General features: G+C 30.1%; 7 protein-coding genes, 1 long non-coding RNA gene and 1 pseudogene across 16 annotated transcripts in view; 5 read left to right on the top strand and 4 right to left on the bottom strand.

The window, feature by feature from the left end:
* The window catches only part of LOC114384503 (mannan endo-1,4-beta-mannosidase 7-like), a 5,153-nt gene extending 4,802 nt beyond the window's left edge, over positions 1–351 (top strand). The window contains exon 5 of the mRNA XM_028344172.1: positions 1–351. This exon is cut by the window's left edge and continues 282 nt beyond it. Within this exon, the coding sequence (XP_028199973.1) occupies positions 1–157 (157 nt within the window). The 3' untranslated portion in view covers positions 158–351.
* Positions 352–876: 525 nt separating this feature from the next.
* On the bottom strand, positions 877–5,565 carry LOC114384500 (glucose-1-phosphate adenylyltransferase large subunit 1-like). Its single transcript, XM_028344168.1, has 14 exons — positions 5,184–5,565; positions 4,411–4,533; positions 4,046–4,219; positions 3,813–3,905; positions 3,645–3,728; positions 3,407–3,462; positions 3,122–3,215; positions 2,828–3,013; positions 2,647–2,727; positions 2,261–2,347; positions 2,080–2,184; positions 1,830–1,936; positions 1,245–1,305; positions 877–1,127 (listed from the first exon to the last, which is right to left on the bottom strand). Exons 1-14 carry the CDS (start codon positions 5,400–5,402, stop codon positions 1,026–1,028), a joined length of 1,572 nt encoding a protein of 523 aa, XP_028199969.1. The 5' UTR covers positions 5,403–5,565; the 3' UTR covers positions 877–1,025.
* A 2,290-nt stretch (positions 5,566–7,855) lies between these two features.
* LOC114383214 (50S ribosomal protein L31, chloroplastic-like) lies at positions 7,856–8,575 on the top strand. Of its 2 annotated transcripts, none has more exons than XM_028342838.1 (2): positions 7,856–8,009; positions 8,082–8,575. In XM_028342838.1, the coding sequence occupies exons 1-2, from the start codon at positions 7,935–7,937 to the stop codon at positions 8,409–8,411; spliced, it is 405 nt and encodes a 134-aa protein (XP_028198639.1). In that variant the 5' UTR covers positions 7,856–7,934; the 3' UTR covers positions 8,412–8,575. The 2 variants fall into 2 exon arrangements, with proteins under 2 accessions (XP_028198639.1, XP_028198640.1); XM_028342839.1 differs by having other exon boundaries at positions 7,858–8,009; positions 8,085–8,575.
* A 10,375-nt stretch (positions 8,576–18,950) lies between these two features.
* On the bottom strand, positions 18,951–23,066 carry LOC114384567 (jasmonate O-methyltransferase-like). Its single transcript, XM_028344265.1, has 4 exons — positions 22,820–23,066; positions 22,025–22,432; positions 19,978–20,250; positions 18,951–19,578 (listed from the first exon to the last, which is right to left on the bottom strand). The coding sequence occupies exons 1-4, from the start codon at positions 22,916–22,918 to the stop codon at positions 19,213–19,215; spliced, it is 1,146 nt and encodes a 381-aa protein (XP_028200066.1). The 5' UTR covers positions 22,919–23,066; the 3' UTR covers positions 18,951–19,212.
* Positions 23,067–33,798: 10,732 nt separating this feature from the next.
* Positions 33,799–39,403, top strand: LOC114385136 (inositol-pentakisphosphate 2-kinase-like). 6 transcript variants are annotated; one of them, XR_003660847.1, is made up of 10 exons: positions 33,800–34,032; positions 34,096–34,206; positions 34,302–34,517; positions 34,810–34,957; positions 35,153–35,193; positions 35,361–35,471; positions 35,655–36,251; positions 36,840–37,005; positions 38,837–39,131; positions 39,232–39,403. XR_003660847.1 is itself a non-coding variant. In XM_028345125.1 (9 exons), exons 2-8 carry the CDS (start codon positions 34,105–34,107, stop codon positions 36,993–36,995), a joined length of 1,371 nt encoding a protein of 456 aa, XP_028200926.1. In that variant the 5' UTR covers positions 33,800–34,032; positions 34,096–34,104; the 3' UTR covers positions 36,996–37,005; positions 38,837–39,403. The 6 variants fall into 6 exon arrangements, 5 of the variants coding, with proteins under 5 accessions (XP_028200929.1, XP_028200926.1, XP_028200927.1 ...); XM_028345125.1 differs by having other exon boundaries at positions 38,837–39,403; XM_028345126.1 differs by having other exon boundaries at positions 38,816–39,403.
* Positions 39,404–43,003: 3,600 nt separating this feature from the next.
* On the top strand, positions 43,004–46,779 carry LOC114385195. Its single transcript, XR_003660854.1, has 3 exons — positions 43,004–43,179; positions 43,944–44,307; positions 44,400–46,779. It is a non-coding gene; the product is annotated as an uncharacterized LOC114385195 (long non-coding RNA).
* Positions 46,780–48,487: 1,708 nt separating this feature from the next.
* LOC114384848 (phosphatidylinositol/phosphatidylcholine transfer protein SFH8-like) lies at positions 48,488–53,870 on the bottom strand. Of its 3 annotated transcripts, none has more exons than XM_028344662.1 (14): positions 53,479–53,870; positions 52,875–53,178; positions 52,471–52,570; positions 52,075–52,341; positions 51,895–51,972; positions 51,690–51,791; positions 51,505–51,554; positions 51,314–51,413; positions 51,123–51,221; positions 50,850–50,966; positions 50,625–50,751; positions 49,760–50,157; positions 48,909–48,983; positions 48,488–48,797 (listed from the first exon to the last, which is right to left on the bottom strand). In XM_028344662.1, the coding sequence occupies exons 1-14, from the start codon at positions 53,510–53,512 to the stop codon at positions 48,777–48,779; spliced, it is 1,872 nt and encodes a 623-aa protein (XP_028200463.1). In that variant the 5' UTR covers positions 53,513–53,870; the 3' UTR covers positions 48,488–48,776. The 3 variants fall into 3 exon arrangements, with proteins under 3 accessions (XP_028200463.1, XP_028200462.1, XP_028200461.1); XM_028344661.1 differs by lacking the exon at positions 53,479–53,870 and adding an exon at positions 53,268–53,408 and having other exon boundaries at positions 51,138–51,221; XM_028344660.1 differs by lacking the exon at positions 53,479–53,870 and adding an exon at positions 53,268–53,407.
* A 1,691-nt stretch (positions 53,871–55,561) lies between these two features.
* Positions 55,562–59,625, bottom strand: LOC114384979 (bifunctional nuclease 1-like). The gene is made up of 11 exons (XM_028344860.1): positions 59,419–59,625; positions 58,727–59,030; positions 58,244–58,414; positions 58,086–58,135; positions 57,863–57,919; positions 57,684–57,749; positions 57,519–57,593; positions 57,016–57,134; positions 56,741–56,832; positions 56,050–56,104; positions 55,562–55,901 (listed from the first exon to the last, which is right to left on the bottom strand). The coding sequence occupies exons 2-11, from the start codon at positions 59,019–59,021 to the stop codon at positions 55,895–55,897; spliced, it is 987 nt and encodes a 328-aa protein (XP_028200661.1). The 5' UTR covers positions 59,022–59,030; positions 59,419–59,625; the 3' UTR covers positions 55,562–55,894.
* An 11,046-nt stretch (positions 59,626–70,671) lies between these two features.
* The window catches only part of LOC114385271, a 752-nt pseudogene continuing 251 nt past the window's right edge, over positions 70,672–71,172 (top strand).

The following is a 71,172-nucleotide window of genomic DNA, read 5'->3' as shown; positions in this document are numbered from 1 at the left end:
ATTAGATGAGAGCTGCTCAACTGCTACTTTGATTGCTCAAGAGTCTGAAAAGCTAAACAGAATCCGGATGAAGATATTTCCCAGAGTGAAAAATTCTAAGAAGTGGAACAAAGCAAGGGAAGTTAGAATCCCACGATGGCAGGGTGGTGCTAATTAATGAAAGAAACTTAGACAAGTCTGTCTTGAAGACTTTGTAACATCATTTGTGAACGGAGATATCATCCGAATGTGATTACCCTCCATAAGATGAGTTATAGTAGTATTCCAAGAGGACAGAATAGGCCACGTCCATAGCCTTGTATTACGTTGTCTTATTAATGAAATGCCCTTTAATCTTAGACATTATTTGTACATGTAATGTTCATAGCATGAGGCTTAGCTGACCCATATCACCTTTGTACAGACAAATTATTAGGTAGTTCAGGATCGTCATGTGTCTATGGTTCTTATCAATCTACATGACACGTATTCAAGTTTTTCAATTCACAAGAAAAAATTAATAACACTTAACTATAAGTCATTTGGAGACTAATGGGGACCAAAATGGTCACACGCCAACAATTTCTCCTTTTGTAGGATCATGCCGTGGTGGCATCATGAATCCTTAGGAACTGAACAGACTTAGTGGCTCAGAAGGCTTTGGATGAAGGAAGTAAACAGGGTACATGATATGTAGTCGAATTTTTCAAGACAGAGTTAATAAAACTTCAATAGGTGTCTCGTGGAGATTAACCAGGATTAAATGGTCTTGGAAATCACAATAATTTTTTGGTTTCTCCCCTTCAAAGTGCACAACCCTCACTGAGTTTACAAACCTTGTCTTAAAGATTTTTCTAAAATAAACATAATTATCATCAGCATATAAAGGATCTCTGATTGAAACATACCAACAGAAATTATTTATTCCGAAACTAAGAGTTGTTACATTGAGTGTAACTTGTAGTCTACAACGGAGCACTTTTCTATACCTTCATTAGACTTATATACCAGCAACCTAATTAAAGTAGTTTCTGCCAATAACTCCTTCAAATGACTGTTCCATCTTCAATTGTTGCATTATTCGCTACAACTACGATGCCTGACCTAATATAGAATCCTTCCATAGGCCTGTCTGCTTCTTGAACACCCTGAGAAGTCATCATATTTAAATCAGCAACACACATGAATTGCTGGATAGTAAAATACCATGAACTAGAAACTGTTTTTAGCAGTTTCAACAGTCAAGTTTTTTTAGCAGCACTTACATCAGTATTGGCTATAATCACATTTCTTCCTATCCTGGCATTCTTGTCGATAATACAATTCCTTCAAAACAGAGGAATAGGAAATCAGCAGAAGTTAGAAATGAAGGCCAAGTGATTTACTATCCCCAAAATTTTAACATGCTCGCTCACAAAAGAACTACTTGGGAGGACAAAGCATGAACTAAATTATGATGTGTTTAAATTAAGCTTTTTCATTAGAAGAATGAGGCAAGGATCAAATTCTAAATCAACCGTGGAGAATATTAACATGCACTTTTTACACAAGAATCCTTTGGGCAGACAATGCATGAGCTCACTTTCTTGTTCTAAAATTAATCTTTTTAATCAGAAGAATGAGGCTAGGATCAAATTTGATCATAGAGGCTCTAAACCATGTCACGAACCAACTATTCCTAATGTTTAAGTGAAGATACATTAATGATTTTTGTATTTTTTTTCTAACGGAAGTTATAACTTGTGATATGTAATTGTGAGTATAACTTGGACTATTTTGTTCTTCTAGAATATAGAAATAATGTACTTATACATGAATGTGAAAGGTTTCATTGAGAGACATCATGGCACCTGATTTTAGTATTCTCTCCAACACCTATTGGAACCTTTCCTTCCTTCAGCAGAGTTGCAATTTCAGAATCAGTTTGATAGTAGTCAGCACCCATCATCATGGTATCCTGTATAGCAAAGCCTATAAGTATATTTGTCACAGTTGTTCTAAAATAGAACATTAAAAGGTTAACTCTAGGAGCTGGAAATAAATGCTGGCTATAATATGTCTAACCATAGTAGTGAAAAATACAAAATGTATCAAGCTTACCTGAAGCTCTGAACCAGATTCTAAACGTGATCGCACACCAACAATAGAATGTTGAACTCTACACTCACTCAAGAAGCAACCATGAGAAATAATTGCATCCACAATCTGCAAAAATCAAGTTGAAGCATTCATCTGCAGTACAAAATCAACAAAGAAAACCAGTGAAAGCTTTGTGTCTTACCTTGCACTTTATTGCTTTAGTGGGTGGTAGGAATCTTGGGGAAGTGAAGAAAGGCGACTCTTGATCATAGAATTCAAAATTTGGAGACTGCAAATAATGAAGTATGTGATCAGTAAATGTACTAGACTGTTCATTATGGGGAAAAATGTAATAACATTTTTCCAAATCTTATCAAATCCGTTATTATCGAGATTAACAACACAAACTTGGGCTCAATACCACTTCAAGTCTTCTAAACAGTGAAAGAGTCCCATTGTTTTTTAATTTAATTATGATTAACTTTCATTCTTGGTTAACCAGTTGCAGTAAAGAAACCAAATTGGCTGAAACAAACTTTCAAATTAAGAATTAAATGTAGAGGTAATTTTCTGGATAGTTAAACAAACCTGTTTTGTTAGTTCCAGATTGGCTTCAAAGAAGGACTTTATAGTTCCAATATCTTTCCAGTAGTCCCTGAACATATATGCCTGAAAATTACAAATAGAAACAAAAACATCATGAACAGAAAAAAGAATTTAATTTCATTAGCATAATAACATTCAAATCCATGGTTGGGATTCCTCTCACTTGGACTTTGTGGTCCCTCAAAGCAGATGGGATAATTTCAGATCCAAAGTCATTGCAAGAAGGACAGCTCCATCTTAACAGTTTCAGTAGGGTCTCAGTTCTGAATACAGAAACACCCATGGGTGCAATGTAAGGATATGTCTGTGCTTCTTCTGCTGTTAAGCCTAGGAGAGTGGTATCAACATGCTGCAGTTATTAAAGGGGGAAACTAATTAGCTCTTCAATGACAATCCATATATTTATTGTGATAAAGGGGTGTGAAATGTAAGAGAGTTTAAGGGACTACAAATATACCATTGCCTTCAAATCTGATCCTTCTGGTTTTTCTACAAACTGGGTAATCTCTCCCTTTCTATCAATTTTCATCAGCTCGTAGTCTGATGCACGGCTGATAGATAACTAAAAATGATCAACTTCAACAGAAATATATAACTAAATAAAGTCTATTGTTAGTGAAAGAGATGAGATTAATTTCTATGCATTGTCACTGTAAACGATTTCTGATTGGTTGATAATGTAAAAATCCTTGATATTTTCAATGCATATACTATTTTATCTTTAGCATATAGATATTTATACCTTTCATCCATAGGCACACATGAAACTGTGATATCAGCATTTGTCCCAATATGTTTCTGCAAGCACAGTCCTCTTCAATTAGTATTAGTTTTAGAAATTATCTTAGTTGTACATGATACACGATGTATAATACATGATTAGATATTAGTCCCAATATGTTTTTGCAAGCACAGTCCTCATCAACTACATATAATACATGATGTAATTAATCTTAGATGAGAAATTATCTTATTTGTACCTCCACAAGCTTCATATAGTCCATCCGGCAAAGATGATCACCAGAAATGATCAAGATGTGCTCAATATTCTTGTTCTTGGCATCCTGCATGGTAATCCGGACAAATTTATTTCATGGTACTAGACTGGTAAATTTAGCATATATGTATGTAGCATTCAAAATACCTACCTCAAAAACCCAACTAAATCGTCGCACTGCATCAGCTGTCCCTTGGAACCATTTATTCCCAGCCTCTCCATTAGTTAGAGTAGCAGCCAAGACCTGTTTCATGTAAATGCCACCTTTGATAAGTTACATAGCCTCACTGATAAATTTCTTCAAACTAGTTTAAATATAAAAATAATTTCATAGAAGATAGTAAAATCTCACTCTTTCTGAAATACTACAAATCAATAACTTACCTCCACAAAACCACCTCCAAAGTTCACCCCATTTCCAAAATTGTAAGTGCGAGATAAGTGGCCATTGAGGGAGAAAGAGTTGAACTGTGTTAAAACGTACACTTTTCTGATGCCACTGTTGATGCAATTGCTCATAGGAATATCTATGAGTCTATAACACCCTGCAATTGGAACCTGCAAACATGATGAAATTATTAATAACAGACCCTGCATGTCATCACATTTAGAAATCGTGCATGAAGGAAATGCAGTCACTGTGTCCTCAGTTAGCATTTACTCAAAATTCAAGACAAACCACTCATACCATTTATAGTAATCAATTCAAACCTCAAAAGAAAATGATACTATAAACTTCTACACCATACCGCTTGCTTAGCTCTTGTGCTAGTAAGAGGAAAGAGTCGAGTTCCAGCACCACCACCCAATATGATAGCAACTACATTTTCCGGGTTTGCTTTTGGACTCTGAAAAATGGGTCCCTGGAATATCTGAAATCAAAATACATATGCAGCATTACGATTTAGCATCCAAAAGGACCAACAAAACTAAGCAACACTATGAAAAAATAATGGCTTAGGCACTGACACGTCACTAAAATGACTAAAATAAACACACATAACCGCACAACAATGGTCCTAGTTTTTTTTTTCTCTGTATGAATATATATGGGCACATTCGTGGCAGTGAAAACTTTTCAATGTTACCTGTATAATTTTAACCATTCAAATATGATCTAATAATCTATATATATTTTTAGTTCTTAATTTTCACACAAAAAAAATATATATATACTCATTTGATATGTTTTTCCCTAATAAGACATAGTCAACAAAATTTTATGTCTCTTATTATTAGATTTCATTTCATCATTTTTATGCATTAATTGATTTTTGATAAAAAAAATTATCTTATATTTCTTTTATGAAAATCGAAGAAGATGAATAGATTCTCAAATAAAATTAAGAATAAATTTAAAAAAAATATTAGAAATTATAAATAAATTTAATGTTAATAACTAAATTAAATTTTTAATAAATGTAAATAAGTCATCTATGTGTTATAATTAAAGACGGGAGTGTATAGAAAAAGAGGCAGGGATGCACGCATCAGAAAATGTTTTGCATGTAGTTATTATTACCTGTGGCTCTTTGTTCACGTCTGGTGTGTAAACAGCTTGTGCAAAGCCAGGCTTGAAAGTTGTAGCTTTTAAACTCTTGCGTGGAGTACTACAAAACCTGATGTTAAGGCTTCCCCTTGTGTTCTCACCCCAGAACCCAGAAGAACTTCTGTTTCTAGATCCAATTCCCTTAGTGACTAGATTAGCTCTGGCATTCAGGGTTGCAATAATTGCATCCATGACTCTCTCTCTCTCTCTCTCTTTCACTATATATCTCTGATGGACAGAGTTGAGACAAGTGAACCTTATTGATCACACAAAACCCCACACCCTCTTATGAATGGGAATGTGTTGAGATCAATGGGCACCAATTGCAAGTTTCAGATTTGCAAGTGGCTTGAATAAAAAACAATGAGGTGAACATATATATAAAGATATGTGGTGAGTGAGATGGTGCAATGAGAGTGCATCCGATTCAATGTTAGCGAAGATGTTGGGGTTGAGATCTATTGGCAAATGAATAGTTATTACCAACGAAAAACTTGGCAAGTTTTTCTACTTTCATTACTGAACACATTAATCAGCACATGCTACATATTCTTCTTATTACTTGGAATGAGTGTCCGCAAAACTCTTGCGCTGCACCCATTTTTGACGTGTTCTTAGGTTCATTTAGAATTTTTGTTTATTTGTCTTGGTTCGTTCATTATCATACATTGTGCGGTCTTAAGTTCACGAATTTAGGATGTATTTTCCTACATCTCGTGGTAAGAATTTTTTTTTTTTGTTATAGCAAGGAGGATTACTATTCGTAGTTACTACGTTTTAACAATCTTCCTATAGTAGTTTAATAGTTGTGATGACATAAATTAAATGGGTAAAGAACTAAAACTTATTTTGATTTCATGAGAATACAATTGCATTAAAATTTTGAATAAAATGATTTGTTACTTTTTTTAAGATTGATTTGTGACTTATAAAGGTCTTTTTCAGTTTAACTTGGATCACATAGTTCCCACATATATATATATATATATATATAAAATTAAAATTCATCATAACACGTTAACACAACATAATAATTGTAGTTCCTTCTCTTGATGCCAAAGAGATGTCTACCCCGAAAAACTGATGAAAATAAAGTTTGTAATCCCCAAACTAGCCATCTCTTGAAATCAATATTACCAGATATACCAATCTCCAACCACCTCCCTCTACATGCCTACTGCTTCGAGAACCTGCCGCCAAAACCTTCACCTACGCCGAGACGCACCTCATTTCCCGCAAGATCGTTGTTGGATTGTCCAACCTCGGAATCCGCAAGGGTGACGTCGTCATGATCCTCCTCCAGAACTCCGCCGAGTTCGTCTTCTCCTTCCTCGCCACCTCCATGATCAGCGTCGTTGCTAGCATTGCAGAGATTGAGGAGGTTAGGACGTTGTGGGGTCCTCGAAGGTGCAAGGGGAGGCCACGTGGAAGACGCCGGAGTAGGCGGAGATGGCACGGGAGAGGGTGAGGCGAGTGGTGGCAGAGTGGAGGTTGAAGAGGTGGGAGGCGTCGGAGCCGGGGAAGATGGTGGTGTGCAAGGTCCTAGCCCAGGTTTATAAAATTGAAATTTTGTAATGAAAGAAATCTTCTCTTTATGCTTTACACATGTTAATAACTTTCCAAAAAAGAAAATATGAAATGAGAGTTATCTCAAATTGGGGGGAAAATTAATGAAAGTGTAAAAATATAAAATAACATTGTTGAATGGTAGACTTGTTTTAAACCACTTCGAGGGTCGTGGGCCTGATTTGCTACTTGGGTTGAACATTAGGTCCATGCCTAAGTATTTTCAGATCATAGTAGATTAATCTGATTTAGACATGTACATTCACTTTAAGTCACATTTTATTAATTCAAAAAAAGTCACATTATTAATTCCTCTTAACATGTCAGAATATTTGAATCTCTTAACATTCCTCAAAATATCACCTGCAATTATGTGATCATTCTTTTTTTTTATTAGCTTAAATGCACCATGAATTGTTTAAAAATTCTGAATAATAATTATACCCCACCCAACCTAAAACCTTTTGGAAACTATATAACCTAAGAGTACTTCGCCACTTGTTCGGTCTCTAACATAATTCACAACGACATTATTAGAAGCCTAATTCTTAGATCTAAAACTAGTCCAACAATAAGTGGGATTTAAAGTAAATTTTAAAATAAATTTTTTTCTTTGAATAAAAAAGTTATACTTTTTTTGTCAAAATATGTGGCCTTTTTATTAATATATGTGACCTTTTTTTAAAAAAATTAATAGAAATTTTTTTGTTAATGGACCTAATGTTTAAGCTTTATCCTTAAACTTGCTATGTTTGTATTAAAGTAATATTACCAGAAGGATTGACATTGCATTAACAATGAGATAAGATCCATAAACCCTAAGGCCTATAAATATGTGTATATAAAGGGTGAAACTTTTAAGACGATATAATTGGATAGATATAGCTCGACATAACAAGCAAAATTTATATTGTATCCTGGACAAGTGGAATAATAATACTAATAATAGTAAATAAATAAATCTTATTTCACATTAATAATTGTTTAAACTCATATCTTGATACAAGATGAGCACATTATCGGTTAAAGGGCCAGTTGGGCCGAATATAATAGAAATAGTAGAAGGGCCCATTTGGTGACGACCACATATATACTCCAGAATCTCATCCTTCGCCTTCTCCTTCTCCATCCCAAATCGAATAAGATAGATAGGTGAAAATGGCGCAGTGTGTGGCCAACACATTCGTGCAAGGAAAACCCTTTCTTCCAGTTGCAGCAGCTCCCACTAAAAATGTAACCAGAATTTATTACAATTGAAATTCACAACGTTTGATTCGTGGAGTTAATAACGTTGTTTGATTGCAGCAGGTTCGGAGAGCGGTTCAGTGCGGTGTGTGGTGCAAGAAGAAGGAGATACACCCGCAATTCTACGAGGAATCGAAGGTGTACTGCAACGGGGAGCTGGTGCTGACGACAGGTGGGACCCAGAAGGAATACGTGGTGGACGTGTGGTCGGGGAACCACCCCTTCTACCTCGGAAGCCGGTCGGCGTCTATGGTCAGCGACGACCAGGTCGAGAAGTTCCGCAAGAAGTTCGGGGAGCTCAAAGAGATCATGGAGATTCCTGTTCTCAAGGGAGAGATTGTTATCCCCTCAAGGCGCAAGGGTGTTTCCAAAGGAGGCAAGAAAAAATAATCTATTCTACTCGAACAGGATTGTCTCCCATAGGAAGATATTAAGGTTTCCTTTTTTAATTTCAATTTCTGTAATATTGTAAGACGCTTTAAGCCTGTGCTATGGATATTGTTTCGAGCAAGCCCGTGAATGTGGTAATGTGATTGATTTGGTGATTATGTTCATTTTGAGATTTGCCATTTTTTTCTCCAGTTCATTAGGAGAAAAAGATTCTTATTAGTTCAGAATCCTATCGAAAGATAAGTAAAATAACATATAAATGGGGAAGTACTACCTGAAGACTAATCACTTGTGCTTAATTAGTTGTGTTTAATTACTTGATTTATTTGTTTTTCTTTTTTTAAAAGAGCAGAGCTTTATTTGAAAATGTGTAATTGAAAGCTTCTTAAATTTTTATTTTTGAGGAAATTTCCAAATGATACTGTAATTAGACTTGTCACTTGTGTGATGAGGATAATGGTTAGGTGATATTGTTTGCTATCAGAAGAATATAACAATTCATGGCCTAAATCATATAGTGGACGGCAGATGCAAACCAGAAAAATATTAGATAATCTTCAGCTGAACTGATTTTTAAGTTAGTATTAGAGAGTATGCTTGAGTTTCCATGGGTTATGATAAATAATGCTTCTCGGACAAACATTATTTTCGTTGTACATTGTTTAACGGATTAGTGTTAGATGCTATACTTTGCGGCTGTATTAGTGTTGATCCACACATATAAACCATTCCTTCTTAACATGAACCTGCCAAGTTTCTCTTTTCATCCTTTATCTTTTTTTAAGACCATCTGTTAAGTAGACTTATCAATTCTACTTGCATATACAAACAATCATGAAGCACTTTATTCAACAAGGAAGATGCATGTGGAGGTTGATTCATAAATATATGAAACTTTGTTGTGCCTGTGTTCCGTTTATTACTACGAAAAGATGAGCAAAAACTAAAAACTAAGTGTTATAGACGTGTTTTAATCTTGTAATTAAGAATTGGATGATGCCCTCGTTCTTGATTAGCTAGCCTCACAGGGAAGGACGGTTAACAAAAAAAGAAAGAAAAAAGGATTATAGCCATCATGATTTACTTGCGAATTAATGATTTGATTTTGTATAACTATTCAGTGTGAATTTGAGTAAATTTTACAACTGACAGAATGTTCATTCATCTCCTAAAGTCATGTATACTTTTTGAATTATAAGGATAACAAGGAATAAATCGGTTTATTTTGGGATAAACATTATAACTTATAAGTACACACGCTCTTAGAAAATCCCATGTTGAAATACTCACCATTGGAGGATGGAGCTTATTTACAAGAAGGTAAAGGAAGAGTCATCTGCATCATTGGTGCCTACCAAGCGAAGATCATATAATGTAATAACTAATAAAGACTCTAACAAGCTCCATTGAAAAGGGAAAATGTGATAGACAATGATAAATAGAGAAGATGGCAATATAGGTAATCAGAGATGCTAGTAAAAAGGTAAGAGACATTCTCTATAAAGAGCCAATCTACTTCACAATTGGTGTATGTTGCATAAAAATTGCCTCAAGCAATCCAAGTTATTTCACTGCAACACATCAATAAAAAAAATGGTAGTTGTTATATCCACTTTCCCTCTCTTTGCTTATCCACTTTCCCATTTCAATTTGTTTTTTCAAAAATGTCCTCCTTACAAAAAATGCACTTCCCTATTAACATACTTGCATCATTCCCTCTTAGAGCATTTTTCTTCCCATGCTTGGAAAGCAACTGGGTATTGGAAACAATATTGCTACCAAAGCAACTGCCCTTTGTAGTCGTACTCGCACACCAACTGGATGCTTCCTCGGCACAGTTGCTAGCTAAAGCAACATTGTTTTACATTATTAAATTAATAAAAATAACATATAATTATTTTAAGATGTTTGTCACTCATAAACACATTACTTTGAGATAAAAACATTATTGGTGACACCCATTAAAAGCAACTAAAGAAAATTCTTCCACTGTAGAGATTTATTGTTTAAAATTACTTGTATTAAAATAAACATAAAAATAATCCACGGCCACACCAACACCTGTCAAATAGAGTAAAGCTTGCATCTTGATAAAAAATAATAATAATAATTATAAGCCAAGGTGGGCTAGAAATCAGAAAAGTTGGTGATCCCAACTAGATTGGTACCCTCAACAAAACTAATTAACGAAGCCTACGAAGAAGATTTCATTAAAAATCAAGGAGAGAAAGTTCAACACACGACCATGGGGGAGGAAACCCAAATAACCCATGCAAGCAAAGCTAGTTGAATCTGTAGTTCGAACAACCTATTTTGTTAGAACTATAAGTAGTTGCCAAAAAATTAGAGACAGACTCCCACCAACAAAAGAAGAGGCTATGGAGGCAAGCATATCTGCACAAGCATTGTCCTCCCTAAAAATGTGACCAACAACAAAATTCATGTGCCTAACTAAAGCTGTACAATTAAGCCATTCGTTTTTTAACTGCCAAGGCACCAAATCATCATTTCTGAAAGCTTGAACTACCATAATGGAATCACATTCCAACCATTCTAATAAGCTAGTCTTGATAAATTAAATTAAGATAGGCATTGTAATTTTTAAGATAAATTTATATTTATTTTTTTTTCAGTTGCTTAACGATTGTTTAATTAGATTGTTGTTAATGCATAAAATTCTTTGCAATTTTTTTCTCAGAGATTTTTTTAATTAAAAACAAATTCTTATGTTTGGCAAGTGTTGTTGTGCGCGTCAGAAGTTCAATTTCAAGCAGCTAAGAAGAAATGATGCAAGTATGTTAACATGGGAGTATATTTTTTGTAAAGAGGATTTTTTGGAAAACAAATTAAAAGGGGAAGTGGATAAACAAAGAGGAAAAGTAGATATAGCAATTGCATAAAAGTCTAGGTCTAGCTTTTTTACAGAAAAGACTAGTCTAATATGGGTCTAATATATACTATGTCATGGACTCCTGTCAAAAGTTCTGACCTATTTTCATCTCGAGTTTCACCTGATTTTTTTAGAACCCATCCAGTTTTGGAGGAAAAATTAAAGCAAGAAGCATTTTTACACACAGATTACAAAATTACCTTTATTTATTTCATATTTTATTCCTTGTATTTTTTTCTTTTATTTTCTAAAACTAAACATATCCCATTAGAGTAAATATAATAGATGAAACTAATATAATGTAATAATAAGAAGAAAAAGAATAACAAATGTTTCTACAATATTTGATATATATATATATATATATATATATATATATATATATATATATATATATATATAATTCCTCTACAAATATCGTGACTAAAATCATTAATATATCCTTATAGTTGGAAGTCCATTAGATAATGGATGGTAACTTGGTAATTGATAGTGATATGTATAGTAAAGTTCTTCCTTTGGAGCACCATTTTCCAGTTGAACGGAGTGCTGTTTAAAAAGTGGTTTCTATCATAAAAAAAAATTAGGGATTATAAGATTGTGTTAAGTTTACGTTGTTCTTGACCAGATGTAGTGTTTGATAACGGAAGGAAAAGTCAAAAGTTAATCTTCTCACTAAAACAACTAATAATTAGCCAGTAATATTTTTCTAATAAAAAGTACAAGGAGCACGTAATATATTGATATTTGTCGGTAAGGAGTTACGCAGGCTTTGACCTTTGAGGTGCCTTTTATGATTTTTTGGTACAATAATTTGTTCTGAGAGCTACTGATCAATACTCCATTTGCAAGGTTGAAGCCAAAACAAAAGCTTGGTTATAATCTAACTCGAGACAAAACAAAAGCTTGGTTATAATCGAACTCGAGCGGAAGTATCAACACGTGGCATGACAGAGAAGTCAAGTTTATACATAAGTTCTTTCCCAATTCGAAATACTTCAATATTAAGTGAAATTACATGATTTAATTTATGAGAGAGATAGAGATTTAGAGAGTCACCATATGATTTTTTTTAGGTAGAAATTGAACATAATTTTTGAGAATTTATAATATTTATATATCTTGTTTAATCAACTTAATTCTACTCTTTTAATGAGTCATTATATGATAAGTATACGCGAGAGATATTTTAAGAAGATGATGACTTTGCTGACTTAAAACAACTACAAATATATTTTTTATAATGATTTGAGAGATAAAATTAGACTTATGTTAGATGAATCAATAAATAATATAAAACTATAGAGGAGGCAAGAATGTTGGTGGAAGTAATGAGAGGAGATGTATGCACCAAAAAGAGGAGTGTTGGCACCTGACACTCAAGATGTCTCACTCGCTCGATCTAAATAAATTAATTACACACAGCAGCTTCAAACACTCACTAATTAGCAACTTCAAAACATGCATGTTAATGTAATTCAAGCTCATTATTTCTGACTTGATACTATTTCTCAATTATTATGAGGCACACATATGTGCAGTGTGTACTGCTTGTCTATGTTTAATTATTTAAAAATGCCACATAATCAATTTCAATTAAGAAAAGAGAGTTACACAATTTTTAATCTTCACAATTGATTCATATATGATTGTATATATGGATAAGATTTGTTATTCACACTTTTGTATTGGGTAATTTAATGAATATCATAATTAAACTGTTTTTAATTAATGTAATAAACACAATTAAATGACTAAAAAGTTGCATATGTTAAATTGAATTTTTTTTTCTTAAAGGCAATCAAAGCTTATTACCACGTGTGCAGCATGAGTATACGAGAATGATAGCGAGGTACAGTGAAAGTGGTTAAGCGTCAATACAAGTTTACGAACAAAGTTAATTTTGGAATAGCTGTTCTTCTTAATTCTATGGACCTATAACTATAAATCTATAATGATAGATAGGATCCTAGGGTTTAAGCGTAGTGTCATTACAAGTTTACGAACAAACTCATGAATGTTGTAATAGTTGTTCTTTGTTCTTCGTAATTCTATGAACCACTGTTGACATTGGCTAGCACGGATTTTTGTACTGGTGTGTGTCGCCCAACCCACGGTACTAACTTGATCGTTCACCTATTTCACTCGTCTTTGTCTTCAATTTGATATGATTTATATTAATTTTCATGGATTTTATTAGAGTTTCAAGTTAAAAAACAAGTACATTTAATGCATAGTAAAAATTAAATTTTTATTACTAAAGTTTATGTGATTTAAATGTAAAGTAAAAAATTAAATTTTATTAGATGAAACGTATTTGAATGAATGCATTCAAAATTATTTTTATTTTAATTTTTAAGAAAACTTATTTATTATTATTGGTTGCAATCTTCACTATAAATAGAAAAGAAAATGAGTTGGAAAAATACACACGAAGAGAGTGTGTAAGAAGAAAGATTGTGAAACATAGTCACTTTGTTGAGAGAAGATTATCTTTGTATGAGAGTGTTATCATTTCTTATAATTATTGGGTGAGTTAATCGGATTTATAGAGTGATACACTATTTAACTGAATTACAATCTTGTAATTATCTGTGTGATAATAAAATATTTTTTAGACGTGAATGTAGACAAGAAATACTGAATCATTTTAAATTCTTATGTTTGGTGTAATATTTATCGTATTCTTATCATCCTTTATTTGAAAAAGAGTTAATTAGCCAAGACTTCCTTCTTTAATTAATTTAGAAACAATTGAAATTAGAAAAAACTGATGCAGCTGAAACTATAAAATCCGTCTAAAAATTTGATCCAGCCTGGCATAATTGAAAACAGCATGCAATATGGAATCATGAGGCTAAACATTTACATGTGGGTTTGACAATTGAATACGACAACTCAACAAATTTAAGAAAGAGAGAAAAGGTGGAAATTGAAAAAAAAAAAATGGCTTAACCTACTTATGCCTCATCCATCAGGTTGAACCCGTGGTGACTTGTTTGGCTTGTGAGCCTAGGTACTAAAAAATAACTTTTTATGTTCTAAGGCAATTATTCATTTCTTAAAAGTTATTTATTAAACTTAAAAAACTTGAAATTGATTATAATTGATAATATTAATTGTTAAGATTATATTCTTTTATAAAATCTCAAATTTGAAACATGATAGAAGTTAGAATTTGCTTTTTCTTTAAAATTATTTTTTTATATTAGATGAGTCAACTCATTTAATTTATAAATCAGTGAGAATTAAAATTAAATTATTACTTTATAAACTTATAAAGAAGTGAGTCAGATTAAATTAACTCACCTGTTAAGCAAATCAGCAAATCAAGGTGAGTCAGATTTAATAGGTTGAACTGACTCATTTTAATTGTTATCCAGTCAAGATCACATCAACAAATTATGCTTAATACTTTCATGAAAGAATTATATTGTAAGTTATGATAAAACAAAATATGATAAGTAGTTAGATAATAACAATTAATATTACAATCCCATACATGTATATGAACTTCTTTTAGAATGTTACATTGAAACCGCATTCAACTGAAGTTTTTCCTTGTATTTTAAAATGAAAGCTAGTTACATTCAGCGTAACTGTTGTCAAACAGATGCTGGTTGAGTAATGCTTGTTCATATTCGATCACCTTTTCTTCTACCAAATTTTTAGCTAGTAACCTTATTTTTTTTATTCATAAAAATCAAATTCAAGTATAATAAAATTTACAACAATTTAAACATATTATTCAACTGACTAAACCAAACTCGTTGGTAACCAGTTACGTAACATGTTTTCAATTAAATTGACTTATCCTATTTGATTTTAATAATTATAATTAATAATCTTAAATTATGATTTGAATACAAATTTTAAAGAACAAAATTTAATTTTATCAAGTATAGATAATTTGAGACTTTTGATAAACTAAAATCCAATCATGCGTGCACCCTTACCTTCTATTTGGTTTAGAGAAAAGTAAATGGGATGAGAAATGAATTTAAAATTTAAATTAAAGGGAAAATACAAAGATTTTTTCAATTTTTTTATTTTCTCTTCTCTTTATTTTTTTCCTCACAACTAAATATATTATTATATTTACTGTGTTTGGCATGAATGATTTTTTTAATAAAAAAGGAAAGAAAAGAAGAAAAATAATTAAAAGCACTTGTGTCTTATTTGATTCTCTAACTAGAGGGAAAAGTGATTTTTTATTTTATTGACCCCATATTAAAATATATTCTTCCCAATTTTTTAAGATGAAAGAGAAGGAAAACTAGCGTTTTGAATTAATACGACAAAATTAAAACGTATTTGATAGTACCGCATATGCATGTTAGGCACCACTCATAAGGTGTGGATTATTGAGATAAAAAAAACATTTATAGTACCATATTAGACATATCAATATAAAAATGCTTTAAATGTGTATTTAGATAACATATGTACTAAAAAGATAGTCATATATATATATAATGTCAATAAAGTAATGCTTTAAATATACCCACAAAAAAAAACACACCAGAGAAACATTTTCAAGAATTGAAAGTTGAAACGTCTAGCAAGCAGAAAAGGTTTTGTTTTTTTCTGGTTAGAAATCCTTAGATAAATGAAATTTGGTACCACCGTACTAGCCATAGCCAGGTCCCCACTTGTGGATGATTTCTCGCGATGATATGAACTTCAATTTTTTTTATTTTTTTTTAAGGATAAGAACTTCGTTATGAAGAATCTGAACTTAGTATGTTGATTATTGTGTTTGTATTTTGAATTTAAGTGTCTTTTTTTTATAATATTCCAATAAGACAAGTATTACATATTTAATATTTCAAGTAACTTTGAAAAAAAATAGTTAATCAATTATAAAAGATTATACGAAAATTATCAATTTATAAACAAATCATAATACTTGAAAACTAGATTCACAATATTTGTGCAATCAATGAAGTAAATTGATTATATTTTTTTAATGACTTTGAAACCTAATGACAATATTTTTTTAGAGAAAATCAAATTAATATGCCATGATTAAAAAATAATCTTTTTGTTTCTTTTTATGTCATGTTCTAAAAATTTATTTTTTAAGTATTTATTTGTACATCAAAGTTAATATTAATATTATATTTGTCTTTATTTTTACTTTATTCTTAAAGATTTTATGTGCTTATTGATCATAAATGAAAAATTAGTAAAGGTCATATTAAAAAGTAAAAGTAATTTTAATATAAATAAAATATTAGTTACATTTTGTTTGAATTAGAAACTCATCAAATTGGGATTTAAAATAAATTTTAATTAATATTAAAAAAATATTAGAAAGAGTGTCTCTAACCTTCCTACTTGTTAGATATGTTTTAAACAAAAAAAATAGCAAGTAAAGAAAAGTAATTGTTGGAGATCCAACTTGTCATTTTAATTGATGACTCACGTCTTCAGCTATGTGTGTAGTCTATGGGTGGCAATGTGAGACTTAATCTCACCGGCTGGTTCATTAGCGTGCCAAAAATAATCAATCCCTCAGTTTGTGTTGGTTCGCCGCGCTTAACCTGTTACATTGGCGGCCCAACTAAGGGATACATATTTATATTTAGGTTTTGGGTTAACAATTTATATATATTTTTTTAAATTTATAGTGTTGTTCAAAAATTAAAATACATATTTGTTATTATTTTTATATTATTTTATAAATTCAATTTCTCTACTACTCATAGAAAATTTATATTAAAACCAAATTTAGGATAAATAATTGATAGATTTTACGTTCTCTAACTAAATTTGTTCCTCTTAAAAAAATAATTTTGTTCATTTTGATTAATTTTATTAAATAAGATACTAAAACTTTTTTTTTCTTCTTTTTTTTTTATTTCTGGAGGAATCGGACTGTCAACCTACTTTTAAGTGGACGGATTAGGATTTTCAACACACCATTAGAAGAGAAGCAACCTCCCCCCGACCCATTTTTTGTGGGCTAGTGATGGGATGGGTCAAAATAAGCCGGACTAACTTGTTTTGCTACCTCTAGTTTAGTCATTAGCGCATTCGCAAGCAAGTTGTTGCAATTCAATCACCTCCACTCCTTTATTTAGAATCTAAAACTAAAAAGCCGAGGAAAAAGAAAATAATAAAAAATAATGGAGAAAAATACATGGACCATACAATTTCTATGGTTCTGGAGCATGTTTGGTTTACCATCCAACTTGTTATGTATGAATTCTAAGACAAAATTCATATTTTGCTACTAAGTCCGTTTGCAACAATAACCAAACATGCGCCTAGACTTCTAGTTCAATGGGATTTGGATTCTACATTCACACATTCATGCAATCATGATCATGGATAATCTGATTTCATCAGAAGGTTAGTATTTTAAAGATATTTTTTAAGTGGAATTTACAGAATGATTTATAAATCGATAGATCTTCACCAGACAATTCTAAATGTCTAATTGTGAAGTGGAATGTAAGCATGACATAAACTCCTATAATGATATACTAAGATCAGGCATGATAAAGTGTACCTGAATCCTATGGGTACCCACAAAAATATCCGCAAACAAAGTGATTAACACAATATTGGGGATGGGTATGATGAGGCACACACACATGATAACTGCTAAATATGAGTTATATATTTTTTATAATAAAAATATATTGAAAATATCTTTAAAAATATTTATGTAGCAGTTATTTTTGGCTTAAATATTAAAAATTGATATTTTTCTTATTTATGACTTGCAGATATGAAAAGGAGGGATTAAAAGCAAAAAAGATCCAGAAAAATATCAAAAATATAAATAAAGAAAATTATTGACATCAGGCTCAAGTCCACTTCAGCAACTATAAAAGAGAGTCAAGTTCAAGTTCATTTGTAGCTATAAAAAGGGAGTCTCAGAGCACTCTAATAAATAAGACACATAGAGTCTCTAAGCATGTCGAATCTCAAAGCACTTTAATACACACTAAAGACATATCGAGTCTCAAAGTACTCTAATACACAACTAAAGCATGAGAACTCTCCCTTGGGAAATTCTTTCTTCTATTTCATCATTTCTATTCTCTTTTTTCATCTTTTCTTCTCTATCAGTTCCTATACTCCTTTTCTAGTGTAAGATCCCTTGTGGCTATGAGAGACTAAACCCTTAATTAGGGTCTAACAGGCCTAAAAAGCCAAAAGATGTATTGTACATTTCATATTTATCAATGCAAAAATGTGTTTTCTTTCCTATTATCCTTTCTTACTTTTAATTTCATGCATCAATTATCCTTACATCATCTTTGGGGGTTAGGTGCTCGACAGAGGATAATTCTTAATAGAAATACAAGACATTCAGGAGATAGATAGGTAAAATAGATTTGTCATCATGAGACATCAGAGACAAGTATTCTAATAGATGTGGATAGGATAAATTCACCTGATTGATAGAGAAAAATCATAAATAATACATTTTAGGTAAATAAGACATCTTAAGTCCTAAGATTCTCATCTCGTTAAATTTTCTACTATTTCTTTTATTTTCTATTAATAATTATTATTTTATAACCTATTCTTTTAAATTTATTTTATACATCATCTTATCTTTTCCTCTTATAAATTAAAAATTATCCAACACAAATACAAAATAAAACCCCTGCAAAAATTAACATTCACACTTGCGAATACTTTAATACTTTATTTTTAAATACAGTTACGAGAATGAATATTATGGAATGTTACTCAAATCTAACTCATTGTAATTGCTAACTATGATAGATGTAGACGATACATAGGCTAGGGTGACATGGACTCCTATAATGATACTAGGATATATGTAGACGAAACACATGCTAGAAATCAATAGGGCTAGAAATCAATAGTACAAGTGGAACAGAACAATAAATTAATATTTGCCTTCTTGGTCGTATTGTGTGTATTTCAACCTTGCTTGACGAGAGAAATGACCAAATTAATGTATGTGGTCCTAGTCTTGGATAAATGGTCCTCTACAACTTCTGCGTACCTTCGAAACAGCTCATCCATTATGTGACACCCGAAATGAGGTTCCAACATGGACTCAACCACAGCCCTTATGGTCCTTGCAACTCGTTCTCCACTCGTTAATGGCGTAACTGTGGGGGAATCACTTTGCAATTTCATTCCAGCATCCCAATCGATTTCATAAGCTTCATGCTCATCCACAATGAATGACCCTTCCTTTTGAATCTCCATTTTCATTTCCTCCAAGCATGGTGCATAGTATGGAGCGTCAAAAGAATCCACCTTTTCCTCTTCTAAAAGACCCTACATATATACCACAAGAATTTTTCTCATAAATTCCCTCTCTAATTTTGACACATATATGGCCAAATATAATTTTGGAAAGATCCAACAATATTGTTAATAATTATAGATTTTAGTTATTAAAATTAAATCAATTTTAATTATTAAAAGATATAATAACTTTAGTTATATGTCTAATTAAATATTTGCATGTGTGGGTGTACTGGGGTTTTTCTTAGAAAGAGTATTAGTAAGTTAATTATACCTTTGATATATTTTAAGAAAATCAATATATATACCTTAGAAAGAGTATTAGTATTTACAATGAAGTTGTTTAAGTTTAGTTTTATACTAGATAAAGAGAAAGGAAAAAGTATGTTGAAGAATGGATATATATGACAGATTTTCTTCTTTACGTACCTCGGAAACCATGGTCATGAGGGAGCGTGCTAAGAGTTCCCACTGATAGCAACTATGGTCAGTGGTTGGGTCCATTGTTTCTCTGCCCATTAGAGACAAGACCATGCGTCCCCCAGCTACTATTTCTTGGGAACGTGAAGCAAGAAACACTGAAAAATCGTTTTTGAATTGTCGAGAATAAGCATCTAGAACGCACTTAGGACTGCTCTTTGATAAGTATATCTTTTGCTTGTTCAATGCTCTCCCACTACCATCTTCTAATCCACCAGGAACCTGTACCCACAACAATAATACTACTTAGTTTCACATACACATGCATGTTGTGAAAGATGTCCAACTATCTTTCTTCTTTCTAAGCACTAGTCACATGTAAAAAGTAGTCTTCAACTTAGTTTCTAAGCACTAGTCAACTATATATAAATATTCGATCTTGTTTTCAAGGATATATAATTCCTTAGTATATATATGTCTCTTCACAATATTCGGGAAAAAAATATGAAAGAAAAATTAAGAGCCCATCTCTCTTTATCCTTTAGTTTGCAATTGTTTTATTAGTTAATTTAAAAAAAAAGTATTGATGGACACTTAAAGTTGTCATTAAACACATAGTGAATAAAAGAGAAAAAAATATATAAATATTATAAATAATATGATCTGACAGGAAAAAAATTTAAAAAAATTATAAATATTTGTTAAATGTTCAAAAAATATAAATATTTATATATCATTATTCTTAATTTTACATAAATACAACAACACAAGAACAAGTATTAAGGAGACTAAGACACTAGGTCTAACCCACGTGATAAGTGAGTGGGTTTCCCTTGAAGTCTAGGTCAGTCTTCTTTTTGCAGTACGGAGCAATTTTGGGGAGAGAGAAGGACATCAGGGCTTGGCAATCATAGAGCACATGAGGGCTTTAATTTTCTCCTTCTATTTCTTTAAAAATCAAAATCCATTTATAAGACATTTAATCACTTTCAGTAGAAAGGGTTTATTTCTGCTACGCAAGATGTGAAATGAGTGGGCTATAAATAAGAGAAGATATATAAAAAAAATAGAAAATATAAAATACGAAAAATATAATAAATATCATGAAAAAAGAAGATAGATTAAAAAATCAAAATAGATATTAAAAAAATCAAAATCCATTAGGAAGACACTTTTCGCCCTCTAATTTTTACCATTTCTTTATAACCAAACGTCGGGTACCGTACAGAACCAGTTTCCAAACTGGCCATTTCACGTAATGATGCTAAAATTGAGTAAACAAGTTTCCCTTAGGCCAACTGTTATCTATTTCACATCATTTCCTTTTGTGGGTGTATTGAATTTAATTTAAATACATTCATATTGTAAAATAGTTTTTTTTAAAGTAATTCAATCATAAAAAAATTATATAGTAAAACTCTTTTTTTATATTCATGATTACTCTAAAATTATATTAAAATCTTAATTGATATAATGACATAAAAAATTATATGTATAAAACTTAAACTTGAAAAGGTAATTTAACACTATTTATGTGTCTTTTCCTAGTTATTTTCTTTTGTAAAGACTACATTGATGTTTTACTAAAATCAATCTTGTTTGAGTATATATTTTTTTTTCCTTTAGAAACAGCCTTAAAAGATATCATCACAGACAATCTGTTTCAGTATATAAAACTACTATAACTTGAGACTATTAAACTGAAATAATTTTGTGTCCTTACTTTATGAGTTTGATGGTTTCTTTTTTTTCATCTCTTTAAGTTTTATTTGAACACTTGATTTATAAATGTGTGTTTAAGTTTTATTTGAACACCTGACTGATTATGTGGATATATGCACATACACAGTGTCTTGTTAAGCTCTGTGGGTAGGATTATTTTGGGTAAAAAAAATTTAAAAAAATATTTACTATATAAATTATAAGAGATAAAAGCGTACAAAAATCATGGATATATAACAAATTTTCTGTTTCCCAATAAAAATATTTTTACTTAAATTAAGTTTCTTAATTAATACTCTTAGTACGTTAGTTAAGATTTTCCTAATCTATATACCTGAGAAAGCCAATGGAGGCTAGAAGAAGAGTGCACAAAGTGGAGGCTCTTGCTTGGGAAAAGCCTACCATAGAAAGTACCAGGGACAGCTGAAACAAAACATGGTCCAAACCCACTTCCCTTTTCCTGCTTCTGTTTTCTGTAGAAAGATGGCAATGAGCCAAAGATGTTGTTGAAGTCATTGGTGAAAAGGTCGTTCAAATACACCACCAATTCAGGTGCTGGACGATCCAAGAGGCATGTAGTGGAATACACAGTATCTAATATCTCCGAGATGACCCTTAAGACATTGGGTCCAGAGGAACAACCCAAGTCTGCAATGCCCATCTTCTCAGGCCAATTACTTGAGCAAAGAATTTGCACAATAGCTTTCTTTGTTGCTGGCTCTGCGCAAGAGATTATCGTATTCTGCAAAATTCACACAAAAACATTTCAAAGGTTTTAACAAAGCTTTAAGGACTGAGAAATTAAAATTATTTTATAGTCTAAGATTATACAATGGCCTCCGTTCATATCCCCGTGACACGTAATCGAGTTTTATAAATTTTTGGTCTGAAATTATGTTTATTTTTTTTATTATTAGTAAGAATCAAACTAATTTATAATAATTCACACAGTATTTAACCAAGTAATCTAAACCAATATATGACTCAACAACAATTAATACTACTTTCTTATATATAAGAAACAAGTTATAATATAAAATATGCTATAACTTATTTTTTATAAATAGAAATGGAGGTTATATTATGTATTTTGAGAAATGAATTAAACATTTACTATGAGAATGGCAACCTGAACGGAAGAGTTCACGGCATAGCTAGTTTCGCCCGTGCCTTTGTTCATGTGAAGTACTTCCGACGTTTCCATTTGTTTCCTTCGAGCTGTTTGCATGGTAACAAGTGTTACTATGTTGGAGTTGGACTTGAAGACGAAACCAAAAGGGAAAATGAAAAGTTGATGAATGATTCCTTCTATCCGGGGAAGTGCCTTAAGAGGTAGGAGTGAAGAGCCATAGTATTAATAGAGTCTCGCAAACTTGTCCAAGAATAGCAACCACAAAAACAAATAGAGACGATAGTTTGGTGGTTATGCCTCGTCATATGTACCGGAATATAACATTCCAAAAATGTTTTTTTTTTCAAGAGCATTGTATTTGCACATACATTTCTTACCATTTTTTCACAACTTTTTATCTTTTCCAAACACATTTTTTTCTTGAGAAGTGATGAAATTACTTCAAAAATAACTATATATAAAAGAGTTATTTTTCATTCCCAGTATTCATTTTCTTACAATTTAATAGTCAAGATCAACTATACATTATAACCATTAGCTAAATTTCAAAAAAATAAATAATAAAGATATTACTTTTAAAGTAATTTGATCTTTTATCATTTATATTACATCACTTTTATAATTTTCTTTCTTTTTTACATTTTTCTCATCTTTTTTTATCACATCATCCATTATATCTCTTACTTATTTGTTATCTTTCTTTTCATCTCACCTATTTCATGCTCCTTCTATAATAAAATATTAATGTGATATATAACTATGTGGTTTGCATTTTAATTTAGTTTATTCATGTGTTGCTTCATGAATGGTTTAGAATCTTTTATGTTTGTTTTACAAAATATTCTTTATGTATGTTTTAAATTATGTATGTTTTACGCATTTTGGCCTTTTTTATGTTGCCAAAGGGGGAGAGAAAAATGGATATTTTAAGAAATCAAGATATTATATTTTCAAAACTTTAAAATTAAACATAAATTCAAAAAGAAAGGGGGAGAAAGGGATGAGTGAACGGTAGAACAAAAATTGTATGTATTCTCTTGATTTTAGGATTGTTATCATAAAAAAGGGGGAGATTGTGGAAACAATGTCTTCCAAGGTTATTTTGATGATGTCAAAGAATCAAGAGTTAAGCAAATTTCAAAGATTCAAGAATTTAGTTTCAAGAATCAAGATTTCAAGGTTATTTTGATGATGCCAAAGAATCAAGAGTTAAGCAAATTTCAAAGATTCAAGAATCTAGTTTCAAGAATCAAGATTCAAGAATAATCAAGATCAAGATTCAAGAATCAAGAGAAGACTCAATCAAGATAAGTACTAAAAAAGTTTTCCAAAACATTGAGTAGCACAAGAAGTTTTCACAAAATCATTACCAAAGAGTTTTACTCTCTAGTAATCGATTACCAGAAGGTAGTAATCGATTACCAGTGTTTTAAAATGTTAGATATGATTTCAAATTTCAAGAGTAACAACTTGTGTTTAAACAGTTTTAAATCATTTTAAACTTGTGTAATCGATTACACAATACTTGTAATCGATTACCAGAGTTCTAAACGTTTTGATTTTTAAAATTTAAACATAAAGAGTCACATTTATTGATGTGTAATCGATTACACCTTAATGGTAATCGATTACCAGTGACTGATTTCAAAAAATAAATTTTCAAAAGACAATTATTAAAGTGACTTGTTTCTGAAGATTTTTTTAAAAGTCACAACTTTTTAAGTGACTAGTTTTCAAAAGAGTCATAATGTTTAAAAGGTGACAAGTTTTAAAGAAATTGCCGAGAGTCACAAACTTTAACTTGAGACATCAAGAGATTATAAATATGTGACCATGGCATGAATTTCTGAACATATTTCATCAATCAATCTTTCAACAATCTTTTCAATATCTTCTTTCATCTCTTTCAACACTTTCAACAGAACTTTCTATTTTATTTCTCTTCATTTTTCTAAAAGTTTTTGTTCAATACTTTCTCTTCCAAAAAAAGTTCTTTGTTCAAAAACTTGTGTTATTCATATTTTTCATTTTCTTCTCCCTTTGCCAAAAGAACAGAAGGACTAACCGTCTGAATTCTTTTATGTCTCTCTTCTCTCTTACAAAAGATTCAAAGGACTAACCGCCTGAGAATTCTTTTGACTCTTCCCTTCTCCTTAAACGAAAGATCTCAAAGGACTAACCGCCTGAGATATCTTTTGTTTCCCCTTACAAAGATTCAAAGGATTAACCGTCTGAGAATTCTTTGTCCCAACATATTGGAGGGTACATCCTTTGTGGTACAAGTAGAGGGTACATCTACTTGGGGATTGTTATACTGAGAACAAGAGAGGGTACATCTCTTGTGAATCAGTTCAAGTGGAGGGTACATTCACTTGGTTATTCAAATAGAACAAGGGAGGGTACATCCCTTGTGGATCTTTGGCTTGTAAAGGATTTTACAAGGTTGAAATGAAATCTCAAGAACCGCAGGTTGCTTGGGGACTGGATGTAAGCACGGTTTGTGGACGAACCAGTATAAATCTTGTGTTTGTCTTCTTCTTCCCTACATTCTTTAATTTCCGTTGTGTACTTTTAATTATCACTTTTACTTTTGGTTAAATTTTTATTTCTGTTCTTTACTTTCTTGACTTAGTAGTAAAAGTCTAATTGAATCTAATAACATTAAGAATTATAGATTTTTAATTAGTCAAGACACGTTCATAATTAATTCAACCCCCTTCTTAATTATTCTGATGCCACTTGATCCAACAGTTCTTGTCACTATAATTGTCATTTTTTATTATTATTAAATCACATGAATTCATTTTGAATTTTTTTTTCTCTATAGTCATACATCTAACTAGAGGGACTAAAATAGATCTTCACCTAATATTCTAGAAACCTAATATTCTAGAAAGCACTTGAGACTCTTAGAGGTGAAAAAATTATGCCTCAAGGAATTTCTACTGGTTCGTCCACAAATCGTGTCAGAAATGAAGTGTTAAATTTTTATATTGATTGAAATTTTTATATTGATCCAAATTTCGTTTATAACTTTCCTTTTTGACACTTCATTTAATTTCAATCAATATAAAAATTTAACACTACATATGCATGCTTGTATCATCCTAAATTTCTCACTAAAAGATTTCAAAAGCTTTTAGAGTAACCTAACAACATACATTGAAAAATAGAGTACCTTCTTACAAAAAATTACTTGACAAAAGTGAATCATTTTTTTAGAGGAAGAAAGTGAATCACATTGTATTTAAAATCAGCTACTTCATATAAGCTAATAGCTAATTAATTAATCAGCTGTCGATCCAAAAGAAAACACAAAGGGTGTTCAAATATTCTCTATTTTTTAAATTAAATGGAATTAAATCTTAACGATTGAAAAATTTAATCCACAAATTATTGATACATCTACTATAAAGAGATGTCCAATTTCTTCACAAATGGAGAGGATGTGAACGCTAAAGGAAATTGATTTAACTTTTTTTCTTTTCCGATTAGAGAAATAAAGAACCAAACAAAAAAAAATGAGTGGATCCTTCATAAATATTTTCTCACCATTCGTATGATGGAAAATGTGTAATTATTATTGTGATTTTCCAACTATCCAACATTTATCGCTCGTTATTTTATCTTTTATCCCGCCGGATAATTGGAAAACCACGGTAATAATCAGAACATAGAGAATATTCATGTTTGGTTCATAATTACATATTTTTCATTCATAACTTAATATGAATAATTCTAGTAATTTGTGAATGAAATAGTTGTAAATAGTGTTGTTATTACTGAAATTATTATCTTTTTAAAAATATGTACGTATTTATTAGTGTAGTTTTCCAACTATCCATTATTATTAGTTAAACTATATTCCTGTTTGGTTCATAATTACACATTTCCATTAATTATCAATGTAATAATCAGAAAATAGAGAATATTCATGTTTAGTTCACTAAAAATAACACTATTGTGAATGTATTTAATTTTTTCCTTCAAATATTATAAATAAATGAGTCATTACATAAATAAATAATTTTATTCTTAAATATGAATATTTACAAAGATTAACTAACAATGAACTAAGTTTTCAGTTCTCTTTTGTCTCAAAAATTTCTTTCTCAAACTTTGAAAAATAATATTTAATAAGATATAATCTTAGTAAATAAAATAAGTTCTAAAAAAATTTGTAAATAGTATTATTCTCAAGCGATACAACAATTGGAAAAATTCAACCATGGTATCCGCAAAATTAAATAAAAAAATAATATATACATGCTTATAAAACAATCACAAATTATTCATACAACGAAATAACAGTTCATTAAATAAACATTAACATTTCACTAATTCAATTCTTGAACAAACAAATAAATATTATTACAACACAACTCAATAATTCTCATAATTATTGGACTCAATTCTTTGGTTTCTAAAATCGGTGTGATTTTAAATTCTTTAAAAGGTCTATGAGCTTATATTCATGTAATGACATCTCATTACGTTTCTCATCATAAATGAATGTATTCAAAATCTCTTTCTCGTCCTAGATGTAGATATCTCAAATCTCTTTTCTATCTCATATGGAGGTAGTATCTAAGATCTCATTCATCCTACATTGAGGTATCTATCATATTCAATTCTCATAATACAATAAACATACATTATCATCACTTTCCAAAAGATGATCACCAATTCACACATAATTACAAAACATCATTCTAGAAAACTACCAAATAAATACTCTAATTCCATACATGTTGTTAATTCACAAAGTCATACCCTAAATTATGGCATCATATAAGTCAATGATAGCTAAACACAAAATCCAAGCATGCTTATTTATGAATTTTCAAATAAATTTTAAGATTTAATATGCAGCTAATGAAGATTTGTACATTGCAATACTCTTTTTTGTAAAATTAAATTAAACCCCACGCGACATGTTTGTATGATTATATCAGACACTTAAATAATTTCAGGCAAGAATAACACGAAACCTAAATTTTACAATTACCACAAGGATTAATTCACATAAGGATCAATGTATCAAATTATCGATTTATGATTAGTAAACTCAAGAAGACGCATATCCAAAAATCTATACCATAGAATTTTAAAAATATATTGTTCTACTCACCTCTTGAAGGATAATAATTTACATTCTTCTCTTATTTTTCCTCTTCTCTATTTACTGCATGAACAAGAATTCTCTTTGTTCCTTCCTTCTTCTTAATCCTACATGTTTTACTAATTTTTGCCCGATATCATCTATAAAATAATTTCAAGGATTATCAATTCAAATATAATAAATATTTTATCCAAACTAGATATACAATATATTATTACTCTAATAATTATCTTCACAATAATAATCTTTTAATCCTTTTAATTATCATATGAAATTGTTACACTTTATCTTATAATTATTAAATAATTTCAGTAATTCTTATACTAATCACCTATCTTTTTAATAATAAAATAATTATTTAACTCAATCAATTTTAAATAAAGTATTTAAAACAATTAATCATACTTTTTTATTTCAATGAAATTTAATATATTACAATACAAACTCTCTCTCTCTATATATATCATTTTAATTCAAATAAACTTTTATACTATTAATTTTTATATTGAAACTAATAACAATAATTATAAGAAAAAAATTTAGGATGTTACAATTTACATACTAAAATGTATTTATTTATTATAAATTTTAATTATATTAAACAACATTATCCTAAACAATAACAAACTAAAATATTAGATCTTCTTAAAATTTTATTTGTTCCCACGCCCAAAAGTAGTATGAGGTCTTTCCAAAGTACATTAATTGCAAATAAACTATTAATTTCATATTTGAAGTATCATTCTCTCCTCTTATAGTCTCTAAAACAATAAAAATCTTTAATTCTTGAAATATTAAATATCCATGCCTTTAATCTTTAAAATTAATGTATTTTAGTAAAGCTCAAGGACTAATTTACAGAGTTTTTTTTGTAATATTTGAAGAACTAATATTTCTGAAGAATTTGAATGGTTTTTATTTTATTTTATTTTTTACTTCAGGGATCATTTAAAAAAGAGGTTGTAATAATTTAATTAAGAATGTAGTTAATGATTTATTTTTTTTATTGTTGTCGATCACATGTGTCAAGGTGGCCCATGAATAGAGTAGAAACTGATTCAAGTTTCAAATGAGCACGTGTTTAACGTTTCAACATCATGGAAACTCTCGTGTGTTTCCATACTTCATGAAAACAATCGCATTTGTAAACAAGTATCGTGTATGTAAAATAAACGAAAAGGAAGAGGAAAACGTGATATTTTCTCCTTTTTTTCTTTTTAAAGGAAACGCAAACCAGAAGCAGCAAAGTTGCAACAGGGGAAAATGGCCTTCTAGAATGCTCATTTCCCAAAGACAAGAATCACGAAAGCAATAGAATACAAAGTCAACTTGATTAATTATTCGAGGATTTTGGTTTTGGTACATGTTCATATTCATATGTAATGCAGTGATTGACATTATTTTTTTGTGGTGTTGCATGTGCATGTATCGATGTTTATTCTAAAAGCTAAGAAGCGATGATGTTATATAAACCAGTGGTTGTAACTTTCTTTAGGTGATTCATCAATTCCATTTTATTCCAACTTATATTCATGTACGTAATTATTCACATGATAAACTCATTTATCATACTAAATAGATGTAAATAGCTTTAATTCATCAAAATGGGTCTTCGAAGAGGATCTGTTTGATGGTTGAAGGTTGACGCAAGAGTAAACATTAGTCAGTGTGAAACCAGACTCTAGTAAAATAACACTATATGCACAGTATAACTAGCTACTTTTTGTCGTTCATTCTTTTTTTTTTTTACAACAGTAACAATTATCAGCATCAAGCTTTTTAAAAGAGATGAGCGACGGTGGTTTGGACCACAATATTAACATTTTTAAAATGTCTACGATGCGATTGTAATTGAAATTATTATTTTACAATTTATTGTGATATCAATAAACATATAACGTGATTACAAACCGATATTTGAAACCTTGATAACATCAAACTTAAGACCTCGTGTTCACTATTCAAATTCCAAATTCCAACCTTAATGAGTTAAACAGTATACATATACAGTTTTGTCTTTGTGAATGAACCTTTTATAAGTTTGAGGAAAGAAATTATTATATAGTATACCATTGTGAGGTTTCGATCACTCTCCACTTACGTTATATACATAACTATATTTTTCACTCTAAAGAAATATGTCATGGTCTGCATCACATAATACTTTCTCCTCAAAGATGAGTTAGGAACAAATGCTAGTTAAGAGATATAAGATTGATTGATCCGTTGGAAAAAGATAAAGAGAGAAAGGAGGGAGAGAAGAGCTATGGATTTGAATCTTTTCCACTAATATTTCTAATAGAATGAACATTTATTGATAAAAAAAAATACAAGTTGATCACTAAAACAAAATATTATTCTGCAACTCCTCATGTGTATGAGACGAACAAACATAGAGAATGAGCATGTGGAATACTAAACAAGGATATCCATCAGCCCAATGCTTGTGTTGACTTTTTTGGGCCTTTTCAGGGTATACAGTGAACTAGACCTTTACTTCATACGCAACATTAATTAGATTTTTATTTCTTAAAAAATATTTTTGTTTTTATCACTTAATTTCTTTTATTTTTTTTGAATAATTTCTTAATAAATATTTTTTGTTACCTAGTTTCCTTTTAAAATTTTCTCAGTCGATGCCTTTTTTTTTTCTTCCTTTTGCTGAGTTATCATTCGATACTTCTAAATATCACATGTTTTCAATTACTCCCTTTAAATTGCATATCAAACGGAGAACCCACGATATTTAAACAAACTAAAAAATAATATTTTTCATAATATTTGAATAAGAGTTAAATGTTCATGCAATAAAAATGTAAAGTTATTTTACACTATAAATCCATAATAAATGAATGATAATACAGTTTTTAAAATAATTATTATAAAAATTAACAAATATGTGTCATCTCCTTCCAATTAGTGCACCCCTTTTTAGATTTTCACAATTTTAGTGTTTAAAAATATTAATATATTTTATTAGTTTATTTTATATATTTTATGGTTAGTGAAAAAACTCAAAACATGTAAAATATATAATAAATGTTATCTACTAAAAATATTTAGGCATAACTAAGTAATGTTATTACATATTGTATTCCTTTTCTTTTCTTTTATTTTCCTTTACTTCAATTTTGAGTCATTAAAATCATTTTTTATCCTCAAAGATATTAAGAGGTAAAAAACAAAGCAAGTTAAGCAATTTATTTTCTTTTTTCTAGTTAGTGTTTGTAGTGAGTCTTCTTCTTTTAAATATTTTATTATATTATTTTTCTTATATTAAGATTAAGATTTAGTTTTTATTTTATTTTATTTTATAATTTTATTTATAACAATAATTATTAATAAAAATAATTAAACTATATATTATGTAAACTTTTTATTTAAGGATTTAAATTTTCTTTTAATTAAATTTATATATAATTTCATTGATAGAAATAATTATTTATTATTAGGCAATTATTATTTTTATATGAAATATTATTTACTATTGAACTAATGTTAGACAACTATTAATAGTAAAAATTAGTTACTTTTTTTTATCATGTGTTCAATTTTTGTCCCCCTTGTAATTTTTCTGGTTCCATTGATGGATGATAATATAAAATTATTTAGGGTATCAATATATACCTTATTTTCTCTTTAGGTAAATCAAATGAGAAACAAAAACTATTTAATAGTATGTTTAGTTAGAAGATAAGAAAATATGAATAGCTATAAACATTGATACAATAGATCCTACAAAATATGAGAACCAACAAGTGGTAATATTTAATTTGGTCCCCTTAAATAAGATTTTGAGTTCAAGTCTTATAGGTGAGAAAAAAAGTGATTAAGGAGAGAGATCTCATTAAAGGTGATTAATCAAGTTTTAATCTATATTAGTCACCAATAAAATTAGTGAATATTTCCCACTGATATCATGATGACTACAATAAGAAAAAATGAGAAGAAAAAAAAAACTTGACCTTTAGAAAAAACAATTGATTTATTTTTTAATTTTCTTTTCAATTCAAATTTCAAAATATTCCCACTTATTTTGTTTTCCTTCCATCCAACTAAATGGACACTTTGGTAAAGAATTTTTTTATGAAAGACTTATCTAAAAATATAAAATAAAATGAAACAAAAAAAAAAATAATTTGAAGATCAAATTAAGTGTCTGTTTGTTCTAATATTGAAGAATGACTCTGAGTTTAAATTTGATTTTAGATAATTTTTTACATTTTATATAGTAGAAAAAAGTTCATAACTAATTATGTATCCATAATTGATTTTAAATTAAAGTAACTTTATAAATAATTTCTGTTTACTCCTAACTTATTTTTATATAAAAATTTAAACATAAATCACATTACCTAAAAATTAATTTAATTTAATTTTATAAAATCATTTTTACAAAATTAATTTTATTAATACTCATCCAAACACACACTAATAATAAGATTATGTAAATATATGATTTTTTTCTCCCCGGTAAAGTGGAAAGATTGAGAAAATAAATTACTTTTGTAAAAAATTTCATCATAAAACATGAATAGTTAAGTTCTATTTAGTCTAAATTACATCTTCAATTCCCTTATAATTCTTAATATGTGATTTTAACTTTCTTTATTTTTTTGTCGTAATTTTGATCCCTAGTTAAGAAAATCCAAAATTTTGATTCTATTTCACCTAGAACCAACATATTCACCTAACATAGCATAAAAATGATTTAATTAATTAAAATATAAAAAATAATAGAAATAAATATATACAAATTCAACTAAAGTATTACTGTTTATTAAAAATATGAAAACTAAAATAAAAAAATAAAAAAATCAAAATCATAGCATAAAAATTATAAGAGAAACAAAATTACAATTTAACATTCCATATCTTTTATGTTTCTTTGCCATATATACTAGCATAAAGTACTAGGATCATGCATTTCCTAATCAACCTCGTCAATAGATTGGCCCGTTCTCAGGAAAAAAAAAATCCTCTCTATCAAACAGTTATTCCATTCCGTTTTAGGTTCCTTTTTTTCTCAAAAACTCGTGACTATTCCTTTCTAGGAGTTCAACGTCTAAAATATTTTATACAATGAGATGTTATAAAATGTGTTAAATTGTTATCTTTTAAATATATTTCTTTTGTTTGCACGTATTTCTTTCTTTAAAGAAAATTTCATTCCAAACATGACCTGGCACTAGAATAAAACACCCTTTTTAGCATAGATTCAAACTTCAATTCACTATATTATAATAAGAGAGTAGTTCCTCCCATTAAATTCAATCTCCATTAATAACATTGATCTTTTATATACAATGACTATTGTTTTTATTGTTTAACTTTTCTTTCATTTTATTATATAAGTATTCACATGAGATAATTATTATAATTATTTTATGCCACCAAGCTTTTTTTTTTAATGTTTAATACAATTATATATTTAAAACTCCAACTCAAGATTATTATTTAAAATAAAATAATTCCGTGTTGATTAATTCATTTGCTCAATAGTTTCATTTTATCATTTAAATGCAATTATAAATATTTTCCTTTTTGTTTTTTTTTTTTGAAGAATTTTCCTTTTTGTTTAGAATTACAATAATTTCTATTTAACATTTGCTATATTTGTTCTGTCAAAAAATATTTGCTATATTTGAATGAAACAATTTTTTTTCTCAAGCGATAGGAAACTACTGAATGTCTAGTTAAGAATTAAGAATTTAAGATAGAATCACATTGAATATTTATTAACTTTCTTTAACAATTTAAAAGATTTATATATATATATATTTTAGTGGAGACAATAGATTCGTTGTGATCATGTACTAGCGAATAATTTCTGGTATTGTGATAAAAATAAATAAATAAATAAATTCTGGCATCGACACGTAAAGGAGACTCCACTCACAGAAAGACAGCACACAATTCCTTTCCCACCATGTTCATTATTCCCATTGTCTACGTTTACTGTTTATAACTGAATCTAAGACAACATAAATTTAACATCGTGTTTCTCGTTTTGATCTTGTTCCTGTGGTTAGAGTTTAGAATTTGAAGTAGTAGCTGCATTCCATTTTTCTCCCCTTGGAAGCACGAGGTACCCTTTATTGTTTGAACTGTCTTCTTAGTGTTTGATGAAATGCTGAACCAGATTTTTCAGGTGAAACAGATGGCATTGACTTTGAAAGAGGAAGACGCAGCTGACTGGGTTTACAGAGGGGAAGGAGCAGTTAATCTTGTGCTCGCTTACGCTGGATCCTCACCTTCTTTTGTGTGTTTTTTGGTTTCTTTCCGTTGCTTGTTGTAGCTGAATTGTGTGCTTATATGATTTTTTTTTTCCAAGCTTAATGTGTATTGTGTGTGTAGATTGGGAAAGTGGTCCGCATACGTAAGGCTCCAAGGAATGGATCGCAGTCAAAGAGTGTGAGTGTGAGGAATAGCATAGCTTTGACTCCACATGAACGTGTTCTCTGGAAAGATGTGCATCAACTTATCTCCTCTTCAGACAAGGAAATAGTTGGTCAACTATATGTGCAGCATGTTATGAAGCCTTTGCTTGGTTCCAACTCTGTTGATGCTGGGGTATGTATGTATGTATGTATGTATGCATGCATGCATGTATGTATGTCAGTGACTGTTGCATTGTCCCTCTTCTAGAATTTTTCGTCAGAAACCCATAAACGGAAGTTGTTTTATTGACTGAAAGTGGTTGTTTTTATTATCATGTGTTGAAGATCAGTTTTGTTATTGATAAAAATGGGTTTAGTGAATTGCTGTGATTTTTGGAATGAAGTGGTTAAGATGTTGCGTGAGAAAGTAAGTGATTGTGATTGTGATTGTGATCATTGACCTATGCCTCCTTGGTATTTGTTAGATGCACGTCCTGGTGACCAGGGAATTCCTTGAGTTGGTTGAGAAGAATGTTTCTGGTCAACGTCCTGCGTGGCGAGTTGAAGCTGCCAGGGTTGATGCACATTGTGATTTTGGCCTTCTCATGTCAGATCATTCTCTCTTTGCTTATGGTAATGTGATGTGTAACACTGAACTTGCTTCTACTGTTTAACATTTTTCTGTTTTTCCTTTTAAATTAAATATATCTAAGTTTTAGCACTGTGTCATAAATAGCTGAGATATCATCATTTGCCAGTATGAGGAGTTAGTACATAAACTTGTCAAATGTTTGAAGGTTCTGTATTAAGCTTTATGTTTCATTTCAGGCAGTCAAGGATCTAGCCTCTGCTTATCTGTTGAGATAAAGGTATTGCCTGCATTATGTCACACACTGTTATTTTTTGGTTTATTTTCTCTCCTTAAAGAATACTTCAGTTTAAATTGAATATCTTTATCTCAGCTTCACCCCTTTCCTCTCAGTCTTTCTCTTTCGCTTGGTTGTAACAATAACTTTTATTTTACCTTGAAAAGTAGCCCAAATGCGGATTTCTTCCTCTTTCAAGATTCATATCTGAAGTAAATGCTATCAAAAGGAGAATAACCCGATTTGAAATGCACCAAACTCTGAAATTGCTTCAAGGAGAGGTACATCCTACAAAATTTAACCTTTTATGGTGATCTAGTGGCTGCATAGTGCATACTTCCTGTTGTCATATGTTCTAGGCTCAGCATTTAATTCTCTGTCTTATGATTGATGTTGTAATAGTCAATGTCCATTATTTATTTGGCATTAAATCTGAGTTAGAAATTCTTTGAATATGTTTGTAGATATCGCAACTAAGTGAGTACAATCCACTTGATCTGTTCTCTGGATCCAAGGAAAGAATTCTGAAAGCTATTAAAGGTCTCCTTACAACTCCTCAAAACAATTTTCGTGTATTTTTGAATGGCTCTCTCATACTTGGAGGACTGGGAGGTGTTGCAAAAAATACAGATGTTTGTATTGCTAAAGCATTTGAAGATGAACTTAAGTCAATCATTCGAGCTGATGATGATCTATGTACAAATAACTTATCTACTCTTGTTACTGAGGCTTTGCAAAAATCAGGAGTCCTTGATAAGCTCCTGAAGGTGCAGAAGCTTGATAATATTGACATAGAAGGGGTCATCCATGCATATTATAACATTACTTCTCAACAGTGCATGGTGTGTAAGGAATTGAGTGAAGAACAGGCAAAAATATATACCCCTTTGCATTCAGCTTCACTGGATGAAAGTTTGAGAATTGTAAAGGACTACCTGATAGCAACAACTGCAAAAGACTGCAGTTTGATGTTGTGTTTTAGACCAAGGAATGAGGAGGATTCTGGATCTGTGTACGATAATGTATATCTGGACTCAACGGAGCAATCCTTTGATTATAAGGTAGGCAGAACATCACTGTTATTATTATTGGTTGAAATTTTTGGTTTATAGTGTTTGCATGAATCTGTTCAGTTCATTTTAATGTTGATTTAAGGCCTTGCTTGGGGATGCTGCAGCTTTTTCAAAAACTGTTGTCCTGTAGGTGCTATAAACAGCTACTTCTAACTGTCACTCAGAATTTGTTTGGTGAAAGATATAATATGATGTGAATTCACCTTAATCAATAATGGGTTTGGTAGAAGTTATTGTACCACTGCTCCAAGTATTTAAAGTTACTAAAAACAGGTGTTATAAAATTTAATGGGTGCAAGGTCAAATTAGGAAAAGATAAAATGTTTCTAGGTATTTCATACTTTTTCAGTCACAGCAGCTTTGAAGAGCATCCCCATTGTAGTACTTCTCAAAAAAGACAAGGGACTTTTAAAAGAAACAATCAAACAATATTTATCAGACATAATTTATGATTTATGCCGTAGGTTGCAATTCTTAAAGATGCTATTCTTTTTATCTTTATCCAGAAAAATGAGTTTCAGCTGTAATGGTTATGCACTGAATATCTTAGTTTGTTTGCAATTTGATCTATATTAGGTGTATTTTATCGACCTTGATTTAAAGCGCTTAAGTAAAGTGGAAGACTACTATGAATTAGATAAGAAGATAGTGAACTGCTACAGACAAATCATCAAAATGGATCAAGGAAGAAATGAAGAGACAGGCTTGAAGGCATCTAATGCTGCATATTGAGATTTAATAGGTTCGATAGTGTTCTTTTCTTACTTCATGAGTATGTTGGGGCTGTCAGATTCCCCTGTTTACGTGTTTGTGCTTGTATTTTTATTATTTTTCCTGGTTCATCTAGTATTTGTTGCCTCCTGAAATATGATATCTTATGAAAATAACTTTTTTTTGCAAAACATATTTAGTGTTAGTATTCTGCATGGGGTGCGTTGGTTTGAGAAGCTTGTTTGTTATTATGATAAATTCTCTCATCACTGTTTATAATGTAGTCTGTAGATATGTGGCCCACGACAAGTCTCAAGGACAGATGTCAATTTCACAGTTTTTTGTCGGCTAACGCTTTTGGTTCAATCAGCCGGGAAAGGATAACATCGATTGGATTTAAAAAATTTTGAGACTAAATTACGATGTTCATGTTAACTATAATCATATTTAACTGATTTTATAATAACTAGACCAGTGAACATGCTCTGCACGGGCAACACTGTTTGTTACAGAAAATTTAACCATAAATATACTTCGACCTAGAGTATATTTAGTTTCACCTAGGTCGGAGCATCTTCTCCTCAGCCTCGATTAGGATATTTTTGGTTTGACCACGGCCAAGGCCTAAAACATCTTCATCTTCAACTTTGGTCTTGGATTAAAAATCAAAACCAGTTATATAATCAGTTTTGGATATGTAACTGATTATATAGCCAGTTTTTTAAAATTCAAAACAAGCTTTACACAGATACCAAACTCGGTTATGAAAAATAAGTTATGATTATGGTTATGAAATCCAACTTTCATATGATTACAGTTAGGTTATTCAAATAACCTGACCCATGAACACCCATACCACTCAAGGCGCATGTGGTCTTTGTATTGAACACCTTTTCAAAATTCCATAATTAGACTAATTCTAGACAGTTCTCTCACTCAAACTCGACACCAAAATTTAGAACCAAGTTCTGATTACCAAAATGGCTCAAAGAACTCAAGAAAAAGAAGAGAACACTCTCAAATATATATATAAAAAAGTTAAAACAAGGAGAAACTCTATTTATACTAATTCTACATAGCTATTCTGGTCCAAAAATTAGAGAAAATTATACAAGAATAAATTGATTAAAGAAATTATAAAAACATTTCCTTCACTGGTACTTAATAGAAATTTTGTTGTACATTCTTATCTTAAAAAAGTGTTGACAGCACAATTGAAAAGCTGCCATGAACTAGAAGTTAATTCAAACCGTGTCTACTAAAGAGGTTTAATTTTCCTTTCTTTCAATAAAGACTCAGGAGTCAAGACACATACTAGAAATATATATCTCAAGCTCAAGTAGAAGAAAAGGTACCTAAAGTAGTAGATGCTTTTTGTATGCATTTAGTTCACTTGGGAGCGCATAATAGTTGACAAGACATTAACTTAAATTCCGACCAGCATTTATCACCAGTTACCCACAACTACCAGCACTGACACAGTGACACTCCATTAACTCTTCAACTAAACTTCTTGAGTAGAACATGCCCATAAATTCATGAAAGCTTAGTCAGGGAATAATAGATGGGAGTTAATCAAGCAAATCTTCTCTGTACCTTGTTTTGGCATTGTAATTATAGACTCCAAAATCATGTCTAAGGTTTCATATATGAATATTTCATATCCTTACACACTTCCACATGATATATAACATTCTTTTTGTTATGTAATGTAATGATAAATGTTATGACCTCTCACCTCACTTCTTCTAGAATCCTATACTTACATTCACAGGCTGAAGTACTTTCAGCTGTTTTGTTCATTTTGGTGTAAGATTTATCTACTTTTTGGTTTATGTGAGGTACTTGTGTGGTGTAAGTAGAACTTCTGCTGTTCAAGGTGCCGGCAAAAGGTGATGAAGTTGATTGCAACTGTTGAAGGAATCGCTTCCATTGTCCTAGACCCAGACAAAAACACAGTGACAGTGATTGGTGAGGCTGATCCATTAAGGACAGTAAAGCCTGTTAGAAAGTTCAGAAAATCAGCAACCATTGTGAGTATTGGCCCCCCAAAGGAAGAAAAGAGGAGAAGAAGGAGGAAAAAGAAAAGGAAGAGAAAAAGGATGCTGTTATTCATACTCCGAATTTGAGCTAGAGATGTGATGTGTGGCCTCACTGGTATGTGACTGTTGAAGATGGGTATAGTCACTGTTTCATTAAGTAAATAATTAATTTTTCTTGTGCCATTCGTACTATCTTGTTAATTTCTTTATGACAGATAAAATAGTTTATATGTTACCTCTTCTTTGTTCACGTCCAACCTTGTCTCACTGGAACATCTGCACTGCAGGAGCAGAAATTTAAATTGATTTTTTTGTCATCAAAACATGGTATCGAAATTATTTATGGATGAAGCCGTACATTATGTAAAAATTATCGCATTGATTTTACATTCTTATTGTCGAATATGATGTGATTCACGTAACCGAGCTTATCTAATAGAATGAGGTTATTGCTATTGTAATTGTTGTTGGATTATTGAATATGATGCATAATATGTATTCCTCTGCTTGAATGGATTGAGTGTTGCATTGAATCTGCAGAATTCCTCGGCTGCGAGACTGGCCGTATAAACTATAATGATGGTTCTAAACATAGGCCATAATCAATTTTATTTGATCCGTACGGAGACAATGCTCTCTTCTTTTTCAATATCTGCATTAGTAGCAAGGTGACTATAAAAAGAATTACATGGTCACTAGTTTGGACTGAGGCATGAAAAAAAATGGTTCTATAAAGATCAACCCTTAATTAAAAACAAAAAAAAATTGAAGATGGGCAAATGAAAAAAACTAGTTACAGAAATTAAAATTTTGGAAAATACAAGTAAGCATTATGTTATGATTTTCATAAAAATCTATTATCTATTACTTGTAACATTTGTATAAATAAAATTGATGGACCAATAAGGTCCAACACAATTAATAGATGATTGGATTTCTTAAACATGCTGATAACTTTGTTGGAAGTGACAAATCCCACTTTAGTGATCTCTACGTCTCCAGGGTTAATCCTACGACTTCCGGCTTTGGGGATACCTTACTTCCAACAAAAAAAGAATTGATTTGCGTGGTCTGTTTGTGATTGTGCAAAGCTAGTGAGCAGCACTATGATATGTTTGTTGACCAGACCAACAGTACAAGAATTTGTAACATAACATTATGGATTGATGATATTATGTTGCCAACTTGCCTTGCTGTGTTAGATCAAATTAAGGTTGTTAAACTTCATTCATGGATCGTAAATTTGTAGTAGTAGAAGAACTGTGAAGATGAACAAATAATAGCATGTACAATGAATCACAAGAAACGTCTTGATCCAGTGTCGTTGTGACAAGGTCACATTGATATCAGGACATGCACTTCACATTTCCTATATCTAAGCAGTCATCTAGCTACAACATCTTGAACTGAAAAAAGATAATGATACGAAGACTCAACTTACACGTAACTTCACATTCACAACCAGAAAATTACACCTGAGCAGGTAATTGGTGGACTGACCAATTCAATGTTAATTAATGGCAAAGCATACGAACCTTTTTCTTCTAAATTTGAGACTTAGTAAAACAGTAGGAATTGCTGTCTGTTTAGCCTGAAGCAAATTTTATCTCTCAAATTCAAGTAGGAGAAAAGTGTTAGGGAATTTCACATCACCTGCCTTAATTCTAAGGATGCAACTTATTTATATGTAGGACAACTTCACTTGGGCATAGGACTAATTACTTACCACTACCTACACTGCCAGAGTGACACTCCATTTACTCTTCAACCAAAAATTGTTAAAAATAAACTAAATTATTCTTTTCTAAGCTAAAGATATAAGACATATTCTCAACACTTGTTTTTGTACCTAGCATTATAATTATGGACTGAAAAAATAATGTCTAAGGTTTCATATGTTTCATATTGAAAATTGTCAACAGTACTTAGTTGAGATTTTGAATTTAAACAATTATCTTATCTTTTCTCTTATTTAGGACTTTGTTTGTACCTTTATAATTATAATTTATGAATATGTAATTTTTCTCTTTAGTTTATCATTTTGATAAGTTACTTGTGCCTATGATAGATTATTTTGTAGGGATTCCAAGTGGATTGAAAGGCACCTTAAAGCAAAGATTGAGAAAGCTTAAAAGGGAAAGTTGCAGCAAATTTTGGTTCAAGCCAGAAAAGATTTGACTTAAGCGAAATCAAAACAGAATGTGGAGCTTTAGAATCCACTTAAGCTGAAATTTTTTGTTTAAGCTAATCTTCATTAAAAAGCTGTGATTGATGGGGATTTTATAAAAGAGGACCAGATCTCTATTTTGAAGGGGGCTTCGTTGCACAACAAAAGGCATTATTTGGAAAAAGCTTTCCCATTTCTCTCTTCTTCCATTTCTTCCTTCAATTATTGTATTTTGGTGCTACCCATGGAAATAGGTAACTAGATCCTGCCCTTGTTTGGGGTTAGATGTAACTAAATCTTATATTTTCAATTATTTCTTTTGAAATATGTTTATATATGCATCTTGTTTTTTAATATTAGTGTTTTACTTCTACTCTTAATCGTTGTTATGATTTGTTATTGAGAAATACTTCTATAACTTGATTTTTGGATGAAATTATGATTGGAAAATACCCTCTTCATCTTGAATCATAATAGAGCAATTAATAAACCTTGGAGTTAGGAATTGGATGAGGGTTATTGTATCTTTGAGTCATTAAGCTTAAAGTAAGTTCCTTTTATTAAATGTATAAGGGATTGAGATTTAATAGAGGAACATAGATTCTTTTTCATCAAAGAATTAGAGATTAGAACATTATTTTTGAATGATGACGGATATTAATATTAAATTTCAAGATGGATATTGTACTTTATTGTAAAGAGAGTTTGATTCGATGAAATTTAACTTCATTTGATTTATAGTATTTTTATGTAGAAACTCAAAAATAATTTCAAACTTGTGTTTTATTGAATGTTATGGTTTTATTGTTTTATTTGTTACGTTAGATAGTAAAATGTTTATAAAATTTGTCAAGTATTACGCGAGTATCCAAGGCAATGATATTTTTATTGAATACTACTTGATTATTCAGTATGTTTGCCAACGAGTTAATGGGTTTTTTTGGTGCCTTTGCAGAGACTTGCGTCTCAATACTATGCAACTTCACATTTTTGTACTTATCTAAGCTTTATTCTTTTATTCTTTGAAGTTTAATTTCTTTATTTTGTTATCTTGTGCTTACTTTTGTACTCTAGCTCCGTGTGTTTCTTTGGAGTCCATGCTTGTAGGGTAAAGCCTCTGACAAGTTCTAAATTGATGCATGGACGATTATTGGAATACCTTGTTATCGCAACCAAGGCTTCTGAGGTTTCATATCTATACACACTTCCACAGGATAACATTCTTTCTCTTATGTAATGTATTAATAAATAAATAAGATTGATTAAGTGATTGAAAAGAAAGAGAAAAAAGATCCTCAATGTATAAATATTAAATTTTTTAAAAATTTTATAATATAAAAATAATTTATATATTTAAATACTTTATTTTTGAATTATTTTCAAAATTATATTTAAAATTCAAATTAGTACCGTTAAAATATTCATTTTTAACATATTTTCTCGGCTTTTTTTAACTCTTTAATATATTTTTTCAATTTACATCAATTCATAATTATTTTTATCCATTATTATTTGATGATAAAATATAATTTTAAGTTATTTATTATGGAGTTTAGAATTTAATCATATATGGTTTATTTTTCGTATTTTTTTTGTTGATAATTATATTGATATAAATGAGTTCTCGATAAATGCACAAAAAGTGAGATATTTTTTTCTTCCAACATAATTGTTACATATTTAAAACAAGAATTTGAACCTAGATTATTTGGTTAAAGAATATAGTTTATTTTCTGTATTAGTATTGATAATTAAAATCTAAATGCCAAAAAGAAACGTGAGTCTGCACCAATTTCCTTGTGTGTGTCGTTTTTTGTTTTGAAATCAGAACCATTGAATTAATCTAATGGCTCATGCTTGTGCTGAAGAGAGTAGGAGAGAAAACGCGAGAGAGAAAGCGCGAGAGAGGATTCGGATTCGATATTTCCTCTCTCAAATGAGCGGAAGTGCGAAGAAATTGACACTGAGCACGTTGCTCTTCTTCTGCACGCAGCAGGTATGTGCTATTTTATTCTTCTTCGGTCTCTTTTTTCTTCACGCATGTTGGCTCTTTATTTTTTTTCCCTTTTCCATGTTCTGTTGGATGTCCAATATGGAGCTGAGTCAAGTTGTTTTAGTTGATATTATTCTCACTTTTTCTGTTTTTGTGTATGGTTTGAATTCAGATCTGCCACATACATGCTTCTTCCATTGTCCAAAGTGCTCCAATTTGTTATTTTCTTGGCCTGGAACCGGTTATGCGAATAAGCATAATCGATTATGCTTATGAGCTTAACAGTTATTTTATTTTATTTGGGCAACTGATTTGTGGCTATTTTTGCAAATGGATTTGGATTAAACAATGACAACAGACCCTTGTTTTGTTTAGGATATTAAAATTTTCAAAAATAGTTTGATGGTCTGAATTTCTTCCATTCTCTAACTATCATGATCAGCAACAACAACAATAGATCCAATCATTTTTCTAAACACTGTGATTAATTGAAACCATTAAATGAGAGTTGTTGTTGTGTATGTGGTGAAACTGCCATATTGCGCAGATACACACACTCAAGTGTGCTTGCACTCTTGCTGGCATTCTTTAAAGCCTTAGATGTATACATACATACAAATAGGATGTAAATAGGTATAAAAAGAAAACAAAGATATTTGAGTCATTTGTTGTGTATGAACTTTATTCATTTTATGAGGTGGAAATATTTTATTGTAAACTTGACCTTATTATTGTTCTATGGACAAATATTTATGTTAAATTTATAGGTTGCAAAATGAGAAAAGGAAAGAGACAAGTAGGTGATAATAGTCAACCTGTAAGAGAGATGTTAAGGTGAACGGATGAGATGGACAACCATCTACTAAATGCAATGGTTGAAGAAACTCGAGCAGGTAATAGTAGGATAGATGGAAGTTGGACACTACAAGCTTACACAAAAATTGTCCAAACCTTGAGAGATTCAGGATTAACGGATGTTACAAAAAAATCATGTAAAAAATAGACAAAAAACAATGAAAGATAGATGGTGTGAAGTTCATGACCTATTCAATGGTCTTAGTGGATTTGCATGGAGTTCAATGACAAAGAGGTTTGGGGCTGAAGGTGATGGTTTGGGATGAACTAATAAAGGTAAATGTTGTTATACACTTCCTTTAATTCATTTGTTGCAAATGATTATTGTTTAGTTATCCAATTGTAATATTATAATATTATTCATGTAGACTAAACCATCGGCTGTGAAATGGAGAGCTTCTCAAGTGAGGCACTATGATCTTCTTGAGGAACTTTATGGTTCACATCGTGCCACGGGACTCGTGGAATGTATTCCGAGGCAAATTCATCAAGCTATGGATAGGGGCAATGTCAAGTTTATCTAAGGAAAAAGGAAGTAGAGATGGCAAACAAAAGAAAAGGCAAAAAACATCTCAACCTCAATCACCTGAGCCCGAAGCATCTGAGGACATTGCACATATATTGGATCATAGTCTCTATTTCTGAAAACAAAAACAAATGACATCATATGCTGATGATTTCCTTTTAAGGGATCTCGTCCATCCTAAGATAATGGATTTTGATTACTTTGTGACTAGTGGTCTTCAATGTCAGGAATTACTTTCCGTCCAAGGACTTGATACTTTTGTCTCACTTGAGGGTACCTATTATCTGAACCTGATAAAAGTTTTCTATGCAAACTTAACCATATTGGACAATGGTGACTTGTGTTCTGAGATTTGTAAAGTGAAGATTCGAGTCAAATCACGTGATTGATTGGCTATAGCTAATTTGAAGTACGAAGGACACAAGTTTCAGCTTTCCAAACTTTCTGACAACATTGGGTATCATCATGGTCAGGCATTGGATGCGATGGTTAGACCTGAATTGCAGGGACATAACTGTAAAAATGCTGGTAGTTGACAATTGAAGATAGACTCTTGCATTATGTATTCGTGCACATTTTGATGCCACGCGGGAGCAACTATGCACTAGTTTTGACAGAAGACATTTTTTTTCTTTGGGCTATCAACCAACGGATTCGAATCAAATTGGCCATACCTCATCTGTCAACATATGAAGAAGTGCAAGGTTAATGGGATGCCCCTTCCATATGGTTTACTAATAACCAAGATAATGGAATTTCATTGCATTCATCTTGGTGTAGAGAATGGGAGTTTACCTGGTTGGTCTAATCGTTTCAATAAAAAAAGCTTGAAGAAATTCAAAGTCATACAAGTTGATGGAGTGTGGCAACATGCCGATCAAAACATGTCAATGCCTATGGAACATAGAGAGGAGGGTGGTGACTCAGAAAGTGCTGAAAAGCCTCAAGGTAGTCAACCTTGGGCACCTCAAGTAACTCCTGATAGTGATATGTTAATTTGAATTTTCTCTAGTACGCAAGGTCTACAAGATGGATTCAGCCGGGTAACAGATATTGTACGTGAGGGGTTTCAAAGGGCTGACAAAAGGTTTGATGATTTTGATAAACATTTTGAAGATCTTCAATATCTCTACCAGCAAGTCTCATCCCAATAGAATGTAGTTTATGTCAATTGCTGACATTAAACTACTCTTTTAGATCATATTTGTCTACATTTGTAGAACAAGCTTATCTTTGTTAGTGCACTTAGAATTTCTATTATGGATTGTTATTATAATGTGTTGAACCTTTGTTATCTTTTGTTGTATGTGGAATGATTGTGATCATCAATTTAAGTCTGAGAGTTGTCTCTTGAATCATATAATTGATATACTTGTCATAAGTAGCTAGTTAGATGATTATATCCTTCAGGCTTGTTTAAAAAAATTACATAAAGGTGTGGTTTTTGCAATACAAGCCATGACCATCTTTGACTTAAGAGGAATTGATAGTTGATTATCAATCTTTCGATTATTTGAAATTCTTGCTTGTATTGGTTATTGTTGTCACAGAGAGGTGTCTAAAACTCAAATTGTATTTGAAAAATAAGTCGTTATATTTGAGTATTTATCCAATGAAAAATAATTAGTATAAATTTTAGAAGTTAATAAACTGTGTATACAGTGGTTTGTAGCCATATTAGAGAGTGTAATAAACTTAATATTATTATGATTATATAAAGATACTTGAGTAAGTTTTGGAAAACACTACACTAGTGTTATGCAGCTGAGACACTGTTGGCATTAAAGTATTTTCACATGATGGGCATAGTGTGCAGGATTTGAAGCCAGAGAATGTGCTTGCGAGGGAGGATGGGCATGTTATGCTTTCAGATTGTGATCTTTCGATCAAATGTGGCGTTCCCAAGTTATTAAGGAGTAAGACCAGATTGGAACGTACTATCAAGAGTACCAAAGAGATCTGCACCAGCCTGCAACTGTTGAAGGAATTAATTCTATTGTCCTACATCTAGACAAAAAGACAGTGACAGTGGCAACCTATTCATGGATAAAGATGGATAAATACACCCCCTCATTTTAATAAAGTCACATGTATTTATCTTAAAGTTTTATATTTTGCAGCCTTAAAATTTTGTATTTGAATGTGAAGGTAAACAAATGTATCCCCTTATTCTAATAAAACCATAAATATTTATTTTAAAATTTTATATTTTATACCTCTTATTTTCATGTGTTTAAATTCAATACTACATTTTTATGTGTTAGATTTTTTTCTAAATAAATTGTCTTCTCTGACTTCGGGTCCTAGATCCACCATTGGACAGTGGTTGGTGAGACTGATCGAGTAAGGATAATAAAAAATGTTAGAAAATTCAGAAAATCAGCAACAATTGTGAGTTTTGGCTCCTTAAAGGAAGAAAGAAAGAAGAGAAGAAAGAGGAAGAGAAAAAGGATGCTGTTTCTCATACTCCGAATTGTGGCAGAGATGTGATACGTGGCATGGCTGGTATGACAGATAAAATAGTTTTATACTCTTATTTGTTACCTGATAGTAATATAGAAGTTATGCTGTGAATAACCTGGGGAAGACAACCTATTCTTTGTTTAATACTTTCTTCTCATTTTGAGTTTGATTTTTGTTTTAGTCGTCGCTACTTTGGTATAACATGGAGAGGTCAACCTATTCTTTGTTTGCGTCCAACATTGTCTCACTGCAAAATCCGCAGGAGCATAAATTTAGATTCTTAATTTTATTTTTTTATCATCAACACATGGTATCTAACTTGTTTATGGATGCAACTGCACAGTATATAAAAATTATCCAATTGATTTTTCATTCCTATTAATTGTTGAATAAAATGTGATTCATGTGGCCTACCTTATCTAATAGGATAAGGTTATTTTGTTATTGTTGTTGGATTGTTGAATGATGATGTATAATATGTATAATATCCTGTGTTTGGATGGATGGAGTGTTGTGAATCTGCAGAAAGCTACATACGGAGACAATGCTCTCTTCTAGTTCTAGGTGACTAACAAATTACACGGTGACTAGTTTTTCTTTTTCTTTTGGTTAAATTAATTTTTTATTCTCTAATTTACTATTTTGATTCGAATTTGTCATTTAATTTTTTTTTTTTCAATTTGATCATCATCATCCATTTTGTAAAAATTGTTAACGGTAGAGTTTATATAACAAATGATGTGTCCTTTTCTTAAGAGAACATATGAGCAAAAACTTGACGGCTTTAGACAAAAATGAACACAAGGACCAAATTGAACATTTTTTAATAATTAGAGTATTAAATTTAACCCAAAAAAATCAAAGGACCAAATCAAACTAAAATAATAAATTTGGGGACCAAAGCACTAATTAAACCTCTTCTTTTTTAGAATACACGGTCGCTAGTCTGGACCGGGGCATGAATGAAAAAAATGGCTTTTATAATGATCAACCCTCAAGTTAATAACTCAAAAAAATTGAAGGTGAGCACATGAAGAAAATACAGTTACAGAATTAAATCTTTTGGGTAAAACAAGTAGGCATTATGTTATGTTCATTACTACTAGTAAGAATCGTATAAAACTGATGGGTATGGCTTGTTTGTGGTTGCGCAAAACTAGTGAGCACTATGGTATATTTGTTGACCGGACCAGAATAGTAGTAGTACAGAAATCGTAACATAACATTATGAATTGATGGTGTTATGTTGCCTTGTTGTGTTAGATCAAATTAAGGTTTGTTAAAAACTCTATCGATGAAATATAAATTTGTAGTAGAACTGTGGAGATGAACAAATAGTAATATGTCCAATGAATCACAAGAAACGTCTAGATCCAGCGTTGTTGATTGAGACATGGTCGCGTAGATAGGATATACACATTCATTCGCATTTCCTATATTGCTCTTTGAGAGGTTTCAAGACATATATAAAAAAGTTATACACTTAAAAGGTGGATCAAACTTTATTTGTGTCATACAATTATCTATAATTCAGTAGTTAAATTCATCTACATTCAAATTAATAGAGGCAAAGAGAAAGAGAAAGACATACAAGTAGACGTGTAAATAGAGTTCCATAATACAAGAATTTTATGATGAAAATTAAAAAGCCATCTTGAAGACAAAGTACTGTGCAGGTAAAATATACAAGCAGGAAAGGAAGTAATATATATCTCCATCATTTTGCCGAACAGCTCCGTTCTGTACAGTTATCTCTTCAACAGCAAAACTTCTTTTTCTGCTTTACAAAAAAGATTGGACATACTTTTAAGAGTTCCAAAACAAGATAGTAAGAATTATTTGGAATTTATCTCTTGAATCTATAAAAGATGCAAACATGTTTACTTACCTCGAATTTGCTTCTTTCCTGACTATCAATGTATGCCAGAAGTTCTTCTTGTCTAATCAAAGCTTCATACAAAGCCTGTTTAGAAAATAAAATACATTAAACTTTATATATTTAACAGTAAATTGCAATGTCATTAATATATTAGGCTTAAATATGTTTTTAGTTCCTCCAAGTTCATAATTTTTTTAATTTTGGTCCTTATAAAAGACTTTACTCATTTTAAGTTCTTGTAAGTTTATATTTTTTTAATTTTGGTTTCTATAAGCGCAAATTTATAGGGACTGTAAATGAAAAAATTGTTATCTTAAAGAGACTAAAATTGAAAAGGTACAATCATACAAGAATTAAAAATGAACAAAAACTTATGGTACCTAAATTGGAAAAGCACTAACTTACGGGAACTAAAATGAGAAAAATGAGCTTACAAAACCAAAAATAAAATAAAAAATAACATTAAAGTTACATGAACCAATAACATATTTAAGCTAATACATAATCTAACAGCAGAGAAGTTGCTTTAAAGTTTGGTAACAAGGATCCTATAATTTTATGATAAGACTCTTAGCTAAGAACCATGTATTGAATTGAAGCAACAGCTCTAAGCTAAGCAGTAATCTACCTACAACATCTGGAACTGAATTGAAAATAAGGTAGCATCATAAGAAGATAATGATATGAAGACTCAACTTACATGTAACTTCACATTCACAACCAGAAAATTACAGTTCAACGACTAATAATAGCAAAGCATAAAAACCTTTTTCTTAGAATTTGAGACTTGGTAAAACAGCAGGAATTGCTGTCTGTTTAGCCTGGAGCAAATTTTATGATTTTGAATGAAATGTAGTTACCTTCTTTGTAGCGATCAGTTCCGCTTCCAATGCGTCCACACGATAAACAGCAGCATTCAGCAGCTCCTCTTTCTCATATGGCATCACATTTGGTTTTGACTGTAGCATGTCAACCTTTTCTTCAAGCTCACCAAGGCGTTTCATAGCAGATGAGATGAATTCTGTCTTTGTTAATCTGGGAACCGGTGACGGGGGACGAGATTCTTCCTTGGTTATTGAATCAACAGTCGTCTTGGGCATATTTTTGGCAGAATCAGATTTTGTGTCTTGTATTCTCTTAGTCACACGAAGTGCTAATGAACGAACAAAAGTAAAAATGGCAACAAAGAAGCCCACGATAACAGCCAAGATATATGCACAGTTTCCACCAGATTTTCCAGCCCTCAGTAGGAAATTTTCTGCAAAGAACAAACACATTACAATTATACTTTTTCTTGGATGTCAATAACCCTGGTTAGTAAAATTAAAATCCCAATCTAAAATCTACTACCTTGCAATATTTGTTCAATTGATCTAGATGAAAATGTATGTAGTTCTTATCTTTTCATTATAAAGAAATATTTAATTTCTTAGACAAGGGTTAAATTTTGGCATTCGTTTTCTTATGCATTGGTAAATACCCCATCAATGAATCCATATATGTGAAAAAAAAAATATAAAGCACAATTCTTTTAAAGCATAATTGTGAATTTTTTAATTCTTCTTTCTATGTTATATTGTTAAGAAGAACCATAAATATTTTGAATTTGCAAAGAATATGGCCATGTTTCTCTCCATCCCAGTAGACTTAAATAATATGAAAGCAAGTTAACAATGGGGCATATAAGAATCAATAACTTCAGGGAATATGCATCGAGTCTCTAACCTGTTGAGCCATATGAGTTTTGAGTTGTTACTTGTTTCTCCTTCCACCCGAGGTCAACAGCCTTGTCAACCATGGGAACATACTCATCATACTCAGAGAAACCACTAGCCCTACCAATCAATCTTGCCTGGACAAACATCAAAGTAGTTATATTTCATTTATTGCAATGTTTTTGTATCTTATCTATCTTTTTGCAACATCAATACCAATGTCATGATCACTTACTTCTTCGTGGACAGGAGTTAACCTTGGGTTTGTATAATTCCCACTTGCTTTGGGAGAAGTAATATCTTCGACTTCAGATCCTGATTCTGCTGTTGATGTATCACTACTTCTTATTGGCTGATAAAATCCAAAACAAAGCTGATAAGAATCATAAAATACGAGTTCTCTCATTCACGAAGTGTCTAAGAATAGATGACTAAAAATACAAATAGAGTTTATAAGAATTATAAAATCCGAAAGTTCTCATTCATGAAGTGTCTAAAATGGTTATACCATTGGATAACATGCCTTATCACATTCGATCACGGTCCCCTCATCATTAGAAACTGTTACTATTTGTCTAGAACATTGTACTTCACCACTAAGAACCATCTGCATGAACACACTGTTTCTGCTAAGTCACAGAAGCATACTAAATATTTAGTGAAAATCAGAGTCCAAGTTTTACATTATAAGCAGCAAACCTTTAAAATGTTTGGATCCTGCCATGGCCCTTTATCAGATCTCATACAACCACCTCGATCCATACAAGTGCAATTACCACCTAGAAATTCAGGCAGCTCGCTGAAAAACCACGCAGATAGTCAGAATTTCCAAATAACAATACAAACTGATTGATAAATAACGCCATTAACAAAAATTATTGCATAGTTACCTTGCATCAATAATTTCAAGTAATCTGTTATGGAACTTGTTTCCAAGAACCTAATGGAACATTGAAGTATCAATCAATACTATACCAACAGATTATCTCTGTAAACTGTAAAAGATAATTATTTTATTGAAAGCCTATAAAACTCTAAAACAGAAAGAATAAAAGATCAAATAATTGGCACGCACATTTATCTTTGAAGTAGTTTTGGGATCAAGAAATGATTTCACCGTGTTCCAAAGCAGCTTAAAACCGGGACCAGCATTGATTATAAACATTCGACATAATGTCTGCACAGAAACATTTATAGGTTAGAACAGATACCAGAACAATAAGTCCAGAAGCCATGAAGAATTAAAAACTACCACAATAATTATGACTAAAGTCACACACTTCTGGATAGTAATCACCATCAATTTTCTGCAGCCGCATGATGAGTTCCCGTGCAGATTTGGTTAGATTTTTGAAACCCTGAAAGCATAAAGCAACATAGTAATCCAAAGCAATTATTGACTAAAGTTAAGTTAAAATAGTGGAAGGAAACTTTCCAGATCATTTAGACAGACAACATACCACACCATGAACATCCAAAATGGTTGTACTTGAATCTATATGTCTCTTTGCGGCAATAGAACATGCAGGAAACTTAACAGCAAACGTTTTCTCAAAACCCTGCACATGGTATCTCAAATACCTTTCCATGGTAGTTACTTGCATAAGCTTATTGGGATCAACTTTTCCTAACCTCTCAATATAAACAGGTCTTCCTTCCTTATCCACACCATGATAACCATGTGGATAGTACTGCAGGACTTCATTCAACTCACCGAATTCAAAATCCTAAAGAGAAAGACAGGAAACCAAAGTAGTATAGCATGAACAACGATTTCAAAAAAACAGTACAGTTGATCAAATAAAACAGGATCAACCAAAATAAGTTGATTATATTTTTCAAATCGGATAACTCACCTCCATAATTGTATCAGTACCATATTCTTTCCTCCAGTGGATCATGTTGGCCCACATGTGCTTTGCTTTCTCAATATCAAATTTCCTTGCTTTCAAGAATCTGCAACATCAGTTAATTCAATTTTTATATTATACTTTAAGGCAAACAAGTCATCTGTGTTAGAAGCATGCAAACTGTGAATATGCAAAGATACCATCTCATGTAAACTACATATGCCATGAGAAAAATGTTATGATTTTTATGTGTAGTAGTTTGAAATAGTGAAGGCTATGACTAAAACCAATCTATTATAGATGAGTCACAGTTACTAAAGGCATAACAAATTAACATGATGCATCAGTTGTGATCACTATAATCTATCTTCTGCAGATATATTCAAATATAAGTAATAAGGGGCAGTAACCTCAGTAACGTGTGATAGTCATCATGTCTCGGTGGCAACAAGTTATCCAATATAAGCGCCTGTCGAAATTCATCCACTGCTTGAAGCTCCTTAACATCTCGAACATCCTCAATGGAAACCGAATTGCTTCGGCTTGCAGTCTTTCTCCTGCTGCTCTTCTTCCTAAGAGAATGCCTGAACTTGCTTGAAGCATTGATTGCTTTCTTTTTCAAGCTACCAATCCTTGTTCGCCTATCGTCTTCCGAGTTCTCAAAATCTGATTTCCTCTCCCTCCTTTCATCATGACCAGAGAACCCTTCAAAGCCTATCAAATAAAATTTCACCACAATCCATTCCAGTTATATTCTAGAGCTCAGAAATATAGACAAAATTCACAAGTTGATGAGGTTTAACCTTTAAATTCTTCATTAAAGGCAAATCCAAAGAGATTGATTATCAAACCACTACTCATATGTTAAATCTTTGTATTATTGTATGAGTACTAGATTAAATTCAGCTGAATTAAGCCTTAATTCAAGCGGATTTGTTGATATAGATCAAAACATAAGATAAGTGAATCCATAAAGATAAGAAAAATCTAAAAAATGAAGGTACTGGTACTCACAGGGACGTGCAAACCGATCAAGAGGCCCTGACATGTGAACACTGTTAAATGAATATGAAAGTTGTTTTGTGGACGAAAGAAAACATCAAATTCAAGGCCCCCAACAGATAAAACCAATTCAGTGGAACAGAAACCTCAGCCAGAACCGAAATACAAAGTTTATAATAATAATTATGCTGTTTTTTTTGTATTGGACAGAAAACACTTTGAAGATAGATAGACGATGTCGGCAGAAGATAAAGAGAAGAAGAGGAAATGAAAGAAATTGTTTATGAAACGGTGAAAATAATATGTTTTGAAAAACTGTAAATCTAAAGTCAGAGATGGTTGCTGGTTCCTCAGCTGCCAGTCAAATCGATACCATGTTATTTGAATGTTTATTTATTCACCAAATGCTTTGTCCTATGAGAGTGCTTAATAGTATTATATACATACATGATACATGAGACTAGGTACGTTTTTGCTTTATGGCTTTGATGTTAAAAACAAAGAAAATAATTTTGGCTTATTAAAGTGGGGATTCGTTTTAGTTTGTCATTAAAGTCAAAAATCAGATCAAAGTTGTGTGTAAATAAATGTAATAATAACGGATAATATAAAGTGGTGTTCATGAAAAAATGAGAAAAGTTCTTTAGTATTATTGTGGCATGATTCTATATAAACACTAATTTTTTTCACCGTTAAATAAATTTTAATTCCCCAACAAAATTATCATAATTGATAAAGATCAAACTCATTTTATATATAAGGATGTAAGTTTGAATCTTATTGCCCATATGAAAATCTTATTAATGTATAATGTGTAAATACAATTGTAAATGTTCTTTCAATTTGATGTCGGTTCTGATTGTAGTGAAGTTTTGAAACTCAACTTAATTAAAATTTTATATATAAAAAAATAGTGGTTAATTTTGTAATAAATAGATATGATCTGTGATTTCACTTTTTAAAATAATCTCCACAATAATGTTTATGTGCATAACAAATCAACGATGCAGTTCAGCAATATTTTCTTTAAATTAAAATATAATATTATTTGAAATTATGAATGCTCCACTCCAATTTTACATGGTATGGCTTTTCATTTTCCGGGTCCTACCATTACTGCATTATTAGCCACCTTGTCTTAAGGTCAGTCCACCATTAATTATCATCTCAAACTTGGCAGGAATTCGCCGTGGGTGCGGTGGTAGTTGGTTGCTTGGTGCTATGCTACCTACGCCTTCCTCATCAACTCTTTTTCCTTTTTTATGGTTCACTCATTATTTTTATTCTATTGTGTATAATGTATCATTCTATGATAGAGATTGGCTAGCATCAATTTTTTTTAATAAATTTTATATAATTCGTGTAACATGATTTTTCAATTGAATGCAAAGCCAACTCCCATTATTCTTTTAAGAAATAAGAAATCGTAATATTGTATGTTCACGCAAAGTTTTTTTTTTTCCTTTTTTTAAGCCCACGTAAAGACAACATTAATAATAAATAATAATAAACATTTTACAAATCATTACACAAGCTGGGACCATGGACATTTCTTTAACCGTAAGGCAATTCGCTTCTTTAGTATTTTTAAAAAGTTTATAAAAAATGAAAAGAGAATCTAGCATGTCTTTAATTTAAGATTAATTCAGGAGGATAGATACGATTATCATAACTTTTTGTCCATCACCAGATATTTCAAATAAAGCTAACAAACTAATGTTTACAGTTAAAAAAAATTTGTTTTTGTTTGTAATCTATTGTAAATTGTCAATAAATTGTCCAAATATTATTATAAATTTTTGTAATGAGACGATTTCATTCTTTTGGAACTATTAACTATAGTAAGTATATCTAAAAATACTTGTGTCCTCTTACCACCTCAAAATCTTAAGTCCTGTGACTTCAAATTTTGAAAGTCACCTGCTTAAGCTCCCATACTGGTTATCTACATTTTAGGCTGCAGCAATGTTAAATCCAAGACCATTTTGAACAAAAGTTCTTACTTCTCAGCATAAGCAGAGTACAAATGCATTTAAAAGTTTTCTATTTAGCTAGTCTACCTAAAAATAAAACAAACGCACAAATAACTGGGAACTGAGTAACATATTTACAGCATTTTATCTAATCATCCCAAATATTTTAATAATACAGCGAAACACATTCATCAGTCACATACTGCATCTTATGGATAAAAGAACACATTACATATTAACAGCTTTTGAAGATTGAAACAAGCCTCAGAAAAGCAGTGAAAAGTTTCACATGACTGCATTAGCATTAATGTTTATAAATATATACAATATACAAATATACACAGACAATGTAAGCATACATAGACCGAGGAAGGGAGAGACATGACTGCAATCAGCTCAGCTGTACCGAACCCCATCGATATTCTAATATAAGATTGTATTTACAATTAAAGCATTCAGAATCTGCAACAAAATAAAAGTTGTCAACGAGCATTCAAGCTGTCCAACAGAACAAAAGGACCAGAAGACAATTCTGGGTTGGGGTAAAAATGACTCGCGTATAGAATTCTTTCGCCAAACATTTATTTGTCATGTCAAATAAGCTTCATACCTGTTTTTCATGTTTTTTCCCGCCCTAAGTTGATTAAGTTGGTCCCTGAACAAAGCTGGGGTTGCATCAGAAACATGAGAAGTGTAAGTAACATCAGAGACGTACAATTAATACTGTAGTCCAAAACAAATGTATATTGCAAGACTCTTACATCAAAATTCAATCCAATGCAAAAGCCACTTATCTAGAGAACTAGATTCCTAGAACATGTTAAACTCACAGGTATATAAAAATACAACTATAAATGCTTAGCAAAAGCATGTTCTGATTATGATAATTAAAGTTGCCCATCTATCACAGTTTTCCTACTAAATGCCAGGGGCATATGGCATACAAATTTGTTTTGATTAAAACTTAAGATACCAAATGCTTATAGACTATATAGAGCAGACGAAAGAAGAAAGTATTAGGATCTACTCAAGTGACTTGCTAACCTGAAAAAGTCGTGTTTTAAGAATACTAACATGAGAGGATCCTTAACCAAAAGGACAATTAGCATGCTGATACTACTCCAACTAACAAGGGTAAAAAATACCAAACCTGTTCACAAGGGACATGATTGGCTGCCACTATCATCAAAATCACATATACCATCCAAAGCACTTTTTGTCATACATCATACATTAAAAAAACTCAAAAACATTAAAACACAATCAATAGATTAAAGCAATATACATAACACAATTATTACCAGCATCTTTATAGCGTTCTTCAACAACAGCTTTCAACATATTGTGTAAAAGATTAAACTCCGTGGTCTCGGCACAAGGTTGACCACTTGGCCTGCAGTTACGTCACTTTTATATAAAAGATGCATTTTCACAATGAAAAAAAAGTTCGAACAACGACACATATTCCAAGATTTTTTATTTTCTTTAAATAATAAATATCAAGAACAGAAATTACACATACTACAGACAATTGATATTGCCTTAAAACAATAAGGCATCCTTTTCACAAACATACCGGTCCATTTCAGTGAATAGTCGGCCATCCATACCAGGGAACTGTGTTGACAATTTGCCTGATTCAATTACTCTCATACCATCACTGTATGCCAAGTACTTGTTGACTTGTATAGGAACCTACAGCACAGGTAAAATAGTAAAATCTCTGATAAACCTTAGGATTTGGCATTTAATCAAAAACAATCCAACAGTGCATCCAAGGATATGAAACTAGTACAACTTTGGGATTTGGTAAAATAGTTTCATTTTTACTAGTATAACTTTAGGATATGGCATTCAATGAAAACAAACAAACAGTGCATGCAAGAATATGAAACTTGCCTCAAATCAACAATTAACCATTTCTGATAATAAAAATGTCAAAAAAAGTCCTGCCAGCACTTGATTTTTCTAATAATATCAACCAGGGGAAAAAGTGAACAACTACTAAACAAACCAATAAGAGAATGCAATACGATGCAGTCAATGATGTATTCAAATACCTAAATTAACAAATATTACCTTGCATCTTACTGCAATATTGATAGCATCTGAAGGTCGAAGATCAAAGCTCACATATTCTGCGTCATTTCCAACCTATACCAAATATAATTTTAACTGTTATACAATACAACACTTGGGGGCCTTTTTTTTGGGTGGGGGCGAGGAAGTGTACAAAGTACATGCCTTGGTAAGATATAACTGAGCAAAGTATGCCTCATGAACTCTCCTGGTTACTCTGACAAATTTGACCTGTGGAAGCAGGAAACAACATGATTTGATTCTTAATTTCATCGTGGAACCTGAATGATGGAAAGATGACAATACAATTAGGAGTAAGAGTATAAAGATAAACAGAATTTTACTTCGTAACCCATCTTGTCAATCATCTCCTTCACTACTTGATACAAAGTAGGTCTAGCCTGATATAGTGACCAGATAATTAGTATCCATATGGCCATATTACATAAATCCAAAATATTTTTGGATCAAACATATGATTAATACACATCTTGAAAGAACAAGGAAAAGAAGTATTCAGATATGTATAGATAATACAGTGAAATTCAACTGACAAAGAGGACATACTATGGGAACATTGCGTATTGCTGCCATTAGCAAAACACTTGGCATCTCCACTGCAAATAAACACATTCCAGAAATTAACAATCGTATGGATATATAATTATCAAAATCAAATCCAAGAAAAAAGTTTCCACGATAAAAAGAAAAATATAGTGACATACAAACAATTATAGGGAGAAGTAGACCAGTGCCATCTTCCATCTTCAATACAATAGCAGGATGTGGTGCATAATCTGGAAGATGTCCTCCCTGGGGATTGTTATGGACGCATCTTAAGTGTCTTCCGTCCCTCATTTTGATTATGAAACCATCTGCTCCACTCTTCACCTCAACTAGTCAACAAAACCACAGAACAAGTGTATTTCATAAGAGCCAAATGGGGAGGAGACACTGTTTGCCAGAGCTTCTTGCACTAGCATTATAGACATTCAGTTAGCCCAAATTGACACACATACTTGTATCTCCAAAGACATGTAACCATGCTATCTAGAAACAATGCACTACATTGATAATATCAACATATTGCAATCTTGATCATCGAATGCCAACTTTTAAGCAAGTGGACAATTTAACGCATAATGTATATAAGTCAAAAACAATCAAAATGTTATTTAATCAATTTATCGATAATGAAATTGTCATACCAGCTTCAATTACACTAGAAATAACATAATCTTCATCTTTTTCATTGAAATTGTCAGCGGTACTTCCACTGTCATTGGAGGGTGAGTTAAAAGTACAATGCACAGTCTTGCACTTTCGCGTGTTTATATGGCAAGAAAGAAAACCGGGTTTAGCCTTGGCGCCATTGAGACCCCAAAATTCACTTCGGATGCGTCTAACGTTCATTTTCACTGCCCCAATCATTGGAATGCTGCAGAACCCTACTTGTTTGGCACGGACAGAAGGGCACACAACTGGTCCTTGCACAGAACTCATTCTCCAAACCTATACACCACACACACAAACACACACACACCAATAAATAAATAATCTATTGCACTTACACGATGATCCAATCACAAACCTTAAAAGTCAAATTAAGGGTGATTTCTGATCTATTGATATAGCCATTAAACTCATAAACTACATGCATTAATTAATATGCATTTACTAATCCAATCACAAACCTTGAAAAGTTATATTAAGGATAATTTCTGATCGATTGATATAGCCATTAAATTCATAAACTACATGCATTAATTATGTTAAAAACAAGGCTATAACCGAATTAGATTAAGTATGATTCAAAATTAGGGAGAAATTAATTGCAATTACAAGACCGAACCGAACTGATATGTCCTTGTAAGTATGAATTGGAGTATTAGATTCAGACCTGGAAAAGAAGAGATGCAGGTACCGATCGAACACCGCCACAAAGAATCAATTGAGGAATTAATTTTTTATTATTCGTAGATAAGATCGTGTAAAGAGTTAATCAGAAAATAGGGGGGAAATCGAGGTTGAGACAAAGGGAAATAGAAGAAGATAAGAGATTCTTTGAGAAAGATGTCAAAGCAAAGAACTGAACATATAAATACGGAGAGAGAGAGAGAGAGAGAGAGAGAGAGAGAAGTGAAAATTGCCTGAGATTGAATCATTATTCATATCACACAAGGTACAATCACTGTTATACCCTCACCTTCACTTTCTTTCTACTTTTCTTTGCTGGAATTAAAACGCAATAAAAAAAATATTGCTATCCAGCATGCTGAGCATTGATTAAAGAAAAACATTTAATGCGTAAATTATAAGAAAATATAAAAATAATTATGAAGAACATAATTTTGCACAGTAAAAAAATTGTTATTAATTTCTTAATTAATATCCTTAGACTACTTGTTAGTATTTGTTTTAAAAAAATAATGTCTAAACTATCATTTTACATGATAAAAAAAATATATACTACAATAAAATCAGCTTGGGGGAGGGAATGTTGTCTTTGTTTTCGTGTGTGTTTTTGACCAATTTCTGTTTAGTCAATTTCAGTAAATATTTGTAAGGTTTATTATATTTTTATTCTCAGACAATAATTATATTTTTAAAACATGTTTGTGAAAGCTTTTTTTTCACTTCATTTGATTTGGAAGCATTTCATCTGTTTATAAAAAAAATATTAGCTCCAATCTTAAATATAATAAATAACTTGTCTAGAAATCCTAACTTAAATATGGAAAAAGTTTTTTTCTGACAAAATAAGCTAAAATTGAAAATTTACAGTCTATAATTATTTCTTAACAGTTGTTTTTCTTTTGAACTGATTCCATACACCTTTACTATGTAAGCCTGTTGTTTGTTGCATCCAAACAAAATTAATAATTTTTTAACAACTTTTCAACAAACTTACTCATACAAAAACTAATTCTAATTATAATCGATTATAACAATAATTAATTATATGTTTATCTAAAAAAATCAATTATATATACAATTAATTATTAAAATAATTTAATTTTCACCATTATCCCAAACATACTTTTTCTAATTATGTATATGTGATCATGCTATACTAGTTACTCATGTTTTATTTGTGTTGATTGACCTTTTCAAAATTTCTCTTATCTACAAGCTTCTTAATCCTGAATATATTTAATATTCCATGGAATTATTCATGTTTTTTTATTTTTATTTTTTATTTTTCTTTTTAATTATAAAAATGTTACCTTATTTTTAATTTATTTTTTATTTCAAAGATTTGTATAGAAAACAGAAAAAACAAAAAAAAAACATTTTCAATGTTTTATGTACAAATATTTGAAAATAGAACAAAGCTTTAAAATAAATTAAAATGGCAATGTTGTAATTAAAAGTGAAATAAAAAATAAAATAAAATAATAAAAACACAAATAAACGAGCCCTTGATGTGACAAATTAGACACAGTATGTCAATAATAAATCCAGTTTACCAACCACAAAAACATAAAATATTTGAGCTAAATAACCTAAAAATATCTAATTGTACTAATTTATTTGTCAAATTGACGATACTTGTAGATAAATTATTGTTGGATTAAATATATTTTGGTTCTAAATAATTCATCAAATTTAGTTTTAGTCTTTAATTTTTTATTAGTTTAATATCTGAAAGATTAAAAATATAATTAAACCTATTTTTAACAATATAAATTTGTATAAAAAACGAAACACACCCGAAAGAAAAAGGATGTATTAGAAATTTAGAATGGAAATGAGAGTGTGTCTGTACTAAAAAAAACGTTGGCAGTATTTGAACGTAATCTGGGAAATCCCACACAAACTGTTAGTAACAACAATTTATTGACAATACCAACGTAACGTAGAGTTTAAAATAGTTACTTTAAATATTTATTTATCTTAAAGACTTAATTTTATTTGTAAGTTGACAGAGACAAAAACATGTAAAGCATGAATAAAATAACACTATTACTCTTTCTCTTAAATAATTCACAAAATAAAATAAATTTACAAGTAGTACGGAAAGTATTTAAATTCATATTCAATAATCCCCTAACTATTAAAAATTCCTTCAAGTTGGTCTCTAAACTTTACTAAAATACATTAACAAAAGGATTAATCTAATGAAAATATTTAATATTTCAAGAATCACTTAAACAATTTTATTTCTCTAATTTAGGATCATATAGAAGAGAGTAGTTTTTTATTCAATTTGTAATGCTTTGAGAAGGGATTCTGCTTGTATTACCCTCCCTAGGAGATTCGAGGTTGATTTGTAGTCTTTCACCAAAAAAAAAAAAAATACTAGAAGGGAGAGTAATGGTTGAAAGATGACATTGACAATTTATTTTAAAAAAATAATCAGATTTTAATTATGGTACCTTTGAAACAGTGGAAAAAATATAAATAAATTAATACATATTGTCTTTCATTTGGTGAAAGAAAACAAAGCAAAAAGTGTTTTTAAAACTAAATTTATTTTTCTTTTAATTTAAATTTTATTTTTTTTTTAAAAAAATTATCTTTATAAAATCGTTTTAAGTCTAATAACGTTGAACCAATGCTAATAATTTGGATACATACTATCTAATTTCAAAATTAAATATTAAATAAAATTCCACTACGTTGATGGAAGTAAAGCTTGAGAAGAAATTCATTATTGTAAATGAATTTTGTGCAATGAAAATGTCATGTTCTGAATTGTTCAAGTCCTAAAGCTTAGTTGAAAATTTTCCATGTTGACTCTAGATTGATTAATTAATTAATTACCATACAATGAAGAATAGACTTGTTAATAATAACTACCTGATTAGTTGTCGTTTACTTTTAGAAGAAGGTTAGAAAAAATTAAAGTCTAAGGTGTTTAATTTAATTTATTTGGTTGAGTAATATGTATATATAAATTGTTGTAAATTTATTTGTACTTAAGTTTAATTTCTATGAATTAAAAAATTGTAAATATATTTGTGAGAATGTGTGCAGTATGAGAAGTGTTTTGATTATTTATTTCTTTTATGTTTCGAGATTTTAATTCATTCTAGTCTATAAAATATAAACTCAGCCTATATATTGTCTAATTTGATGGAGGGAAGATTTAATTTGAAATGAAAATTAGGAGATAATTACCTTAAATGATGATAATCACTAGGAAAAACAATGTAATCCTTTCATCATTTCATCTAAACCCTATCTACAATTACTATTAAATTAAACTAAAAAAAAAAAAAGAATTCATGATGCACTCATCAATTTCAATAATAAAATTGATCAATGGTTGTCAAAGCCCATTGTTGATCTTCTCAACATTCCTCATCACCTTCATAGCTCCTTATCAGCGAAAGTCGGTGATTTCTTAAGCGCATCATACACAATAGAATACCCATAGATGAATGTCACTAGACACACACATCATCTTTTCTTCGATTGTTGTTTTGCTTGGTCCCTTTGGAGCTGGTTTGAAGACATTGTTCAACACAAATTGATGCTTCAACAATGATAGATGTTTTTAAAATTTGTGAGAAAAAATGAAGCTCCTAGGCTCGTGATGTCCTTGTTGCTGGTGTTGTTTATATCATCTCCACAATCTGGTTTAGTCAGAATCAGAATTCAACTCAGTTGGTATTAATTTAGTTGGAAAACTAAGTTTTGGTACTATGTTTTTAGATATAAAGGAATTTAAAATCTTGAAGGCTTTTTTGATTCCGGTCCACCCTCCTAAAGCTCCTAAAATTTCCCAAGTTAATTTGAGATTGTCATCTTGTCACTGGGTGAAATGCAACACAAATGAGGGCTAAGGGTGCCCTGGGTCCGGCTGATTTTATGGATAGTTTCTTCTTTCATCTCCATAACTCTTTTACTTTTTTTTAATGTTCTTCGTTATAATAACATGTAATAAAAATATATATATTTTAAAATATCCACAAATTAAGAATTTAGAAACTACAATCATTTAAAATACTTTAAATATCATAAATAAATGAATCCTTGCATAAATTAATAATATTATTTTTAAATATGTTCATCTATAAAATTTAACTAATAATGAATTAAGTTTTTAATTCTTTTTTATTCTAAAAGTTTTTTTCTCAAACTCTCAAAACAATACTTTTATGAGATAATAATTCTAAAAGAGTTCCCAAATACTATTATTTTCAGTGGGCGATAATAAAAAAAATTCAATTGTGATATCCACAAGATTAAGAATAGTGGATACATACTTATCAAACAACCACAAATTATTCACACAACGAAAAAGCACTCCAATAAATAAATATTGACACTTCAATGCATTTAATTCTTAGAACAAACAAATATCACATACACAACTCAATGATTTCTAGAATCACTAGACTCAACTATTTGGTTTTCAAAATCGGTGTGAATCTTAAATTCTTCAAAGTGTTTATGAGCTTATATCCATATAATGACGTCTCATTGTCTTTCCCATCATAGATGAAGGTATCCCAAATCTTTTTCACATCTTAGATGGAAGTATCTTTTATAAATATAGTCTCCTTCCAAAATAAAGGTATCCATTATAAATTTCATTGGCATCCCAAATAGAGATATCTCATATTAATTTATCAAAATAGAATGTACATTGTCATCCCTTTTTAGAAGTATATGACAAACTCACACATAATTATAAAGTATAATTCCAAATAATTACAGAATAAATTCTCTAATCCCATGCACCAACAATAATTTATAATAGCATACCCATAACATTATAACATCATAAAAATCAATTATTAACATAAACCAATATTATAATTAATTGTAAAGCACTTTCACGTAAACAAACTCTTCTATGTGAGAACTAATATGGACCAGAAGTATCAATATCTCATGTGAGGTATACATATTTAAATAAAAGCAAAACACGGACCAGGGAAGACGCAACGTCAATGTATAATCAATCAATCAAGCCATGAATAAGGGAATTGAATAAAGTGGAATTAATATCAAGTATACACAAAATAACAACACTCAATGTAATGCATATATGCAAACAATTCTATCCAACTAGAAATTACACTCAATACAATGAGCAATCACAAACTATTCAATTAATTTCACTAACCAAAAACTTTTCTATATCAAAGACACAAAAAACATATCTATAAAAAACGTAGCATGGAGAGTTTTAAAAGAAAAAAAAAAGTTGTTTTCCTCACTTCAATTCTCTTAAGCATACAATTCATGTATTCTTAACTTATTTTTCTTCTTCTTTATTTCTTTTTTTCTCAATCTTATATAATTTATTAATTTTTTATTCTCTAAGAAAAATCATCTACAAAATTATAGGAGAATAGAATTATATTTATCCTTATATAAGTACAAGAGTATATAATTTAAGATTGAATCACGTGAGATATATTCTCAATATATTTGACTAATCAAAACTTTTTTTTATCTTTTTCTATTCTACTATCTAGATTTATATAACTATTAGTATTATCTAATATTTTATTTTCTTTCAAGATATATTAAGATAAAAACATAATAAGATTTAAATCATGATCATGAATTATCAATTCAAATATAAAAAATATTTTGTCCAAACTAGATTTACAATATTATATTATTACTATAATAATTATTTTTACAATAGTAATAATACAAACTTATTACACTTTCTTTTATAATTATTATATCAATCACCTAATCTTTTATTAATAAAATAATTATTTAACTCAATCATTTTTAAATAAAGTAATTAAAATAATCATATATTTTTTTAATTTAATTATTTCAATAAAATTTAATATATAATAATACAATGTGTGTGGAAGGTAACTTTAAAATAATTACTCCTAGAGTAAGTGGATCCCTCCTTCTCTTTTTATATATATATATATATTATCATTAATACTTTTAATTCAAATAAATTCTTATACTAATAATTTTTATATTAAAACTAATAACAATAATTATATTAAAAATTTAGGATGTTACACTTTTCATGCCAAATTAGTGGGGATTATGATAGTTACTTAGTTACTGTGGCAGCTTTTGATAAATGGTGGAGAAAGCTTTGGATAGAATGTGATTCCATGCTTGTTATTTAAGGTTTCAAATAGGCTAAAGTGGTGGCTTTGTATATATGTAACTCATTCTATGTCTTTTTTTATTTATTTCTCATATATATCGTGAAGGAAATTTTTGTGTTAATAGATAGACTCGTCTCAGATGGTGTTACCACCAATTGTTTAATTTAGTGAGGTTTTCTTCTCTCTTTTATTTTGGGAAGAGTTTTTTTAAAAAAAAAATATATGTCATTCTTTGTTTCATATTCACATGATTGTACACAGATTTTAGTTGTTTGTCTCTCCATGATCTTTTTTTTTTAAATATAGTGGAGTGTATTGTTTTGACTGTTGATGATGAGTGTAGTTTCAATCTAGTTAGGATTGTTCTTTTTAATTTGTCATAGCATAACTCTAGAATTTGATGAAAATTTTTAATAATAAAATTAAGATTTAAATATGTTTTTGATCTCTACAAAATATTTATATTTTATATTTGTTTCTTGATGAAAAAAATTATTTGTTAATAATTAGTTAGACTAAAACATTTATTAAGGGATAAATAAAAAATTTGTTAATTTATCAAATACTAAAAAGGAATATTAAAAACAAAAAAAATTGTTATTTTTATTATAAATTCAGTAAAAAAACAAAAATTTATTAGAGAATAAATATAAAAATTAAGTATTTATTAAGAATAAAAATATACTTGACCTTAAAATTAGAGAGCACAATATATCTTTTTTTTTATAAATTTCATAAAATTAGTTTGGTTATTAATATATTAATTTTACAAGCATAGATTTTAAAAAATCATTAAAATTTTCTTATAAAAAACTTCAATAAATATTCATTAAATAAACTATGATTACGAAACAAAGTTACTGTTTCTAGCCAGAAGGGCAATTGTGGCTTTTCGAAAAATGGACAGAAAGTTTCAGTTGGCAGATGCCACGTGCTCAAACACATGTCGCATGAGGCGGATAAGGTGTTATGGTCAATATCATTATTACGCCTACTAAAATATCTTGTTTTTATTTCAACAAAAATCTGTTTTATTTTTGTTTTATGGTGGCCCATATATTATATCAACTTTATCCGGATGTACCATGAAAAAAAGAAATAATACTTGCACAAATTTAAATTCTAAGTAATGTTTTATGATTAGTTTAAATAAATTAAATTTAAATTTTGTGAAAAATAACTTTGTAAAATTTGAAGATCACAATATCTCCGATTTAAAAGAAAAATCAAAGAAATTTTAAAACTATTAAATAAAACACACAATTTACCCCAGAAAAGAGACTCTTTTTTTTTTATAAAAAAGAAATATATAAAACCGGTCCATGTTCTCTATTCAATAATAAATAAAAAGAACTCAACTTCTTGCCTATATTTTAAAGGAATCTCAAGTTTATTTATTGAATTTGATTGGAAATACTGATAATAAAAAATTGATTGGGAATTATTAGGATATCCAGCGTTGACCAAGTGCAGTTAATGAAGGCCATACGTGATACGACATACGATATACTTTTTCTTCTATTAAGATTTAATCTACGTTGATTTTGATGAATTACGAATAGCCTCTCTTTAAAATAATGAAAACTTTAATTTGGTTATTTCATGAACTAAATATTGAATCCTACTGAAATTTAATCCATATTCATTAATTTTCTTAAGGAATATTCATTAAGTTGGTGCTGAATTTTTTCTCTCAGTTTTAAAAATTTTACACATATATATACTTCGTCCATATAACTTTTCATGCACTGAAATTTAGTCCATATTCATTAAGTTTGTTTTAAGGAATATTCATGAAGTTGATGCTGAATTTTTTTTCTCTCAAGTTTTAAAAATTTTACACATATATATACTTCGTCCATATAACTTTTTATGCACTGGTTTTTTTTAATGACACTACTGTATTTTTTGGCTACAGGACATTACTGTAATTTAGAAACAAAACTAACAATTTATCTCATGTTTTATATGATTTTTTAAAATTAATTTAAATTTTAGAAAAAAAACAAATTAAAAATATAAATAAAATTAAACTTCGTATTATCTTCAAGTAACAACATATAGTTAGCAATCCTTTAAAAAAATATAATTAACAAATAACATTATTTCTTAAACATGTTATCAGAAATTCAACAAAATAAGATTTTTACTAAAAGATATCAACTCCTTACATGGATCTAAGTACATTGAGAGATATTCTAAATTCACGCAAAATATCATTATTTTTAATAATAATAATAATAATAATAATAATATAAAATTGAAATTAAAAAATAAAATGGTAATAATTATTACAAAAGTACAGCAAACATTTAACTTAGAAATCGAGTAAATATATGTATTTTTTGGTCAATCAAGTAAATATACTCTGCTGTGATGGAGTCAAGGCCAAACGTGACAGTAAATCCATCCATTTTAGGCTGGGTCTTAGCCTAGTAGGAAAACTTCTTTTTGGGGTTCAAATTCAAATATGCTAAAGACTTAGAGAAATGAGTTTCTATTGTATTATTCTTTTTAAATTAATATATTCATAATTATCTTGTTAGACTATTTTATAATGATATGACAAGTTAATAAATTGATTAAGTTATTGTTACGTTAATGTTATTATTTAATCTATAATAGATATTAAAAAAATATATTTAAATGGATTAAATCAAAACATAAAAAAGATAAACTTTAAAGGATATTAATTCCAAGTAAAAATGGATTAAACACTCCTATCTTAAATCACCAATAAAATTAACACAATTTGTGAGTAACATATTGCAAGCCACCTTCCATACATGCATCGAAATTCGTTAAACTCCAAATCAACTTGAGAAAATTACCGTAAGGCCTTCAGTAACTGCCACCTCTCGAAAGCACTATATATTCTCACCCAAGGTGTAGAGTCCCCCTATATATATGAAGTCCTGACATTTCTTATCAATGTCACCACACAACCTTCAGAATAACTGTTGACTGTATCACATTTCCACATATGTAGGGATGACAGAAGGGAGTGTATTAAATTGAGATTTTAAAAAATTATTTTGATATAATTTTTTTTATAAATTATAAAAGATTTTATAAGAATGTAATATTTTTTAAGATTTTTTTAAAATATTTTTATGATTAGAATTTTGTAATTCAAATTTTAATGAACTAACAAAATATGAATTCAAAAGATTTGAAATAATATTATAGATTTTTAAGATTTTAAAGGATTCTTAATTTTTTTTAAAATATTTAAAATTATTCATAAAAATTTATGAATTTTTTTCTTATCTAATCTTTTAAATAAAACACATCTTATATAAAAAATCATAAACTTATTACATAACAAATCAATTTTTCTTAGTATATTTATAAGTACAATAGATTCATTTTCCTTCCATCATCAAACATGTTAATTGTATAAAAATTATATACCACAATATATATGTTAGTAGTATGGATACTAGTAGGCATTCTCACACTAACGAAACAAAAAACATGTCCAACAATTATTTCAAACCTCATTTAAAATTATATATTTCACACACACTCTCTGCAAAATTTGAAGAATTAGAAAAATTTCTTATATTATACATTTTAGGACATGTTGACTACTGGTCCAAAGAGTAAATTTTTTTTTTAATATTTGTCCCTTTCAACAAAGAGACAAAGAATTATATGTGATAAGAAAAAAATTATGTTCATTTGCAAGAAGAAAAAAAAATTCATGAAATCTCAAGGATTTGAGTGAAATTATTTAATATATATTTTTTCATAAAAAGTCTCATGAAATTCATTATAAAAAATAATCCATCAAAATTTATATACTTTTAAATACCATAAAATTTCTTTTAAATTATAAAAAATTATAATTAAATACCAACAAACTTTATTAAATTTCTTTAAAAATTCTAATAATCTTAATTAAATATCACATAATTTATTTTTATTATTTAAAAATCTTTATCAAATAGCTTAAAACAAAACTATTTTTTAAAAAAAAAACTTTAAAAATTCTAATTAAATACACTCCCTAAATTAAGAACCAATTTGGTGAAGATTCACCGGCGGATACATGTTGCGAGCTGTAGGGACATAATGAGTGAAAGTGAAATAAAAAAGAAGTAAATATATGATTATAATTATTCAATTTCCTTAAACCATATGAAAAATATAAAAGCTAAAAATACATTTTTTTTCTATTAATTACATGGCTCACATGATCATGTAACTCTCCTTGTGCATTAAACTAATGAAGTATTTGGTAGGGAGGTTCTTTTAAGTTATTTAAGAATCTCAGATTAAAAATGTTAAATTTTTATGTTTCGTATCAAAATGACAATTGTAAAAATTATTCTTAGGAATCCAACCTTCCCAAAAATGTTTTTTTTTTTATATTAAGTTTTACATGGGGTGGTAGAAATCCAAGATTCCCCTGAATGAGGAAAGTTTTTTTTTTTTTTACAATTGTATTTCTCATTTCTAAAAACATTTAGACATAAATAAAATATTTATAACACTATAAAAACATAATTTCCAAGAAAATATAATTCTCAAAAAATATGATTTCTCATTTCTAATACGTTAAGTGTCATCACACTTAGATATAGAGTTTATTAATTTTTATTAATTACTTGTATGATTCTTAGGGTTTGTTTTTTTTTTATATAAAAAACACATTTCGTTAATAAAATAAATAATGGGCTAATTTATTTAAATTTATTTCTTGAAAAAAAATATTTTAATAAAAATGAATAGCTTTTTTGTTTTTTAGTGTTTGTTTACACTGTTTATGTTTAATAAAATAATTTTTTTATTTATTTTAAGAAATAAATTTTATTTGTTGATTAAATAAGTATTTTTTAAATAAATAAAATATATTTATGTTTTTTGTAAAATTTGAAAAATATTAATTTTATTTTTATAAATTTTTTGATTAATTTGATTCATGTAAAAATAAAATATATTTTATTTTTTTAAGATTATATATTTTAAGTTTAAAAAAATTAGTCCAATATTTTATCTTTTATAATAAACAACTTATATCTTTTTCTAAATTATTTTAAAAAAAAAATAAACAAATTAGTCTTTAATTTCAGGTGACGAGTCTATGATGTGGAGGAATGATCCTAGGCGTTCAACCACCTGATTATGCGACGGACGGGCTCGTCACAGTTTTTACACGCATGGGCCAAGCTCACCAGAGAGCCCAACACCGACTTGACAATGGTACATTTCCACGGGCAACACCACCCCAGCTGCACTTCAGCCACCGGTGCCTTTCAACACAAGATGATGATGATGCAGTCCGAGTCGCTTGTTGCCATCTCGTTCACTTTCGGAGCCTCCAATGTGGTTTCACTTGAAGAAGCAGTGTGTGCCTGTGCTAAAGCGTGTCACCACCACCTTCGAAGCCGTGGCGGAACACACGTGGATTAAATCGTTGAACCTGTGTTGCACGCGAATCATGAAGCTTCTCTTTTCCGCCAACGTAAGAAAACAAATGAAGAAGCTCCTCGAAGGGTGTTATGTTATGGGAATGTGTTCGTTCTAGCGTGTGCTGAGACCACAGTGAAGGATTTAGTGGTGGTTGACTTGCATCGCGGTTTGGAAGTGGTGCAAGA

Source organism: Glycine soja, chromosome 14 (genome assembly GCF_004193775.1).
Source record: "Glycine soja cultivar W05 chromosome 14, ASM419377v2, whole genome shotgun sequence".
Classification (NCBI taxonomy): domain Eukaryota; kingdom Viridiplantae; phylum Streptophyta; class Magnoliopsida; order Fabales; family Fabaceae; genus Glycine; species Glycine soja.
Note: the sequence above shows the minus strand (reverse complement) of the source record. Positions and strands in the feature narration are given on the sequence as shown.

Coding starts and splice junctions, on each gene's coding strand:
- LOC114384500 (XM_028344168.1), bottom strand. CDS start 5,402: ATGGATGCAATTATTGCAACCCTGAATGCCAGAGCTAATCTAGTCACT. Junction 3,729..3,812: donor GATTTAGTTGGGTTTTTGAG/GTAGGTATTTTG, acceptor ATTACCATGCAG/GATGCCAAGAACAAGAATAT. Junction 2,185..2,260: donor CTAAAGCAATAAAGTGCAAG/GTAAGACACAAA, acceptor TGATTTTTGCAG/ATTGTGGATGCAATTATTTC.
- LOC114383214 (XM_028342838.1), top strand. CDS start 7,935: ATGGCGCAGTGTGTGGCCAACACATTCGTGCAAGGAAAACCCTTTCTT. Junction 8,010..8,081: donor CAGCAGCTCCCACTAAAAAT/GTAACCAGAATT, acceptor GTTTGATTGCAG/CAGGTTCGGAGAGCGGTTCA.
- LOC114384567 (XM_028344265.1), bottom strand. CDS start 22,918: ATGCAAACAGCTCGAAGGAAACAAATGGAAACGTCGGAAGTACTTCAC. Junction 22,433..22,819: donor CCGTGAACTCTTCCGTTCAG/GTTGCCATTCTC, acceptor TGAATTTTGCAG/AATACGATAATCTCTTGCGC. Junction 20,251..22,024: donor GCCTCCATTGGCTTTCTCAG/GTATATAGATTA, acceptor TTGTGGGTACAG/GTTCCTGGTGGATTAGAAGA.
- LOC114385136 (XM_028345125.1), top strand. CDS start 34,105: ATGGCATTGACTTTGAAAGAGGAAGACGCAGCTGACTGGGTTTACAGA. Junction 34,207..34,301: donor CTGGATCCTCACCTTCTTTT/GTGTGTTTTTTG, acceptor TTGTGTGTGTAG/ATTGGGAAAGTGGTCCGCAT. Junction 36,252..36,839: donor AGCAATCCTTTGATTATAAG/GTAGGCAGAACA, acceptor GATCTATATTAG/GTGTATTTTATCGACCTTGA.
- LOC114384848 (XM_028344660.1), bottom strand. CDS start 53,325: ATGAGTAGTGGTTTGATAATCAATCTCTTTGGATTTGCCTTTAATGAA. Junction 50,967..51,122: donor ATAAGGCATGTTATCCAATG/GTATAACCATTT, acceptor GGATTTTATCAG/CCAATAAGAAGTAGTGATAC. Junction 50,752..50,849: donor TAACTCCTGTCCACGAAGAA/GTAAGTGATCAT, acceptor ATGTTTGTCCAG/GCAAGATTGATTGGTAGGGC.
- LOC114384979 (XM_028344860.1), bottom strand. CDS start 59,021: ATGAGTTCTGTGCAAGGACCAGTTGTGTGCCCTTCTGTCCGTGCCAAA. Junction 58,136..58,243: donor ACTTCTCCCTATAATTGTTT/GTATGTCACTAT, acceptor GTTTATTTGCAG/TGGAGATGCCAAGTGTTTTG. Junction 57,135..57,518: donor ATATTGCAGTAAGATGCAAG/GTAATATTTGTT, acceptor CCTGTGCTGTAG/GTTCCTATACAAGTCAACAA.